We start from the raw sequence: 70,801 nt of genomic DNA, 5'->3' as shown, positions 1-70,801 counted from the left end.
ATGTCCAACAAGCTTATAAAAATGTGATGTTCAGGTGTCCATACACTTTTGACCATATAGTGAATTTTATGTTTTAGCTGCCGTTAATAGATTTGGGTTGTCTCATGCTAATATGCTTGTAGAAATGTACACTGAGTTACCATTTTATCATGTAAACCAACTATGTAGTTTTACAGTTACTGATCTGTTACTGCACAATTCATCTGCTCTTATCTACCCTGTCAATCAGTGGAAAAGGACCAACATAAGTCTCACACTGACCAGATATTTCTTTGGTGGTAGACCATTAGCAGCACTGCAGTGACACTGACATTGTGGTGGCATGTTACTGTGTGTTGTGCGGCTATGAATGTATAAGGCATAGCTGCATTGCTGGGGTATTTTACATGTCTGTGTCACGGCTGGGTTAAGAATAGGCTGCCAACTGAAAATGTCTACTTACTAAAAGTTTTTTTTCAGACACTTTGCTGGTGGACCTTGTAGGTGTCTAGTTACTGATTATATCTATGCAATCTTTTTGTACAGTAAGTTACTGTGACCAGTGTTATGATCACATGGCTCTCTTATCACTGCTATGCTAATGACTCCCAGCTGTACTTCTTGTCTGTCATCCACCTCTGACATCTCACAGAAGATATCTGACTGTCTTCCTGAAATCTCTTTATTGAAGTAGATCCATTACCTGAAAGAGAATCAAGACAGAACTCACCTTCTTGCAAAGCTCTCTTCTACACTGGACCTTTCTATTTCTGATCATCATTCCTTCACCATTCTCTGTCACACAGGGCTAAAAACTTCAGTTATTCTGAATGATAACCTTGATTTTTCAGATCACATAATATCTCCCACCAGGTCCTACAGATACTTTACGAATCAGTAGAAAATGACCCCTCCTGACTGCAAATGCTCCTCTATTTCTCTATTGATCTCCAAACTTGACTATTGCAATTATGTCAGTTGCCATTTCTCCTCTACTAAGCATTCAGAATGCTGTGGCTCATCTGGCCCATAACCTCTCAAAGTTCTCACATCTGACTCTTCCATTGAGGTCACTCTCCAGCTTCCTGTCAAAGCAGGCATCAGATATAAACCTCAGGTTCTCATTATTCAGGCTTCAAATGACTCAGCTCCTTTCTACAATCTGCATTTTGGTCTAGATCTACACACCTGCACACCAGCTTAGCTTTGCAACGTCTGGGCTCTTGATGTGTTGTTCCCTAAAATCTAAGCATGCTCATAATGCTAGATGTCATGTTCTTGTCCCTCAGCCTCTGAACTCTGCACTGCATGAACAGTTTGGCCTGATGACTCACCTTTTCAGGCAATACCTAGGTTACCATCTTATTGCACGTATTCACACTTTTCTGAATCACTGTGTTATTCACTTCAGTCTTCTGTTAGCCATCCTCTAACCCAATATCAGAGTTCATTTTCTAAGAATGGTCCACTATATCTGGTCAGTTGTGTTCCAGTGGTGGTCCCATTCCATCGACAGACAGACATGGGTGACACATGATGGCTTATGACTCTTGTTTAAATTTTTAAATATTGTAGACATTTTTTAAAGAATTTTGAAGCTTAAAACTCTTTAACATACCTTTGAGGCTTTTCACTAATGAAAGTCATTCCCTCTGAATGATTTCTGTCTTTACAGCTGGCCCCAAGCCACTCTAACCTGACCAGACCAAATGATCTTGCTGACCCCTCAACTGAGCCAAGGTCAAAGGTTGTGATGACAGGACAAACTAAAGAGAGACTACTGTGGATTTCTCTCTGTGCTTTCCTCTTTGGTGTGGTCCTCACCATTGGAGTGCTCTGTGAGTCCAAACTCAAACGTATATAAAAACTTTTAAACTACCTGTTCATTTGTTAAATTAATGCTGACAGAAAACTTTGCCATTAATGTTTCATGTTTTCTGCCATTGCTTTATGGACTGTTGTTGCTATCAGCTGATAAGATGCTCACTATATTTTTTTTCTTATTTAGTTTCATTTGATTACGAACACTCTGTATCTTCTGTTCCCCAGGCGTCCCTGGCAACATTTCACATATACAAAATAACACAGGTTAGTGTCAGAATGGGCAACAGTGTGATGGCCTGTAATCAAACAGCCAAAATAAACTGCAATACTTCATTCATTCATTTATTGTTCACTCACTCACTCACTCACTCACTCACTCACTCACCCATTTATTTATTTATTTATTTATACAAAGTTTTGCAGCAATCAGAGACCTTCAGATAGCAACAAGCATAACATAAAATATCAAACTGATTTATCAGTTATCAGCACATGACGAGGGCTGTATCTTGCTATGAGGACATAGCTTATTAGCTTATTTTAGCTTATTGCATAATTATTTAAGTGTTGACTTCAGTAGCAGACCTTGCCAGGAAATAATTGTTACCTGATGCATAACCCTTTTCAGTCCCAAAAATAATGGCAGACAAAGTGGTTTATAAGTTCTCCAGTAAACTACATTAAAATGCTTATACTGAAAGTGATAACATGCAATTTGCATTGTCGTTCAAGCTTGTACATCTGTTATACATGACTGCTGACACAAATACAGCATTGTACTCTGCTAGCTGGCTTGTTAACATGCTAAAGGCTACACAGCGAGCAAGAGCTAAAAAAAGACACTATACAGTTCTACTATTTACATTTTTACAATTACAATACAATACATACAGTTTTATATTTACAGTTTTCATATTCAAACAGAAAAAAAAATGTCAATTTTCTCACTGAGACTAACCTGCTGAGGGCGAGTGTGTTCCATGTAAATAACATGCACAGTTGGTCAGATTTACTCTCACTACCATATGACAAAACAAAAAGCAGCAGGCAGCAACAGTTCAAGCATGAAAACAGCACCAATCAGACCGTTGTTTCAAAGCAGTTTTATAAATAAAAAATAAACTGTGCCTGCCCTCCAGAATAGATTTCATTTTTCAATGCGTTTTGCATAGAGGCATGTTGAGCATTTAAAGCTCATCAAATTCACCCCCAGGTTAATTTGAACAGTCTATTGTGTATTATTGTGTATTAACAGCATTTCTGGAATGGAGAGAAAATCTAGCAGTACAATAATCAGGCAGCAGGAGGAGGCTGACAGACTATATGTGCAGTAGAGTGTCGAGGCAGGGGGTCTGGAGTGACACCAGCCCCCAGAGAAATTTGATTTGCTGTCATTAACTTGAGCTACACTTGCATTAATATGTATGATATTACAGGTCACTAGCTAAATCTACCAACTACCAACTAACTAAATCTCTGTTTTCCAGCGTTTTGAAGGAAAAACTAAGATTAGCTCACCTGTGACATGTCATATGTTAGTTGTAATTTATTTTTTACTAGAATACTTTCATATACTAGAATAATACTGGAATACTTCATGACACAAACTAACAACCTGATGTAACTGCCACAACTTAGTTACACTATATTTTCACATTCATCAGCTGAGCAGTGAGTAGATGGATATTCAGAGTCACATTATTGACTGTCTCTCCAAACCTAAATTGCAAAAGGTTTAGGATTCACAGTTCATAGTTACCACACATACACCCACCCACAGATACACACACACACACACACACACACACGCACACACACACACATGATTGAGTTGCAGAGTGAGTTAGAGTGATCATAACATGCAGGGAGGAGATGATGTGTGCATGATTAGAGTTTCTGGAACAGAGAGAAAGACAAGAGGAGGATACATTTGACAGACTGTAGAGGTGAAGAAGGAGACCTAATGACTCGTCATACTTTCCTCCTCAAGTGTTCTTAATTCATTTGCTTAGTTTAACCCTTAATTAATATTGTCATGTTGCTATATTATTTAAATGTAATTACATAATTACAGAATTAATTATACAGTGAGTTGCATAATATATTACATTTATACTTTACATTCTGTATCAGCAGGTTAGAATCTCTCCTTACTACTTGTTTGATTGTCATGTTTTATTTATTGTAAAATTTGTTAATGTTACTGAGTGTTTTGGGCTGTGTCGAAATAGTTAAATAAGTCTTCTTTTCCTACGTGCTCACCTTGATTTCCCTGGTAGCCATTAAGATCCACATGCTAGTCAGATCTGCCAATATACTTAGTGAAGCCACAAGCTACAAGTCAGGAAAAATCAAGAACAGCAGACAGAAAATTAACCACACATTTTAATATCTGTCATTTAAGCTGGGCTCTGTTATACATGACAGCTGATACAAATGCATCACTTTACTCTGCTAGCTGGCTTGTTAGAATGCTAAAGGCTACAAAGCTAACAAGAGCAAAAAGAAAGACAATACACCACAGTTCTGCAAGTTTACATTAGTATTTGTATAATTCAGAAGTTTTGCATCCAAACTTGTTTAAAAAAAAAAAATTGTCAATTGTATCACTAAGACTAGCCTGCTGAGGGCGAGTGTGTTCCATGTAAATAATATGCACAGTTGGACAGTCTCTGCTGTCAGTGCCATATGATATAACACAAAAGCAGCAGGCAACAATAGTTCAAGCATGAAAACTGTGCAATCTGTTGTTTTAAAGCATTTTTATAAATTAACAGCATTTCAGGAACTGTGAGAAAAAATCTAGCAGTACACTATTCAGGCAGCAGGAGGAGGATGACAGACTATATGTGCAGTAGAGTGTCAAGGTAGGGGGCCTGGAGAGATACCAGTCCCCAGAGAAATTTGATTTGCCGTCTTTATCTGAAGCTGCTTAATGAGCTCATCTTTCTCTAAAAAGTCAGAATTTCACATCAACATGTTAACAAGTGAAACTCAGGGTAATGATGGCAAATCAACAGACAAATGGTTAATGTACAGATTTGTACTTGAGACTAAACGTAATCCATTTGTTTATTTCTGTTTATTCAGTGTTTACTGTCATTAATCTGATCAAAAAAAATAATAGAATTATTTCTATTGGTCCATTCGTAGTGCTTTAACAGCAGAGTAGCTTTCTTTTACAAGAGTTCCATTTTTATTATTTACAGGAGTTCCTTATTGTTATTATTCTGATCTTCACTTTCAAAACAAGCAGATTACAGTCCATGTGTCATATGTTAGTTGCAATTTCTTTTTCACTAGAACACTTTAATATACAGGAATAATACTGGAATACATCATTCATACATACATACATACATATATACATACATACATACATGCTATTTTACATAAACTTACAACCTGATTTAACTGCCAAAGCTTAGTTACACTATATTTTCACAGCTGAATTGAGAAGACAAATCCTCATCAGCTGAGCAGTGAGTAGATGGATATTCAGTCATATAGGAGTTGCATATTTGACAATGTCTCTCCAAACCTTAATTACAAAAGGTTTGGGTTTCACAGTTCATAGGTACCACACACACACACACACACACACACACACACACACACTCATACATACGCACACACACAGTGAGTTAGAAATCCAGAGGTGCTGACTTCAGTAATCAGACAGCTGGAGGAGGATAAATCTGACAGACTGTACAGGTGAAGAAAGAGACCCGATAACACAGCGAAACACTGAATTACTGAGTTAGTGATTGCTGACAAACATCAACCAGATGTTCCTTATTCATTTGCTCAGTTTAACTTAACAAGTTTAGAGCTGCCAATTTGCTACTATTTTAATGTTAAAGGTTTGTATGAGGTTTACCAGCATTTTTTTTGTTTTTGTAAAATGGTCCTGGATCTTTAAAAATTAATAAAAGTGGCCTAGATCAGAACTTCTACTGCAGAGTACCTCTCTTTTGCAAGATTTCCTTTTTTCAGTCCCTCTCCGTCTCTTAATCTGACCCTCAAATGTTTAATTGTATATTGACTGTGTATTGAGTGATGTGAAGATTTGTACTTGAGACCAAACATAATCCATATGTTTATTCCTGTTTATTCAGTGTTTGCTGTCATTAATCTGATCTTCTGATCTGTGACATCCTGATTTTCCAGAGAGAGAGAAGATCATTCAGCAGCTCCAGGCAGAAAAGCATAAACTTACCAAAGATCTTCAAGGTGAGACAAACCTGCATCTTCACATCTACAAATGTTTCGTCAAAACAACAGGCAGATTAAAGACCACCACACACCAGAAATTCAAGCCACTCACAATGATAAAGTACAGAGAGCCATTATACTACATAGTGCAGCATTTAAGCACAGATAAACATCAGGCACAACAAATGTATACAATTTACTGGAACACTTAATTTGTGAATTTACCCTGTTTAGTTTCAGCTAACTAACTAAACTAACTAAACTAGAATGTTTTTTTTGGGGGGGTTAGTTTAGGGTTAGGGTTAGGCTTATTTTATTTATTATTTTTATGTTGTATTTAAGGAGCAAACAACACAGACAGAGATTTGCTGTAAAAAAGTGCGTGTCTTCTATGATCTAAGAATTGCTCAACGGTCCTGGATCTTTAAAGATCAATAAATGATGTGGTCTAGATCAGAACTTCTACTGCAGAGTGGTTTTCTTTTACAGAGGCACTGTTGTATCTCTTACCTCTATTTCCTAATCTGACCATCAAATGTTTCATTGAGAACATTTTCCACAAAAATGTACTGTCAGTACTGTAATATTTATGAAAGTTTATAAATTAATTTTCTCTGTGTTCTTGTTTCTGTTTAACTGTGTCTTCAGTGTTTACTATTGTTAATCTGACCTTCACTTACATTAACCTGTCAGTGTGACATCATGACTTTCCAGATAAAGAGAAGAAGATTCAGCAGCTCCAAACAGAAAAGGAAGAACAGACCTGTGATCCTCAATGTAAGATCTTTACCTGTAGAACAGTTCAGCCTTAAACAGACACAACACACAGAGCTGTTTCTCAGAATTGGGCATGAAATCAAGATTGTCACTCATTTATAATAAAGAATTTATATTTGTGGAAATAATGCTGTTGTAGATCATCCATAGCTGTAGAGCAAATGTAACAGTGAGGATAAAAATAATTATTGATGTGGAAAACTTTTGGGATGGAGGTGGAAGTTTTCTGATGTTATCTAGATATTGTGTTATACATAAGTTCTATAAAGAAAACATGACCTGTCCCATTATTTCATTTTTTTGTAATTTAATATATATATATATATTTAGATTGAATAGATAATGTAGTCAAGAGTATGAAACATAATGTATGTCATCATTATCTCTAAAAAGCACTAAAACCTTGAAAACTGTACTGATGCAGCTCCATATGTGGATAATGTTTAACTGTTTGTTGAATAGTTTAAAAATCTCTGGTGTGTACAGACACATTGCAGCACCTAGTCTTTCTCAGTGTGTTATAAATTTTACCTTAAATTTAATTTAATGACTTAAAAACACACACACACACACACACACACACACACACACATATATATATATATATATATATATATATATACACTATGTACAACACTGAGTAATAATAATAACAACAACAATAATAATAACAACAACAACAATAATAATAATAATAATAATAATAATAATTTATTATTATTCAACATTTATGCTAATTATACTGCTGCTTCTATACAGTTATAATCAAGCAGGATGTTTCTGGTTACAGGATTTTATAAAAAGTCAAAGCCTGGTGAGGGTGAGCAGCGCTACTGGGTGGGTCTGATGCTGTGGAGAAGGGAGTCTGGCACTGGTTAGACGGAACACAACTCTGTGAGACACCAAAGTAGGTCCATTTCAGACTGTAAAACACCATTAATCTGATTTCTGGCTTTCAGTTTTCACATTATAGTAAAGTTCTAGATATTTAATTTAATTTTGGACTGGAAATGAGCCTGATAACTGGAAAGGGAAGAGCAGTCAGTATCCTGAAGGAGAGGACTGTGCTCTGATGGTTCTAAACACTGACAGTTATGTTTTAATGGATGGATTCTGTGATGTAGAGGAGAAGAAGCATGTCTGTGAGGCAAAAGCATCAAAATAATTAAAAAAGAGCAATTACAGTTAGGACAGTAATATGGAGAGCTGAAAAATTAAAGCTCATAACAGATCTGAAGTTGTCCATTTCTTTTTTCCCTTTTATTTTGTTTATTTTTTCATTCATTTTAAACAGTCACAGGATCCCTGAGCATTCATATTAATTACACTATATTGTTACAAACCATATCCATCAGAGAAACATAATACTTTTCTTTCTTTCTTTATTCATTTACCAACCAATAGGTGTCACCCCATATGATTTACCCATGTAAAATAAGCCATTGGCTCCATCAGTCGGCCAGTGCGAGTTGGCAGTCCAGCAATGTTGCGTTAGTAGAAGTTTGAAAAGATGTGATGGCACTCCACGTGACTCAGAGGAAGCACATTCTAGCATTCAGCTTCCCAGTGTCTGTAGTATGGCGTGTTTGTGAGAGACCTAGCTGGCAGGTAGAACTGCACATGCCTAAAATTGAGGAGAAAATTTTGGTGACACTTTATTTTGAGTGGTTCTTTAGATGAAAGAAACACTCAACAGACTCTCAGTAACATCAGCAACATATCAACAATGTAGCAGCAGTGAATACATTCAGTAGATCATCAATAGGCTTTTAATAAACTAATAAATAATATTTGTTTTTTTAATCTGCTGAGTTCGGTTGTTTTTTATAAATTTCATAAATTATACCTGATTAAATTTTAAGTGACTGAGTTAATATGAACAATGTTTTTTTCTTCTTAATTTCCTCTTTTCTTGTAACATTCTGAGTCTCCTTTTCTCCTAAGAAAATGAAATGTTAATATCGTCAGTGTATTTCAAAATATGAATGGAATGTATTTTCACTATATATGTTTGTATGGATTATTGCTTCTGTCCATGGATTTGAATGTAGTGATGCTTTGAAAAAATAAAAGCGATGAGAAGCCAAAATGCTATTTAATAATTAACCCATAATTGTAGAAAACACAAAGCAATGCTTTTCTCATTTTTTGCATCCTTCTTTAAAACCATGTAAAACTAATGTGTCCTGTCTTTAAGTGAGTTGTGTTTAGAGCAAATGGAAATGTTTAAGTCTGGGGTTTCTCAAGTCTTTGTAGAGGTTTATGTTGGGTAGAGTTACTTTAGGTGAGTGATTAGTTCATGTTAAATGGTGATTAAGTGTTTATATAGTGTTTGTATCTATATCCATGTTATAGGTCCCAGATCACAAAGATGTGTTCTTGTTTTTATTGAAATATAAGACTTTGATGTGGTACATAAACTAAGCTGCACAAATGGCCCATTTTGAATGAATTGTTTCTGTGATGTCATGAAAACCTGTTCAGCCTACAGCAGTTTAGCCCTGAACACTCATGCTGAAGTTGTAAAGAGTGTTCCAGGCAGGGCTGCTTGTTCAATAAGGCACCAATACTGGACAGCCAATAAGAAGAGTTGTTTAAATATATCAGCATTAAAGACAACGTTACAAAACCGCTTTAATTCAAAGAGGTAAAGAGAAATTAGAAAAGTGTTCTATTCACACTCACTTCAACTCAAGAAATCTTATATTAAATAATAATAATATGTTTGTAACAGTTGAGTTAACTTATTTTCTTTTGTTACATGTTACGGCACAGTACAAAAAATGATAAAACTGAATTTTAAAAAAGCTTAATTTAATTAGAAGCATTTCATGTATTAGGAAATTTTTGTTTTAATCTCCCTGTAATAATGTCCATTTAGGATAACCAAAGTCACTTCTTTCCTGAACACAATTTGGTATCATTCCAGGGCCACCTGAACCACAGTGGCGATTGGACTTTGGACCCTCCACTTTTCAAAGTAGCGCGATGGCGATGCCCCATTACTTTTTGACATGCATATAAAACCTCTGCTTTCTCTAAACAGCATTAAGCACGAACCAGCACCAGCACAAACAGACAGAGTAAAACTCAGCAGCAGAGCCAATCAGAATCTCTGTTTCAGCTGGGAGTCGCTTTCAGAGCTGCCTTTAGTTCTCTGAATGAGTTTATAAAGACTTGTCATTAGCCTGACATGAAAGGCAATTTTAATCAGTGGACTAATTGCTTTTTGTCACTCAAAGAAGCCAGCTACTTCTTTATTTTTATTTTTGAAACAAGATGTTTTGCCCCACCACTTTTGGAGGTACGGCGCCAGCCCTGCATCATCCTGCACAAACGATCAAAAACAGGGCAGTTAGAGAAGCTGAGCTGTTGAGCTGTGGTCCTGTGTTGGAGCCTGAATACACACATGGTGAAATGTGTCAGCCGAATGCTGGACCCACCAGTGACTCCCTGGGCCCAGCTCTTAGCATGAAGCTGATGTTAGCTTCTTATTCAAATTTTATGTTCCACCTTAAATGGTGCTTTTTTTATGCCTGCACCATTTAAGGTGGAATGGAAAAGTTAAATAAGAATGGAATGAGAAAAATGTATGTAGTAATACATTAAGAGGAATTTTTATGTGCATTGTCTCTGTCAATTAAATAAATAAATGAAAAGTTGTCACTCTCCTGTGTCTTCATCATTCTTGTGCTGTTATGTGAGTCCATGCAGTGCACAGTGTGGCAGAATGTGCAGTGAAACCCACTGACAGCTTCATCTACATGAGGAAGTAGAGCTCTAGTCTCACCTCCATCTTCACCGAGACAGTTCTACAGCAGTGATCTCTCCACAGAGATCAGCCACAATCAGCCAACCATAATGGCGAGTTATATTTTCATCTGTTATGTTTTATAGTCTTATTAACAAGTCATTAGCACTTCTGAGAACCTTTGTCATGCTTGTACAGGAAGACTCCACAGTCTATGTACATGAATGTATTTTATCAGCCTATTTCAGCACATAAATATTGAAATAAATGCTCAATAAAAGATAAAGTCTGCACCTTTTATTAGACAAAAATTTGACAGCATTTCTATTTCCACTCATTTATTTTCCACATTTAAGTTCATTCTATTCATTCTTTAAAGGCTTAGTGTCACAATCCTGTCATATGGCTTCAAGACAGATCTACCTACTGTCGCTTTCTCCATTTTTGTCTTTTTTAACAGAATTTGAAAATACTAGCTTCCACTGCATTGTGTTAAAATGTAATGAAGAAGGGCGCAGTAAAAATGCTCCAAAATAACTTGGAAAAAAATCTTGCTCTATTGAGTTCCACTCACAGTTAAGAAAGTTATGTTGTTCCTTCTTCTGTAAAGTTACTGTTTTGGAAATAAAAGGTTTTGTTATAGACATATAGGCAGCTCGACTGTGTGAGTTTTCTAGTGCCATGTTTGGTTCTCTGAATGCAGAGATGATGGTGAGGGGGGAACGAGTCGGAGGCGTTCACATGATAAAATGTGTGAAATTTCTCACAGAGTACAAGTATAAATAAAGCTGATAAGCATCACAGCAGTAGACCAGTCACAGTGATGTCAATGCAGCAGACATTAACACTCAACATGTGACAGTGTCTCTTATTTTTTTTTGATACCCACATCGCTCTCACATGAAGTCATCTACAATGTGTAATTTACATATTTGCAGCATTTTGTCATCTTCCTATATTTTTCCAGCTGTCATTGCTATTCTTTTTTCTACATCTTTACATCTGTCTTTATCTGTTTATCTGGGTTTTTTTACTATATTTGTGTGTTTTGTATCTGTTTTCTGTATGTTAAGTTTTTCAATAATAATGTAATGTAAAATGTAGCTGTTATGATTAAAGCCTACTTGCATCCTTGAAGCACAAGTTTATTGTGGCCCACATCTTGGTCTCGTCTTCTATAAAACTATTCGATGAAATTGACACAGCTGGGAACAGAAATAATGTTCATCACTACACACAGCAACATGCAGTTTAAAAATATTTAGAGTAAAATTTAGGGTAAACAGTAATTTACTATTTATTTACAGTACTCATACTGTAATATACACCTATCTTACTGTATAAACTCAATGTCAAAAAGTTGGGACACTTCATAATGTGTATTGGGAGACAGGCAGGCCAGCCTAGTACCTGATCTCTGATTACGTAGCCACGCTGTTGTAACATGTGCAGAATGTGGCTTGGCATTTTCATGCTGAAAGAAGCATGAACATCCCTGAAAACAGATGCTGCCTAAAAGGCAGCATATGTTGCTCCAAAAGGTGTTCAGTGTTAATGATGCCACCTTACATGTCCAGGTTACTCACTAATACCTCTGATAACATGGCAGACATGCTTTAAACTAGTGACAATCTGGATGTTTTTTACTTCTTTAGCCCAAAGAACACATCCATTTTTCCATTAATAATCTGAAAGTTTGACTCAGATGACAATACACATTTCCACTGTGCATCATACCAGATCAGTTCAGATGAGCTTGAGCCCAGAGAAGTCAGCAGTGTTTCTGGACGTTGTTAACATATGGATTCGGCTGTGCATAGTACAGTCTTGACTTGCATTTGTGGATGCAGCTACAAACAGTGTTTACTGACAACATGTGTCAGAGTATTCCAGAGCCCATGCAGTGATATCCATCACAGAAACATGCTGGTTTTAATGTAGAGCTGTCTGAGAGATTAAAGGTCATGGACATTAAGTTGTGGTTTTTGGCCTTACTTGTTATGCAGAGATTCTCTGAATTGAATAAGATCAATGTGTACCTAGGTTAAATACTAAACTAATGTAAACTAGGAAACAGTGTAACAATGTTTACTTAACAATATTTTGTAATAATACTGTAATAATACTAAGAAATACTGTCCAAAAAATTTTGACATTTAAATCCCATGATTATAGTTATCATAGGTAATGGAAGTAACAAGGTGTATATTATAGTACATCTTGTTATATTATAATATTATAATTATATTACTCTACACTAATCGGTAATCAGCAAAACAGTTTGTTTAGAAATGAACACTCCCAGTCCTGCATTTAAGTAAATAGACTATGTACAACATTAGAATCTTACTGTAATAAGGACTGTTATTGTAAGGTCAGTACTGTAGATGGCGCTGTAAGACTGTGATGATCTTCTGTACAGAAACACTGAAGCAGTCAGGGGACACTGAACCTTACAAAACCATCTAACTTCTGGATTTTTACTTGTCTGTCTGTCTGTTTGATCAGTGATTGTTTCCTGAGAGTACACTGATAAAAGGCTACCCTAACTGGTAAAGACTGCAGGCATATTGAAGCTCAGAGAACACACAGAAAACTGAAAACACCTCTTGTGTTTGTGTTCAGGTCAGAGAGGTCAGCAGCTCAGGTATTACCAGATGCGAGGAGAGAAATGGTTGTTAAAGCTGAAACTGCTCATTCTGGCTGTTCTCTGTGTTCTCCTTGGAGCTTTCCTCATCGCATTTAAAATTCAAGGTTAGTGTTTCACACTCAAACAACAAAAAAACACTTAGTTGGTTACTACTTAGTTATGAAACACTTAATATAAGGATTGATGTGAAATATCTCAGGATTCAATAATCTAGTTAGGTAAAACAAGCAAGTAAACTGTAAACTGCAAGTAAACCGCCTTTCAAAACATTTTACAGTTCTCTACTTTTAATTTAGGGCTTCAGGCTTCTGCCAGATAAATTTTTGGTTTTGAGGTTCGGCTCTGTTTTCTAGTCATCCTTCACTGTCTTCAGTTCAAATGCCACATTTTCAGAGCAAGATTATCTTGACTTTTTATGTACATTTCATATACATTTTTAGGCAGAGTGCCTAAAACTCCCTTCCCTGTGACAAAATCGCAGGAACCCAGTAACTGCCTCGAGTGGCTTATAGCTTTTATAAAATGGTGGCCAACATAAAATGTATTAAAATGCACAATGTTTTCCATACTTATTTAAGTTATTATTAATAATAATCAACATAAATAAGTATTCTGCCAAGAAATGTAGTCCTTTAGAGTACAGTATCATTGCTAAGCAACCATTGACCGCTGAATGTGAAGGACGTTTGGTCGCCCATCACTGTGTACTGCAGACATTTCATGATATTTGAAAACTTTTTTCATATAACAGTGAACATATATAACACAGCACTGTTTAATGCAAAGACTTTCAGTTTATAAGTACTTTTTGGTCAACAAATTACCACCGCAAGTCTTCTACCAGTCTGCAACTTTTTTTTTCCACCCTTGGGCTGAATCTCAAATGGCTCCTTGCTCCCTATACAGTGCACTACATAGGAATTTAAATACTGACTCCTGCACCCCAACAATGCAAAATATTGCTAAAAATGGTCACTTGGGATTCAACAGCAGAAGGGTTTTTCTGTGGCGCAGTAATACAGAGTTGAGTTGCTGTGAGGCAGTCATAGGCATGGTATATAATGGATTTTACAGCGGCTTTGAATGCGGCTCAGCCAATCAGATTTTAGGACCGGAGCTATCCGTTTTATAATAAAGATTTTACATTGGCTGCTCTCTGTATAAATTTCCAGTCCCATGTGATCTACTATGGCATGATACTGAGTGGCGCACTGTGGCAAGCAGAGTCACAGAAAAGTGCTGAGTTGCCCAGTGCCGGTGTGCGGGGGTTTCAAGGGTTTTGGGGGATCCTTTGCCCCTTAAATGGCCAGGGCCCACCGACAGGCCCGGAGTTTTATTACATGCTTCTATGATCTAAGAATTGTTCAACCAGTTTGCATTGAAGTCTCTGTAGTTACTGAAAAATAAGCCTTAGTGTGTAATAAGCCTGGGATTTTAAGGTTAAATTGGATGCATAATGAGTGATTTAAACATTTTTTTTACTTCTTTTTTTTTCTTTACCTTGTGTCTCACAAACAAATGACACACTGTAAAAAAAAGTGTAAAACTAATTTACTGGCAACAATTTCTCTATGAATTTATAGTTTGTTTTTTTTTTACAGTACTCATACTTTACTGTATTTCTAAATATAGCTGTGATTGATAAATAGAACTACTCATTAGGAGTAACACAGGAGCTTTCAGAGTCATGTCAAAAACTGACAAAGGTTTACCAAGTTAATCTAAATGTCACATAGATATCTAAATACACATAGAAAAAATCAGAAACACCTTGGGCTAATGAGAGAGTGGGGCTACAGACTACACATAAGTGAGACAGATGACAAGCAGGCAGGACATGGGAGGAGACAGAAGTAAAAAAAAAAATACTAAGCACATGGAAAGAAAAATGAGGGAAGGTAAACAAAGCAAGACAAAAATAGAACTGTCAATGTGACATCATGACTTTCCAGATAAAGAGAAGAAGATTCAGCAGCTCCAAACAGAAAAGGAAGAACAGACCTGTGATCCTCAATGTAAGATCTTTACCCGTATAACAGTTCAGCCTTAAACAGACACAACACACTGAGCTGTTTTTAGAATTGGGCATTTGTAAAAATAAAAAATAATAAAAAAAAATGTGAAAATAAATCATTACTGTAGATATAAAACAGTGATGGAAAAAAAAATATTGAATTAAGCTGAGAGGGTTCCCTGCTATTACGTAGATATGACGTTATACAGAAGTCCTAAAAAAGAATACATGACTCCTGCAGATGTGTGTTATCATCTTATCATCATTATCTCCAAGAAATGTCTTAATATTGTAAACTGTACTGATGCAGCTCTGTATGTATTTCACAGTAGTTTTTTGTTATTATTGTTTTAGCATGGGACTGGCTACCTGTCTTCTGCCCAGTGACCGCTGGGATAGACTCCAGCACCCCCCACGACCAAGATTGATGAGCGGTTTAGAAAATGTGTGTTTATTTTGGCATGTTATTCTTACCAAAAATATACATTTGAATGCATTTTTACATTTTGTTATTCTAATCATGATGGCGTTTCAGTAACTAGTTCATCCTGTATTGTTATAATTAATAGATATTTAATTACTGCAGTCTTTGTAGTCTTAATGATGGTATCAGTGCAGTAACTGCTGTAATGTGATGTTCAGTTTATAGTGATACTGCTAAACAGAACTACAATGTGAAAAAAGACATGATCGTTCTCTTAGCTGTGTAATAGTCTGCATGAACATTCAAGAATTTGCTAGCAAAAGCTCAAAGGATAAATTTGTCCAGTTTGCATCTGTTTTACATGTTGTACTACTTAATGTAGTAAAGCTGAGAGTCAGAGATTTAGAAATACAGAAGTGCAGGAAACAATTGCACAAATCTACTGTACAAAACTAGAGTACTGTTTATGTATAGTATTCATACTGTATTCTACAATTACAGTACTTTATCTTTAATGCAGTAAATATGTATTATACTAATACTACATATTAATTATTAAATTAAGTGCTATTATTTCTAAATACAGTTGAGTGCTGCATTTATTGTTTTTTTCCTGAACTTGTGATTCTAATGTACAGCTCATATGTGCTCTAATGTGAACTCTCAGCTATCATCACATGTAGATAGCTTTTGTTAGCATATGCTTGAAAATTCACAAAATGAAAAAGAGAACAATCATTATACAGCAGTGTAGTTCTGTTTATCAGTCACACCATGAATTAAACATCATATTACAACAGTAACTGCACTGATATCGTCATTAAGGCTACAAAGAGTATCAACAATTAACAAAAACTAACAAAACCACAAGGAATGCTGGGAATCTTCACCAGTTTCCCAACATGCTTTCCGAATGACAACTACTTACTATAAAATCCAACATTTTTACTTCTTTGACAAGAAGCTGGACCTGTTTCTCCCAGAATGCACCATTTTTATAGCAATCTATTTTATTTAGGGAATACAGTAGATTTCTGCAGAATTTCCACTGTAATTTTACATCAGTTTTTAATGGTGTAATAATAATGTAATAACTTTATTTATAGAGCACTATTCATACAGGTAGCAATGAATAGTACTACTTATAGTATTACTTTAAGTAATAGTAACAGTTGAAATTAGTGATTTCCTTTTATTACGTGCTACTGTGTGCAACAACAATGGCATAAACATATAAAAGTGAAAATAAAATTAAGAGACTAAATTGAAAGTATTTAATTGATTATAGTTGGATTATTTAGTCTTAATCTCTCAGTAAATCACTTGTGTTAAAAGAAGCTATGCTATGTCCAATGATAATAATGTATAATAATAATGATAATAATAATAATAAGAAGAAGAAGAAGAAGAAGAAGAATGATAATAATTTAATTAAACCACACTTCTGCTGTCCATTTTTTTCTATACAGTTATAAACAAGCAAGCTGTTTCTGGTTACAGGATTCCATGATCATTTCAAAGTCTGGTGTTGGTGAGCAGCGCTACTGGGTGGGACTGACTGATGCTGTGAAGGAGGGAGTCTGGTGCTGGTTAGACGGAACACACCTCAGTGAGACACCAAAGTAGATCCATTTTTAGACTGTAAAACACCACTGATCTGGATCACACTTTATTTGGATGGTTCCCTAAAGATGATCTACAGATTATATTATATTATAAGTTAAATTAATGACAAACTTTCTGGTGATGTTCGGTTAATTATCAACAACATTATGGTTAGGGCTAGGGTTAAATGTAGGTTTTGCTTTGAGGTTAAGGTTAGGGTTAGGGTCAGGCATAGATTTAATAAACTCTTTCAACCTGAACTTGAAGTTCAGTTGCATTTAATAGATATTTAGTTGAATGTTACTTAAAGACAGACTGAGTATCTACAAAGCATCAACAGTGGACCATCCAAATAAAGTGTTACCCTGATCTGATTTCTGACTTTCATTTTTAACATTATAGTAAAGTTCTAGATATTTAATTTCAGTGTTTTTCATGTATTTTTAAAAATGTTTTTTAGAAATGATACACTGTGTGAAGAGTAATTAGTTTATTTTGTTCTCTTGTTTTCAGACTCTGGACTGGAAATGAGCCTGATAACTGGAAAGGGGGGAACAGTCAGTATCCTGAAGGAGAGGACTGTGCTGTGATGGTTCTAAACACTAACAGTTATGTTTTAATGGATGGATTCTGTGATGTAGAGGAGAAGAAGCATGTCTGTGAGGCAAAAGCATCAAAATAATTAAAAAAGAGCAATTACAGTTAGGACAGTAATGTGGAGGACATAAATATAGCCATTAAAATATAAACAGGTTTATATTTTATAAACTGCACTGTTTGTGGAATTATTAGGTAATATTGTCTCATCTGTTTCATCCAGAAGGAACTTTGTTGACCTGCTCTGGTTGCATAAAGACAATATCAAGCTGACAGACAGTACTGTTTCCAAACTTCCTGTGTCGGACAGCTGAGATGTAACAGCAAAGACGAGGAACAACAACTACCAGCAAACTTAACAACCTAACCATCAAGTGTACCAAGCTAAAGCATACTGCCACAGCAGGCATTAAAACTGTTTATGCACCATTTACATTATATCTTAACTTTGTTCACCATGTGCAGAAGTAGATCGGTCACAGAACACCTCTGCTTACAACAACACAACAACTTTTATTTTTTTAACGTGGCTGATATTTTTTGTGTTTTTTCTGTTTAATGGTGGAAAATCTCTATCCAGTTGAAGTATCAGGGTTCACTTTTACAGATCCAACCAGCACACCTATTGAACATCTGGAGCTTCAAATTCAAACTGCATTCACATTACTGAAAAAAAACTAAAACTTGTATTTAGAAATGATAGGAGGAGCATCAGAATTTTGACTGGATGTAATAAATGGTAGAATTTTTTTTTTTTTTCACTGTGCAACTAGTTAAGTCCCCACCGTGAATTAAGGCAGATGTTTACATTTGGTCGTAATTTCTCTCTCCCTAGTGGCTTGAGGGCAAAACTCCAGTGACAGCATTTGTACCCTGAAAAGAACTGTGTTTTTTCTGAGAGTGTTTAAGGGGTTTTCCAAATTAAACAAGACCATTTGTCTAAGTTTTCTTGCACTATATATAGCTTTGTAATGTTGTACAATAAGTCGCTTGGGGATAAAACTACATGAGGCTTTACTAAAAGCAGTCTGATCCAAAAGAGCAATCAGAAAAACATGCTAAGGTCAAAGCCAGAAAAACTGTAACAAACTATAAGGGACATCCAGAGAATATTGAGGGCAAAAACACAGGTCAAAACCAATAAAAACAGCAAACAAATTCCAAAAGGGCACAGGCAAAAACATAGTCAAAAATACAAACAAAGGGGCCAAGATACACAATAAACAAGGACAGGAAAAGGCTTGGTCTGCTCTGTAAACAGTGGCAATACTTCACAAAGAGAGGTGTAAGCAAACAGTCCTTATAGGAGTCTGGGGAATGAACAATAGGTGGGATTGATTAATGTTCAGGTGAAGCTGATCTCTGAAGCAGATTGTGGTTAGTGGATGGTGTCGTGTGATCTCCAGGTGGATTCTGGAAGTTGGAGTCCGTAGGATTAGTCTTAGTCTGTATTACAGAAGGACCGGAGGGTGGTGTGACAAGTTTGTTTCTCAGAGAGAAGTTTAAAGTTTTTAAATTTTTTTTTTTCATACTGTAGCACTGCGCAGATGAAGAGTCAGGAGAGGCCATATTTTCTGCTCAAAAATGCCCTTTTATTTTAAACATGGCAGATAAACCACTTGCCACACACAGGTTACCTAAAGCCATAAAATTCCTCTCTAGAGTATCATTCTTAAAAAAGGATGGTTTCTCAAGGGTTCTTTAGTAGTAAAAGGATACATTCATTTCATGAACACAGAACAGCATAAAACATTTTTGCACATAACACATATTTTAAGAGCTTTTGAACTTGATTTATAAGGATAAAAACGGCCCCTCGTGTACGTTTATGACATCTGTGAGTGTCAACAGCCAATGAGCTGCTCTGCTCGCCAACAAATCAACAGTAATGCCAGCGTTCCGCTGCCTATTTGCAGTAGAAAAAAGGAAATATACAGGTACATTTTCTTTGCTTTGTTAGTGAAATATGTCTTTCTACTTTCTAAAATTAAAATTTCAACTTTTCGTTTTTAGCCATTGAGCTCAATTTACCCCCATTTGGCAGTTCTGTTTTTGATATAATGGGTGGAAATAGGAAGTGGCCAGGCTCATAAACCGACTCTGATATGACATCCTGGAATTCTCCCGTCCTCCACATTTTAGCGTTTTCCTGCTCACACCCAATTCTAGCGTCAACGCATAACTTGGGCACATGGACACTACAGATTACACTTGCAATTCCAGATCATTGGTTGGTGCTCCATCACATTCTAAAGTCAGTGCTCTTCTACGGTGGCTGTACAAGCTGTGGGTGCTTTTGAACTCCTGTATCAGCTGTGAGTCCACCTTAATGTGGCTGAATTTACCAATAAAAAAGGGTGTCCACAAACTTTTGGACACATAGTGTATGTGACATGGTGCTGCAAAGCATTACGCAAATCTCTCAAGAGGTTACATAACACTAGAGTGGCAATGACAGAGACTCCATTCTCCCTACTATAAGTTGGTGTATCATCAAAATGATTTTGAAGCTGTTATTTTAGGGTAAAATTGTAACATAATGTAGCTTAAGTGTTCAGTTCTTTTTCTGGCTTGAAAACTAAGCTGCAAAAACAGACCAACGAAATGGCCTATTTTTGTGAAGTCACAAAAACCAACACATTTACACGTATATGCCTATTCAGCCCAAAGTAGTACAGCCCCGCCCATTCATATTGCAGTGTGTATTGTAGTGTTTCAGATGGGGCTATACAGGGCAGCCAATCAGAACAGAGGTTATTTACATAAAATAGCATCAAAGAAACTGTAACAAAGACATTCTTAGAGGAAAATAAAGGTTTGAAAATTGTGATTAAAATTTTAATTGTGACTGATAAATAAAAAAACACCGATATTATGACGGGACCTCAGGAGAAAGATTCTAAGGAATAACTTAACGAGAAGCAAACAAATGACTCTCTTCTGTCTGTTTTACAGTAAGTTCTTTGTGCAGAAATCTCATCAACCATTTTGCTGCAGCCAAATGGGGAGAATTTGGCAGAACTGAGATTCAACAAATCCTGGGGTTCGGCTCCAAATTGTTGAGATTCACTGGATACTGGTCACGACATCATTTGACGTAAGTTTTTTTCTATGCCAATGAAGAGGGTCAGGAGACCAGATGCAGTGATGCAGTTCTTTATTCAATAGCATGTTGTGATGTCAGTTTTGGCCCACTCTGTGTTCGACTAGAGTATCTGTTAGACATAAACTTAAAAATATACAGACTCTTCAGCATATAATACTGGAAACTCAGAAATACAGAATAAAGAACATACATCACTACAGATAAAGAATTGAATAAAGCAAAAACTAAGTGAAACAAACAAAAATCTATAATACATATTATCCTGCTGATAAAGAGGTAAATGTATTTTTAAATCAATGTTATTTTGAACTAAAGAATCTTGATATGTAGCTTCAGAATGGTCAGTTGTGACTAGTTCTTCTTTCAGGCTTGTAAGTAACTAGTTAAGTCTCAACTAGAAGCCACTACATGTTTTGCATGTTTATATATAAATGACCTGACAGTATCTAAAGTATCTATCTATGTTCTCAACTGTTTATGAACATACCAGTTGCTTTGTTTGTTAAATATGGGAAATAAATCCTTGTGATCTATGAGCACTTGTGGCCTTCTGAGCTTGCAGTGAAACCCACAGATAGCTTTATGAGGAAGTCGAGCACAAGTCTTTCCCCTATTAATCTGATACAATCCTTTAACATTTATCTCTCTGCTCCTATAGGGCTATGAAAAGATTAATTGAGTGGTAGGCACGCCTTAGTATAGTTGAAGAAAGGTGAACAGGGTGGAAAGAACCTCAGTAGGCTTAAGGACTGGTGTATAGAGCAGTATTAACTCCTCTGTAGGTTTGAGAAAGGTTGTATGGCAGCAGGGACTCCTTAGTTAGGATGTGAAAGGGTGAATAGGGTTATAGGAACTCCTTAAAAGGTATGAGAAGGGTAAACAGAGCAGTATGAACTCCTCAGTAGCATTAAAGGAGGGAAAATACAGTGGTTGGAACTCATCAGTAAAGTTGAAGAAGAGTGACTTGGGCAGAAGGAACTCGTTTATAGTGTTGAGAAAAGTTGACTAAGGCAATAAGAACTTTCCATAGTGTTGAATAAGGGTGAACGGAGCAGTAGGAGCTCCACAAAAGAATTGAGGAAGGGTGAATAGGGTAGTAGAAACCTCTCAATAGGGTTGAGGAAGTGTGAATAAGGGGCTAGAAACTCCTCAGTTAGAGCTGAAAAAGGGTGATTTTGACAGACAGAGTAAGGTGCCGTACTATGCGTTGTAATATGTTGCACAATAATCACACACCTGTTTTAGTTTCTGAATGTTTGTATCAGTGTCATAAAAGCATGATGGAGCTGAGACTGCGCTTACTGACTTGCCTCAGCCATGCATAAATCATTATGTGGTCTTCTGTAAGGATTTATGCAGTGACTAACTGTGTCAATGCAATTGTGAAATGTACAAGTTTGAAATGTACCAACTGACAAGATTATAATTTGCTATGACTCTTATTACAAATGAACACTGCTTCTAAATGATGACATATGCATTTAATATTCGGGAAGCAGCACAAAGACAGCACCCCAAACTCCAAGCACCACCTCCTAAGCCCAGCCTTTTGTTCCAGAGCTGGGCTGCTGAACTGCACCTGACATTAAACCCCGATGGCCATCACTCCTGCCATGGGCATCATTCCTCCTCCCAGCGTAGCACCAGAGAATGTGTAGTAAGGAGAACTGCCACTCACTATTGCCATCCAGATTTGTCAAAATCTAGAGGGTGCTCTCAAGCAAGTTCAAAATGAATGGGTTCCTGTAGGGTTTTGTGCAAAATCAAGCAAAGAAAAGGATGCAAATATTTCAACACAATATTTTTGAGTACTTCTAAACTATAGGACTTTATAAGGTGGCATATATGTATTAATGGTGTCAGTAAGCACAAAATACTTTACTCAGCCAATGAGCTGAATAGCCCACCAACTAGTCAGCACTCAGCAGTGGTAATCCCAACCAATTAGCACTCAGCAGCAGCAGCAGTGCCAACCAATCAGTAAACAACAGCAGTAATGCTAGCTAATCAGCACTCAGCAGCAGTAATACCAACCAGTCAGCACTGAGCAGCAGTAATACCAACCAATCAGCACTAAGCAGAAGTAATGCCAACCAGTCAGCATTTAACAGCAGCAGTGCTAACTAATCAGCACTTATTAGCAGTAATGCCAAACAATCATCACTCAGCAGCAGCAATGCCAACCAATAAGCACTTATTAGCAGCAATAATAACCAATCAGCACTCAGCAGCAGCAATGCCAGCCAATCTGTACTAAACAGCAGTAATGCTAGCTAATCAGCACTCAGCAGCAGTAATGCCAATGACTCAGCAGCTGTAATGCCAACCAATCATCACTCAACAGCAGTAATACCAACCAGTCAGCACTCAGCAGCAGCAATGCCAACCAATCAGCACTCAACAACAGTAATGCCAACCTGTCAGCACTCAGCAGCAGCAATGCCAACCAGTCAGCATTTAACAGCAGGAATACCAACTAATCAGCACTTATCTTATTAGCAGTAATGCCAAACAATCAGCACTCAGCAGCAGCAACGTCAACCAGTCAGCACTCAGCAGCAATAATACCAACCAATCAGCACTCAGTAGCAGTAATGCTAGCGTCCTGCTGCCCAAAAGCCTTATGCTGTAGAAACAGAAAGACACTGATTGGTTCCCTAATTAAATAAATCATTCTGCTTTTCAAAATTAAAGGAAGTTCCCACACAAATGATTAGAAACAAGTTTAAATTTTCATTTTCAGCCATTCAACTCCATTCACTCTTATTCATTGAGGACTCATTTACTGGTGCCCTCTAGCTTTTTTAGTCACGTTTTTGATATTGTGGGAGAAATAGGAAGTGAGTTTTAAATAGGAAGTGGCCAGGTTTCCCTTAAAGCAGTTCTGGTAGCACATGGCACGCTACCTCTGCTGTTTTTCATTTTTAACACCTGACTGAAACACATGGGTCAGGCTACCACTTTTGTTTACAGTCATTACTGTATCTAGGACTTCCCGAAGGCACTACTTTTTTTCCACAAAATTGCTCCCACCTACTGGAAATCAAATATAACTGCTTCAGTCTGTTGTCAGGTCCTATTTATGTTGGTAGTTAAATTACAGACATGTATTCTTTTATTTCACTTCATCCCAAAGAAATCCCCACCGCTTCAGAGACTCCCAGGAAGCATATAATAACAGAGTGTTAAATGCTATGTAGTTCATTTCTTTATTCAAGGAAATTTCACAGCACTAGTAATAGTCTGTATTCCTTTCACAGTGTTTGTGTGTGTGTGTGTGTGTGTGTGTGTGTGTGTATGTGTGTGTGTGTGTGTGTGTGTGTGTGTGTGTGTGTGTGTGTGTAAAAAATAGAGGCTTGCATATAATTTTCTGTTATCATATATATACATATGAAATGTATTTTTTTCTGTACATCATCTTCAAAAACTTTAGGTAAACAATAATTCTCAGTTTGTATAATTACATAAAATATATAAATTTACATTTTTAATAAAATCTGTTATAAAAAGAGGTCATGTTTTCCTGGAGACAGTCTTACTAATACAACTGGGTGACGTAAATAACAGTGCTGTGTAACTGACTCTTAGTGGTTGTTATTTCTGCCCCAGTTTCCAGTAAACTGTAAGTTGTTTATCATTCTCAGATTCCTCTTCTCTTTCTGCATTTGCAGTTACAGCTTTGTCCTCGAGAGGGGGCGCTTGTGTCTCCTTTGACATTTGTACACTTGCACTTTGGGGAGCCTTGACCTTAAAAAAAGAAAGAGTTTTAGTTTTCCATAAAACTTGCCTTAAAATATTATTCTATATGAATTGTTGCCATTTCTACTGCACACCAAAAGTCTTTCTTAAAGGCTGAAACTTTTGGTCTCTAATGCAAGGCTACAGTGTACTGAACAGTCCTTCCAACAGTTTTCATTCAGGACCTCTTCAGTGTAGTACATACCAGGTAAAATGTCATAAAACTAGCAAGTGCAGATAATGATCTTCAGCCCAATGTCTTCATTTAGACATGACAAAAAAGAATTCCTCAGCAATCGTTCTGCACATGCTTTAGAAGCACTAACTGCAGAATGACTGTCACATAAATGCTGCCTTGGGCCTATTTGACTTCCTCTTTTTTTCCCAACACATGTTGGAGACCAGAGACAAGTGGCTATGCAGAGGTATGCCAGATTAGTGCTGAAAGATCTCTTAGAATAGGAAAAGGTTTTATTTCTATCATCTAATGGCTACATTTACTGTAGCTTTTTGTTATTTTCTCTCCCAAAAGATGGCATCATAAATAGCCATTATATGTTATGTTATTCATTATCTTCACTATCTAATCTGGTTCATGTGCTCTCTCTCATTGGTAAATGCCCGTTCTTATGCCACGCAAAAACTATGCTTTAGGCACAAACTATTGTAGTACTACTAGTAGTTAACCTAATGAAACATCTGGCTTTACACAATAAATCTTGGTAAGATAGCACTCTATCAAAGTGTAGCAGCCCAAAGAGTGACGCTGAGCCTAGTACTAAAAAGTTAGCATGGTACTAAAAAGACATGTAGCAACTGCAGCTGTGAAAAGTATAGGCTATGAGAATGGATTATGTAAATAAAGTCAAACAGAAATAAGCCAGAGTAACGTGTCAAAATAATGTAGGCATACATACATTCTTCCCAAAATGCTGAAGATGTTAAGCATGGGTCTAAGAACAAAATAGTGGTGCAATGCCTCTCAATACGCTGTTTTGTAAAGCTCCACTTCTGTTAAAATACTGCCTGAATAAACAGTCAGGAGCAGGAAGCTCACTAAATGTCAAGAGTAATCTAAAGGTCTGTGTTGGTGTGTCGGCTTGTGCATATACTCTAAGAAAGCTAAAAGAAGAAGAAGAAGAAGAAGAAGAAGAAGAAAACTTACAAATTTTGAAGGAACATCATACACTGTTGTTGCTAAATTGCTCTCTGTTGGACTCTGTGGTTTGCGCACCACGCTGTAGATAGTGGATATGCCTTCTTCTTGAAGGGTACCTTTATTCTGATCACAGAGAAAAGATGATGTTAAATAAACTGTGAAAAAAGACATAAAAGACAAAAGAAGGCTGAGTCTCAATAACTAGCAAACTGTCTACGGTGTAATTTTTACCTGACAGTATCAACACATCATACTAGAGAATAAATGATGTCTGCAACAATTTTTTTGTCTGGAGAGCTCATGTATCCTTAAAGGGGAATTCCATCACTTTTTCAAAATGACAAATTTGATAAGCAGTCCTCCATTCCAGAGAAACGAACAAAGTCAGAATTGTTCACAGTGGTGCTGATAGAAACCAGACGTCTGAAGAGTTTATTGCCTCTAAAAGCTCCCTCACAGAAAGTTATTACATTCAATACTTAAGGATGTCTTGACTGGTGCGTGAGAATTGTTTTATGATCATTTTGGCCTGAAACATATTTTTAAAATCCAGTCATGGCAGAAAAATACATGCAGTGTGCTGGTACGGCATAATAGCCAAACGTACCCAAATATAAATTGAATTGTCTAAAATTTACCTCTGTTTTACTATACTCAACATTAAATATGTGTTTACTGGTCGATTTACATAGTGAATAAGACAGAGATTTCTGCTGTAAACATCACAACCTCTGGTTCTTATCACCACCACAGCACAGAAATCAGGGTTGGTAAGTTTCTAAACAGTGTACCATTTTATATAAAAACCACTCTGAATGACTGTTTATAACTCACCCATTAAACTATGAAGAAATTTTGAATTAAAATTAAACTTCTCCTTTAAGTGACACAATGCAACAACAAGCCTTCTTGAAAAATGTTTCCATAATGCAGACAAGCACTTTGAGTCCTCATCAAATCATCTCAATTAGTTATTTCAACCAATTTATGGTATTTCACTTATTCTTTGTCATGAAAGTGTCCGAATGTTATTTTGTTTCTGTCATTTAAGGATGCTTTCCAACCTATTAGCCTGTTTAGCTGGTCAGACTCAGAGTGCAACTCCTATTTATTTCCTTTCTATTTGGTCTAGATGGGTTTCACATTCCAAATATAATCAGACAAAAGGGACAGTTTCATGCTTTGGTATTTTAAAGATTTTTTTTTTTTTAGTTTGACACCAAAGTGTCAAACTTAAAAAATGTTACCAAAAAGGTTTTTATGCTGGACCACTGAGTTACCAAAAATATTGTTATTATTACTAGTTTGTGCAAATTATGAGCAAAGTTAAACTGTCTGCAAAATGTGTATTTGCATTTTAAAATGGTTACTTGAGATATTCTGTGCGTATACGGTGCAAAACATGATAAAAAACATGCTTATTAATATTGATTTGCTATTTTATTTTAGTAACATTTGTCATTTTTTTTCCTGCACAAATTTACAGTAGACAACTACTGGGAGTGGCAATACTTGTACTGCTGTCACTTAAAAATACTGCAACATTACAGTATTCTAGGAGTTCAGTTGACTGTGAAGTCACAGTATACAGTCACTATTTACTGCTTTTTAATATGGTACAGCAAATTACAAAGATAACATATTAATGTTTTACTTTATCAGTTCTATATTTTTGTAAATATATGCTCATTCTAAAATTGATGCCTGCAACACATTACAAATAAATTACGATGGGGCTTAATTTAAGACTAGGAACACTGTGGAAGGTTAAAAAAATATCTTAAACAGATGATGCAATCATGCTTTGATACCATCCCGCAAAGGCCTAGACCTTTATGAGCAAGAATGAGTAGAGGTTCACCAGTTTGCAAAAAAAGGAAACAACAAAAAAACAGTTTAAGAATAATGTCCCTCGATGAGCGATTGCAAGGATTTTAGGTAATTTACCCTCTGCAGTGCATATCATCAAAAGATTCAGGGAACCTGGAGGAATCAGTGGCAAGGCTGAAAACCACAACTAAATGTCTGTGACCTTTGAGACCACAGACGGCACTGCTCAAAAATCAGCATGTTTCTGTGATGGATATCACCACATGGGCTCAGGAATACTTTGACAAACAGTTGTTAATAAATACTTTGTGTATTAGTGGGTAACCTGGTGTCTCAATGAGTAACTTGCTCCTCTACAAAGGTACAATTAACGCTGAATATATTTTGGAGCAACATATGCTGCCTTCTAGACATCGTCTTTTTCAGGGACATCCATGCTAATTTCAGCATAACAATGAAAGCCACATTCTGCATGTGTGACAACAGCATGGCTCCACAATCAGAGAGTACGGGTGCAAGACTGGCCTGCCTGCAGTCGATAGCCTGTCTCCCATTGAAAACATGTGGCGCACTTTACCCCTGTAGGGTTGCGCAGCTGAACTTTTATAATGGAAGAAAAAAAAATTCTGCTTTCAAAACTGGATCAGTTTTTGCCTTTGGTCTCCAAAAGAATATTAAATATTTTTAAAAAGAAAGGTGATGCAACATAATAGTAAAATCCTCCCATCCTCTTCTTTGGAACATTTACAGGCATCAAATTTGGAATGAGCATAAATTTACAAAAACAAACAAACAAACAAAAAAAAAACAATAAGGTTCATAAGTTAAAGCATAAATTATTGTAGTTTTGTACCATTTTCAATCTAATTCAGGTCAAACAGAATTTACTAATCACTGCTTTCTGTTTTATTAGCATTTCATATACTGTCCCTGGAATTAGGTTTATACATTGTGGCTAGTCAAAGATGAACTTATACTAGCTAGCTCTGTCACACTAGGCTTTTGTTTCAAATGGCCAGCTACCTAATTTATCTTATCTAGCTAGCACTAGGTTGTTGTTAAAAGTTACTGATCAAAAATTGCTGGTGGAATAAAAGCTCTCTAAAAAGGATGTGTCAAGCTGTTTTATAAGGCTACATTCCTTTTAAAATGCTGCCTACCTAACTAGTGGGCTGCAATCTACTATACCTCTCCACAGTTGCTTATCACTGAGTAGACATTTAGATATGCCTGTGCTGATATGTGTCAGCTTAGATATTACTGTTATTACCAAGATAAATATAGAAATAGGAAATGTATCTACCTGTTGTTTTTTTCTGGAATAGAGGTATGCTGTTATAAGAAAGCAGACCAGAAGTAAGCATCCCAGTCCACAAGCTATCAAAACTGGCCAACCCAACAATATTTGTGATTGATCCTCCACAGAACTGTAATTTTTTGAACCTATAAAAATCAAGGAAAAAATACATATTTGGTTAACAGGTATCTACAAAAGATGAGAATAGTGTACAATTATTTTTGTAGTGTACAATTGTTTTTCTGGCTTGGTTGAAGTGACAGGCCTCGAGACCTTGCCCGGCTGCTGAGTGATACAGCTGACCGATGGAGGCACACCACAGGCGGGGCTAGTGGACGCACAGGCCCGGCTAGAGGGCTGCCATGCTAAAGGCTAATTCAAGGCTAAAGGCCATCATTACACCGAGAGCCTGACAGTTCTTTCACTCTGTCTGTAAAATTAACTCAGATTGTAAGTGACCACACAGCGGCAGACGAGTGATTACTTAAAGAAGCAGCTCAGCCACACAGGTAAGCGGCTCCGTTAGCGTGTTTGCTGACGTGTCACTGAGTTCTGTCTACTGGCGTATATACAAGCATCAGAAATTGCTTTGTGGTGTCAGTCATAGGTATCCTTATCCCCATCACCAATACCGATACTGCGTTTAAGTGCCAGTATTAGTATCAGTGCAAAGCTATTTACAATAGCTACTTCAGGAAAATAAAATGAACTGAATCAGTGTTACTTACATGTGTCACTCAGGTGTATTGAGCTCGTCTTTGTGCTCACATGGTTGCTAGCTGTACATTCCACTTTTTCATTGTTCCTTACAGCAACAGTAATGTTAACCTTGGTCAGTGAGGTATTTGTCTGCAAATCTTGAGTGCAAGTCTTGAAATCACAGTCGTACATCATTGAGTCACCATCAACAGAGCATTTTACTGAGATGAGGCAAAGACGAGTGGAGGAATTCAACTGAAGTATATATGTGTCAATGACCGGCTCTGAGACAGCCTCTGGAAACGATAACAAACAGTACATCAGTAATGAAAAATGCTGTAGTGCCAAGCTGCAAGCCACACAGAGCGGTAAACTGTAGTAGTGCTGGTTATAATTTCATACGTGTTTAATCTGTGGGTGATTTTGGTGTTATAAAGATATACAAGTCTGTCACTGTAATAACATGGGTAAAATAATTTGACTGTATATTAGGCCATTTTTACCATTGTGATAATATTGTGATCATTTTGTTAGCTGATCTAAGTGCACATTTTCATACTGTTTGATTCTTACATGTTAAGTATTTCAGTATTATAGACACATTCAACCTGTAAATCTGTGGGCAAAGGATGTGTTCGGATCTTAGCTTACCCTCTACTGTTAGATGGAATTCCGTGATCTCGTCCTCCCATTTTCCACATAGGGCTTGATAACGGCCGCTGTCACTCTCTGTGACATTTTTTATAATTAAAGAGCCATCAGTGGCATTCACACTGAACTTCTCTGTAAACCTTACATCTGGATTTTGTTCATTTACAACTGCGATTAGATCAGCATCTTTCTTCCACCTCATCTGATTTGGTCGTTGTTTTCCCAATGAGAGATGGACTGTTTTTCCCACTAGTTCATAATGCTGGTGAACAACATGGGCTGAGTATGGGAAAGAAAAGCACTTTGTGACAACATGCACTATCTGACACCAAAATTGCCTTAACATATAATCGCAGCTTTATAAAAATTTAGTTAATAACAATAATAAATTATAAACAAAACAAAACAGAAGAGAACAACATAAATTTAAGAAGATAAAAGCATTAAATAAGTAAAGAAACTAAAAATAATTTAAAAAAGAAATAAATATGATGGTCAGACAGCTTTTGATTAGTTCTTGCTTCTGAACCCGGGGGATAAAGGCTTCTGCTTAAGGCTCTAAAGAGAATGTAATGTAAGTGTTCTAACATAATCTTGCTTTTACAAAAAATAAGACAACTGAAAAATATAATTAGAGAAAAAACAAAATCTGGGCTTAGAATTGTTAGGTAAAATCTGTGTTGTCTGCAGGTTTGATCTATTGAAATTCAGAGATTTCCCTTTCAAAAATGCAAAAATCTTGTGTGGTACAGTTAAGTTTAAGATCTTTAAGATCTTAACAATGTCATTGCCTTGGTACACTTTGGGCCGATGAACATTAAAATCCTAAAAGCCATATAAACAGCCTACAGATGAGCTTTTTGACACAGGTAAAAGATGACTTTTGTTTGGTTCTCTCACATTCAGGAGCCCACAGATTGATCAGCACATGGAAACTCATAACAGCATCTTAGTATGAGATTTTCAAGAAGGAAATTTTTTATTCATAAATTCACTCTGATGTTTGTTTTCATCAATAGTCTTCCCAGGCAAGTTATCCCAGACATTCATAAATGCATTTAAGCTTCTCTTTATGAAGACCAAAGACAACTGATAGATTAGTGACTAGGCTGTGATACATAATTCAGTGCTACAAACCTGCTGTGAAACTCATGATGATGAAGACAATGATGATGATGTGAAGGCTGCAGTGCATCGTTACAGGAAAGCTGTCAGGTTGAGAGACAAAATTTTAAACCACATTACCATATCCTCATGACAAGCACCTGCAGTGCTACTGAGGTTTGTGGGTGACGAGAGAGAGAGAGAGAGAGAGAGAGAGAGAGGAGAGAGAGGGAGAGAGAGAGAATCCCCTAAGGGACTTTTTTAAGATTTCCAAACCTTGTGAAGACACAAAAAACACATGAAAATGGAAAGGATAACACTGTGAGGGAACATGCCAGTTTACAAAATGTTTACAGGGATGTTAACTGTCATAAAAATGTGCCATGATAAACAATGTCAAGCATTACAAAAACTGTATATCATATAGACATAGGGTGTAATATAATTAAGGATATAAATCTATAACTACTCTGCCTTATGTCCAGTGTGGCTGCAGGTTTTCACTCCAAACAAGCTGAAGCACAACTGATTCTACTTGATAAATCAATTGGTCTTAGTCTTCAAACATTTCATCAGGTGACCTCCTGCTTTCTTGGAGTGAAAACCTGAAACCACACCAGCCCTCTACAGATAAGGTTGGACACCCCCGATTTATTATGGTTCAATCTAAATTACACAATCAGCTCTGATTCTTTAATTTTGGCTCTGTTTCAGATTTCAGTATCGTTTCTAACAGCATCCACCCTGCAGATTAACCCACTGCCCCCAACTACTCCAAGAAAGTCTTTGTTTTTGTTAAGTTTCTCATAACAGTGAACACAAGAAATATGGATTATGATGATATAATGTTACATGTACCAAATAATAATGTACAAGAACATACCTGATAAAAATATAAGCCAGATTTTTAGAGAAGCTACAGCTATGTGATCGGTCCTGTGCCTCACAAAACGAAAAGAGAGAAATAGTATACGGCCTTTTTCTGACTCATAAACCAGCGTTCAGAGTGATTCATAGCTTATGATTAGTGAGCGAGAGCAAGAACAAAATCTCACTCACTAGACCAAAAGTACCAGAGCTTCAGATGTAAAGATATAAAAATTGATCCATCTTTGTTGTTAAGGAGAGTTGAACAAATGTCTGTGCAATATTGAGAGCGGTACTGTCAAGCAATATGTACTGTACCAGACTGTAATCAGTTTTAAAAGAAAGCAACACATTTGCTACATCTTTCTTTCCGTGAACACAGACCAGTGCTACTATTAAAACCAATAAAATAGCCAGGAAAATTAAATAAAATAAGTATGAAGATGAAAAATTACCTTAGAGGAACCCCAGAAAGCAAGAGAATAGTCAGGTTTCCTGTTTACCCTTGAGTGTCTTTTCTGAAAGTATCACTCAAAAAACCAAACTTTGCAAGATTTCCTGTCAGATGCAAATATCCTTTGATGTGCATGGATGAAAAAGGTTTGGTGCTGACATCTCATTTCCACTAGAAAAGCTATTTTAATGTTTTCTGTAGGACTACGTGTGATCATGCAGGGGAAAACTAGCATAGCTAGACCTTGAGGAGTTGAAAGTGCAGGTTCAGAATATTTGAGCATTTAACTATCACTTTTATAAAGCTAACACTAATTCTTCAAAACTAAGGAAAACTTGTGGCAGAAAACAATATTCTTTGTGTTTTAATGCTGCTTTGTGATTCAATATTTTTGCAGTTCTGCATTTCTCCCTCTGTATGTTGTTGTATTGTGGTTCACTGTTTTTGTTGTGTTTCTTGATGTTGTAGTGTTAGGCCTCAGTGTGACTTATGAATAAAATACAAAAAGAAAAGATAATATGCTGCAAGAGGAGAAATTCAAGCTTATTTTTTTTAGATGGTCTCCAAAGACTGACAGGCTTAACAGAGCATTAAATAGTCAGTGGTTAAAGGGACGGTCCTGCAAAAAAATTACTTTACAAAATGTTCCACCTCCCTCAGATGTAGTCGATCAGCCAAGACATATTGTCTTAATTTTGCGCCTTTGTTTAGCACTGGTGCCACAGGGCTAACATTGCCAACATACACCGACCAGCCACTTCATTAAGCACACATCCTTGTATCTACACTCCATTTCATCAGCTTGGTACAAGTGGATCAGACACAGCAGTGCTGCTGGAGTTTTTAAACCCTGTGTCCACAAAGACAATAGCTCATCTGTTGCTGCACAGTTTATGTTAGTCATTCTCTAGTGCTTTATCAGTGGTCACAGGATGCTGCCCACAGGAAGTTGCCCACATGATGCTGTGGGATATTTTTGGTTGGTGGACTATTCTCAGTCCAGCAGTGTCACTGAGGTGTTTAAAAACTCCAGCAGCACTGCTGTGTCTGATCCACTCTCACCAGCACAACACACACTAACAAGCCACCACTCCATCAATGCACTGCAGTGCTGAGAATGATCCAGAACCAAAATGATGCTTGTTCTGTGGTGGTCTTGTGGGGGTCCTGCAAGTGAAGAACAGCATAAAAGGGGGCTAACAAAGTATGCAGAGAAACAGATGGACTACAGTCTGTAATTGTAGAACTACAAAGTGCACTTATATGGTAAAGAGCGTAGATTCAAGTGAGGTGTACTTGATGAAGTGGCAGGTCAGTATAAACTAGAACTAGATCTTTTCATGTAAATACATCCCCAAAACGGCTTCTAACCCATTTAAATTGATCAAGGTCTTCATTAAGCACACACAGATTTGAAGATGTGGTTCAGGGCACAGAATGTCTTATTGTGTGCTATAAAAATTTACAAAACTTACCTGTTTCAAATTCCACCTCCCCCACTTCCACCTCCAGCTCCTTTGGAGACACTGCATTATTCATTGTTTCAATTGTTTCTATTTATAGACATCTAAACATCTTCAATTTCAAAGTTATTAATAAAAAACAACAACAGAAATCACATAACATAATCTATAGCCTGTGCCCATATGCCTGCGTGAAGAGGAGCCAGAATTCAGTCTGGTGCTATGTTTGGCTGTGTGGTGAGGTTTTGGTTATTTTTATCCTATACCACATCAGCAAGTATGTGTGATCTTAATGAATGTGGTTTAAGTGGTTTGAGAGAAAATTTGGAATAATTTTGTCAACATTAGCTCCAGTGCTAAAATAAAGAAGCAGAATGTGGACAGCAAACATGATCAGCTACATTTTACAGAATCTTTCCTTTAAGCCAGTGATTTTCAAGCTCGACTCTGACAGACACATGCACTGCCAGATTTTAGGCATTTTCAGGGCTGTTTCAGGTCTCTGATGTTCTGCATAGCTACCTGATTAGCTGAATCCAATATGTTTAAGCAGTTTTTCCAAAACCTGATCTTAAAATACCCCGTCACTGCATGCCTACTGTTTTACCTACCTGACTCAATTATCAGGTTGTTTCCAATCCTTTTAGAGCAGAGAAGGGAGTCGGGAAAAGAACTAACATTCACAGTGTACACTGTTAGAAATACAGGTACTGTGCACGTACATTTTGTGTTCATCGAGGTACAAACAATACAAATGTATCCTCAAAGGTACAACAGTGGTTTTAAGGTCCAATTGTGCACCCTAAATAAGTTTTTTTTCCCAGTGGAAAGTATATATTTACATCTTTTCATAACCTAATGATTTGAAACAGAACAATAAAATAAAAAGCCTGGAGAGGAGACGGGGTGTGTGGAGTCAATACAACTTAGAAGATATAATTTGTGGTCCAATAATGTTCCCTGACCACAGGAACTGACGTACTCTTGAAGGTACCACCCCAGTGACAAGAGGGGTTTTAGTTCTGAATAAATTTCTTAGCACTGCTGTGGTTATCACTTCTGGGATGTTTCACACTTTTTCTGAGTAACTAAGTAGTGCTTCAAATGCAGTAAGCAAATGCAGAACCACATATGTCAGCTATTCAGAAAGGCTGTTTTAACTGGTACATTTGATTGACAACCTGGTAAAGAGTCAGTTGTGTGGAGCTAATATACATAGTCAAAGGCAGAAGTTCACCTGTACATAATTGCCAAACACTGGAGCTCCTTCAGAACTGATCATTTATTAAAAACAGTCATTGAAAGTCATTAGCAGTTAAAGTAGTGATGACCCAGTTTTAACACTGAGCTCTATTGAACATATTAGCATGAAAATACAGAATCCCACAACTCAGACCACAAACCACTTTCATTCACTTTTAGTGTTGAACAATACACAGCAGTACTTTGCACACCAATAATATATATATATATATATATATATATATATATATATATATATATAAATATATATATACATATATATATATGTATATATATATGTATATATAATTATATATATATATATATAATATATATATATATATATAATTTGTTTATATCTATAGATACATTCTCTAAAGTATATAATTTATTTTGTAAACTTGATGAAATATGATTCATTATGATACATTTCCCAAAGACTCACACCTAATCAGACATGCTACAGAGCCACAGATACACTCTCAGGCACTCCACACATGCAGAACAGTTATTTCTCAGCACATACAGTTAGTTTTCTTTCAAACAAAGTACAGAAAGAGTCTTTGCGCCAAGTTAAAGTGCTTTTAGTATTGTTAACATACCTCATCAATATGTTTGTTCCAGTGACTAGAAAAACTAGACATAAAAAACTAGATCTATACTCAAACGAGTACTCAACTGGCACTGTTAGGTACAAATATATACATGTACATGCCACATAGAACCCATTCCAGTTCAGTCCATAGATACACAAGAGAAAAGCCCAGGATATAGTACCTTCAATCCCTCTGATCTACACTTCAGTACAGTGGTTCATTATTAAGTATTACATGATCTGTGCCATATTTTGGCCTCTTGGGCTTTCATAATCCTTTCAAAGTCCTTGTCATGAATGTAAAGTACAGAAAATTAAGAGTTCATAAAATCAGTAATTGGTCCATGAAAGCAAAATTATGTTTATCCCTTTGAGTAGTTTTTTTTTTTTTCCTTTAAAAGATGGCACTATGCCTTGTGGCCACAAGGTGGCGATACAGTCTTCTGCGCTAAGCAGGCCCAGTGTATGTGTAAGTGTGTGCTGTGTGCGTGTTTGTCTTAATTCTTTAATCTACTCCGAAGCAGCTTATTCTGAATTCTTTTGATTCCTCTTCTAGTATTTTTAATATTAGTCTGTAGTTCCTATCTTTCCTTTTCTCCTTCATTCTTTTATGTCTAGTCTACACTATATGCCCAAAAGTCTCCAGATATATCTTTTAATTAACTTAATTGGCTACTAATTAACGCCTAATTACTTTAAGGTGCACCCATTGCTGATACAGGTGTTCATTTGCACACATATAACTTGTATAATCTCTATAGAAAAGCATTGCCAATATAATAGAACCTTGGTCACTTTCCTACACATGAGCCTAAGGTCACTATACCCAATCCCACATGTCAGTTAAAGAGGTATTAAGCCCCTCCAATAGCTTTGGGATGTGCTGGACTGGCATTTGTGATCCAGAACTAATCACCCAACATTAGTACCTGACCTCGCTAATGCTCTTGTGGCTAAATGCAATCAACTGCTCACAGAAATGTTTCAACATCTGGTTTAAAGCCTTTCCAGAAGAGCAGAAGCTATTACTGCAGCAAAAAGGGACAAATTCCCTATTAATACCCTTAAATTCAGAAGAAACATTGGATGTGCAGGCGTCTACAAACTTTTGGACATATAGTGTATTTTACTGGCACACAGTCTAAAAGGAAGGGTAAGTTTACTTCAACAAAAAAACATGGCTGATATAAAATCTTTTTCTTTTCTGTTTTAATCACTATCTCTGTATCTCTCTCGCCCTCTCTAATTACACATTGCTAATGCGAACGCTAAGTGGGCTGCTGTCTCGGATTCGGCCCCTGTCCCGCCCCTTTTCCTCCCGGTAGCTCTCCTCCAGCCTCATCTTCTCAGGGTCCGACCCCACAGTTCCACCTCCTCCTCCTTCGCTGCCTTGGTAACGGGGTGTCTGGGGGCTTGGAGGCGGGGCTTGTTTAAAGAGTGGTGGGGTCTTAGTCTTGGCAACCTTGTCGAAGAAGGCAAAATCAGCTACATACTTTCCAGAGGGAGAGAGCGAGACGACGGGTGGGAACTCGTATCCCCACAGGATCTCATCAGGCAGATAGGAGGTGCGCACCTGGCAGGTGGCTGAGGTGGGCTCCACCGTGGCACTCATTATCACCAAAAGCTCAAAATCCGCCAGCTCAGGATCTGTCCACCCACCACCTGGACGCAGAAGAGAAAGAACAGATTATAATTGCTTGATTTTAAAAAGTTATGAAGGTCAATAATGGTAGTCAGATCTCGTCCTACATCAGTACCTGACCACGACTATTAGAGTTAGGCCTATAGTTTGGGCCATATATGTCAAAACTGTCAAAATAGGTGCACCTATGGGATTTTAGTATGTTAGCACTAAGCTATCACTAAATCACATGAACATTTTTGGCTATTCTAGATTAAACACAGATATTGATGGTTGCAAACTGCTTGTAACTGACATATTAAGACATATTTAACTTTAGTTTTACAGACTGTAAAGAAAGTGGCAGTGAAAAGTCTTTCTAACATCTGACTGAAACTGTTAGTCAGACTAACAGTAATATTAACAGTGAGTGACATATGTAGGACTTCCCACCCACTTGAAATGAAAGCTTAATTGGTGGATTCCACTATCAGTTCCTAATAATGTTAGTGATTAATCTGACACCCCAGGACTTCAGTTTAACTTAAGCATTCAACTTAAGAGTTCAGCATAATAAAATAATACTATTACTACAATACCTGTAGAGTTTAAAATAACAATAAGCCTGATGATTATATTAAGTAAACTAAAATAACTAAAAATAAAATAACTAAAAAATTACAGGTGTATTCCTTATTACACATGAATCATTAGGCCTTCAGTGAAGGCCTAGAAGGCTCTGATGGTTCCCCTCTGATTAATTACTATTCAATGACTTCTTATTCTTCCCAAAGGCAAAACATTCTGTGTGTGTCTTCTTTGAAAAATTCATAGTGGAACAGAAAAGGTACTCTACTGCTGGAATGTTTTGATAAAAAGCACCGCATCCATTCATTGATCGTCACTCTGAGGTGGCTATTTTGCATGAGTCCCCCGGCTGAGATGATGTTATCTTTTCTGCACGATCAGTTTTGGCTCACAGTCTTTGGGGAGACATGCATGGCATTTTGGGTTTTCCCTGCTATAACACAAGAGGGTTATCTGTGAATTATCAAGACCTTCATGATCTGAGTGAGGTGTGTTACAGTAAGGAAAGCAAAAAAGTCCAGTGGGCAGGGAATCTGAATTACAATTCAATAGTGTAAGTTTTCAGATCATGGTTATGATAGAAACAACTTTCAGCAAAGCAAATAAAACCTCCAGCACAGCTCTCATTAGCACTAAACAGTGGGCTGAAAGCCTGGACTAATGCCCACACCTTTCACACAACTCAGAAAGACAGTGAACTGGCAGCTGAAAATAGTGATGCATTGAATTTTCCTAGATTCATAAATGCAGATTATTTCCACATGAATAATATATTACAATGACATGATTCAGTCTTTTAGGTTACTTTTGGTTATTGTTCTGTCAGTGTAATGTAGTTTATTCATGTGGAAAGGATAATTCACTGATTCCCTGCAATTCATCATTTTTTCCATTTATAAGTCAATAAGGACATTTCTAGGGCTGGGCTGAACAACAGTTTACAGACTTTGAATCCTTGTTTGGATTTCTGAAGGAGTACCTGAACACTCTGAACTTCTCAAAATCGAAATATTTTTTATTTCATAAATAAATGCAGTTCAAACTATATCCAGTAGGCAGCATCAGTGTGTTTACAGGCCAGCTGAAGTATGTGTGCTGTATGTTGTGACTGTAGCCCTCTCGTTCAAATACAGCTTTTAGGAGTCATGTGGAAACTAAGGCTGTAATAAAGAATGATCATTTTATTTATCACCATCACAGTTCAGTTTGTTTTTATTTATCTAGTTGACTTATTTTTTAGTCTTTTATTATGGAAAGCAGCAGTGAGGGTGCCAACCGTAGGCAGGAGTTGAGCTCAGTCGGAGCTGAGCTGCAGAGACTGAAGCCAAGTATTAGGATATTTTGGAGCTACAAGGCCTTCTGAACCTAAGGAGGACCACCCTGGAAGCGTCTCAGCAGATACCCCACTCGGCTAGTGCCAAGCTTGGAGGACACATGCTACATATTTGCTCTTTAAGCTTATAGCCATATCAAAGCGGTGCAATTTTGTTGCACTCTGAGGCGAGGTGACATGGATACCTGGCATATAGTAAACCAGCTAAAATAGACATAACAACATCTGTTTTTAATTCTTTTCATATATTACTCAGGCAAGCGCTAACATTTAACTGTAAATACTGTCATGACTGTCCTTTCCACAGTTAAGATAATCCCTCTGCTTGTATTTGTCAGTCCCATGCAACTAAACTGCACATACCAGCAGAGAACCTTCAACACAAAACAATGTGAATAGCTTCACTGTCTCTCACACACACATACATACACACAAAAACACACTCACACACACCTGCATCAACATGCCACACTCAGAGCTAGACTCTGTCATCTGTGAAAACAGAATCTTTCCGTCAGCCAGACCCACTTCTGCTTTCTTCAGAATGGAAAACACACAGTTTCATAACTCACATTCAAAATAGCTTCACTAACGTGTTACAGTAACTACAACTTCCTCTATTTCTGTCTGTTTTTTATCTCTCTGCCTCTCTGTGTCTCTCTCTCTGTCTCTCTCTCTCTCTCTCTCTCTCTCTCTCTCTCTCTGACAATGTATTACAGACATTAGTAGTCATTTCTATATAGTAATACAGTGAGATGGACTGTGGTCAGTGGTTTGACTGCTGAACTGAACCTATTACAGCTGAGATCTGCTCCACCATCTTACACAAGCACAATGTAGCATTCATAGCCTGAACTGGACCTCTTCTACTATACATCCACACACTGGGCAACTGTAACTGGACACACACACGCATGCTTACAAAAAGAGCCAGCATGCATGGTTACACACACACACACACACACACACACACACACCACACACACACATACACGTGTTTATACAAATAGACACACACGCTCATGTTGGCAGTAGCTTTCTTAATCTCCTATTCGAGTGCAAATCAATAGCTTTTGTGCAAAAGTAGAAAAACAACTTTTGTGGGTGAAATTTTTATTTACTTTCAAAAGAGAACTATTTCATGCTTGTCCATCATTTCTAGAAGCACAGATTAATCATCTGGACCAAGTAGAGATTTATTAAAGAGCCCATATCCTGTTTTTTTATGTTATGAAATCTGTGCACACTGTAAAGACCTGATTATTTAAATTTACAGCAACAATCCTGCAGTAACCTACTGTATTCCTTAAATAGGCAGATTGCTGTAAAAATGGTGCATTCTGGGAGAAACAAGGCCAGTAAATAGTTGTTATTTGCAAAGCATGTTGGGAAAATATGCCATGCAGTCTTAAGCAGCCTCTCTAAATATTGTAGTGATGGGGGCCGAACTTCCCAGCATTCCTTGTGGTTTTGTTAGTTTTTGTCACTCAGCTTTTACAGTTCATTTCACAGAGTTTTTTACACATTATTCTTACCCTAAACATACATTTGAATGTATGTTACGTGTTTGAGAATTCCATGATGGCATTTTGTGTTTCAGTGTGGCTTTGTGTACTAAAATCATTCATTTTTATATGCCCGATCTCTCTTTATCCCTTAGAATTAAACAGGCTGTACTGTAATGGTGCCGTGGTGCCTGTAATTACGTGACATCAGCTCTATAGCTCTACTCTACCTGATGTCCATCCCAGCCTCTTCTACACTCAACAACATCACCAGACGAATCTTACGGGGCAGCATGTTACTCTCGCTCGAGCTCTCTGAACCACCCGGACTGCTGTCCACCTGATCTCTGATTGGAATTGCTTCCTTTCTAGAATTCCAACTGAAGCAATTCCAATCGGAGATCAAGTGAACGGCTATCTGATTGGTTAGGACCTTCTGTCACTCAAAGTGACTGAGTGATAACACCTTGTAGGCCCTGTAAGATTCTTCTGTTGATTTTGGATAACACTTGTCGTAGCCTTGATAAGCAGGCAACTCCACCTCTTTAACAAGTTTCAGCTATAAAACTAGACTCAGTCAATGATTAGTCAGTCAATGTATTTAAGGGTACAATTTTCAAAAATGCTAATAGATTTCTTTAGGTGGATCAAACTGGCAAAGCACTGAGATTTACTTCTGTGAGTCTACATAAACAAATGCAGAAATAAACTGCCCTTTAGTGACCCCCCGTGGGCATTGTTGTTAAAACATGTGGGGCAACAACATCCACCGCAGCAGAGGGATGATTCTGCTATGATTCTGCTAAGTGAATATAATACAGCCTGAAACTGCCCCAGGATCAGTACCCTCAGAAGAGAAACTAGTGTAGGAGAGCGGATGGAGATTCTATTCTCCAGCTCTTTTCTATTTTATCTATTCATTTTTTAATTCTACAGTTGTATGCAAATGTTTGGGCACCCCTGGTCAAATTATATGTTTTGCTGAAGTCTCTACAGAGAACTCTCTTCTGTACATTTTAAGACACAATTGCTGCTTATTTTCTGAATTTAATATATTGGGGAAATGTAGTCTGTGCAAAGGTTATGGCATTTTCTATTTTGTTTACATTTTTTTCCAATAAGTTAAATTCAGCAAATAAATAGAAATTGTGCACTACAATTTAAAGAAAAAAAAAGCTATATTTTAGTTTGCTCTCTGTAAAGGATGTGTTAACTTATTTTCACTTAGAAGATCAACAAAGCATGTCATTTGACCGAGAGAGTTCAAACTTTTGTGCATGACTGTATATAGCAGAACACCCCTCCCTCTACTGTAGTGAATGCTGCTTATATTATATTGTTGTATATGAAAAATACTATATACACTTTACATCAAAAAGTTGAAAATAAAGATTGTAACAAATATTTTTGTTAATGTAGATCAAAGAAGTTTGACTAAATGTCTGCAGCAATTTGTACAGCTAACTAATAAATAACCCCTTATTACATGTGCTAAGGCTTATTATTCAGGAACATCGGGACTATGATACAAACAGACTGACTTATTCTTAGGTTATAGAAGTGTGTAGCAATACTTTGGACCCACCAGTGGGTCCTGACCATTTAAAGGGTTAATTAGTCTTGCTCCTGTAGAGTCTTATTGCATATTTAATCAGATCCACCTGATTCTCCAGATGCTCCTGAAAGCTTGATGAACTGAATCAGGTATGTTCAATTAGAAGAATGAAAACCTGCTCAGTGTGAGGGATTGTGATGAACAAAGCATGTCCTAGTTTCCCAAAAGCATCTTAGTGTTAAGATCATCTAAACTGGTAGAGAGAGTGTTCAGCGTGATGCTTGCTTTAAAATTTAAGAATTTTCTTTGTGCTAAGCTTTTGGGAAAACCAAATAAATAATATGTTTGAGAATCAGTATATTTCACTAAAAACAAAGTTTTAGGAAGATTTAGCAAAAAAACTCAGTTGAGCTAGATTGTAAAACATACTGGTTGTTGGCAAACTGACTTCATTGTAATTGTTGAGATGAAAGTCATTCAGAGTGGTTTGATGAAAAATTATAAACTTACTGATTTCTCTACAGTGATGGTGATAGAATAGAGGTAACAATGTATACAGTGCAAATATAGCCATTCTATTCACTATCCAAATGAACAGTGAGCATATTCATGCTTGCTGAGTTTTAATATGTAATGGTCATAATGGTAAATAGAGATAAATCAGAAAAACAAAAGTTTTCTTTGGGGACTATTTTTTCTTGCAACATCCTGCATGTACCTCTTCACCATAAATGACTTTAAAAAATATGGTTTAGTCTGAAAGCTTATCTTAAAAGTATCTCAGGTGTCAGGCAGCATATTCATAACAATTTCATGTAATAATTATCTGTGAGCTTTTACTAAATTCTCAGATGTCTACATCAGCACCATTGTGAACCATTCTGACTCAGAAAGTTTCTCTACAATGGTGCATTTCGCATCAAACCGCTCTGAATGACTTTTTTACCTCTTAATATTTTGATCATGTGGATAAAAAATCAATTTGTAAAATTCCATTTTACAAATCAAGGTGCCAAAGAGTGTTTTTTTTTTTTGGAGCAATAACTTGGAAACACTCTCAGTTACATTAAGAACCTTCAATGGAGAACCATTTAGTAAATGAGACAATGTGAAGGTTCTGTACCAATTGTAGGTTTTATCTAGATCCATACAGTTCAAGCCAAGAACAATTTTCAACTTTCAGTCTGTTCCCTGTTGCTTTTTTTGCAGTATGGCACCTGAGGCACCACAGATTGATTCAGTCAAATGCATAAAGCAATATTGAGTTAAACTGAACTAATATGAATGGTGAGCATGGTGAGACTATGTAGCGAGTAGTGTAGAGAGAGGGGCTGTAATGGCCCCCCGTCCGGAGTTGAAGCTGTACTACCGTAACCGGATCCACCACCTCCGTTTCAGCACCACGGACTGAGCTGCTTTGTGCCCCTAATGAGACACCCTGGCACACACTCATACACACATTCCAACCAGAGAGAGAAAGAGAAAGAGTGACAGAGAGGATGGGAAAGGGCCAGAGAGAGAGAACGAGTGATAAAGAGATGAGAGAACACTAGAGATGGAGAAAGAGAGAGAGAGGAGGGAGGAGTGAGACAGAGGTACGTGCCAACTCGCAAATCCTCTCCCCATTATACATATCCCATACTCACGTAAACACTAAGCCCTCCATTTCTACATCATTACATACACAAACCCCACTGTGTGACAGCAGAGAACCACGACAATCAAGAATGTCCGACTCGCTCTGTCTGTGACACTGACTTCTGTCTTTTAACCTCCTCAAATCAAGTTAACACTGCCCTTTACACAACAACCTCACACCATGCCATTCACACAAAGCTCTTTCTCTGGGCCTGAGATCCAAAACATGACCTTTAACCTCAAACCTCAAAACCGAAAGTCTCTTCACATGTTCAAGTTCATGTCCATGTTTTCTCCTCAAAGAATTCCCACTGATGTTTCAGAAATCTGGAGATGAATTCATCCCAGAGTGTACACAAGCCCAAGTGCTAGCCAGTCTGAGTGTTAGCAGGTCCAAAGTTCTAACAGCACATATAGTGGCAGACATCGTGATCCTGAATTCCTGTCACAGATTACTTAATATTACATAATACTGTTTCTATACCTTTAATGCAAACATTTAAAATGCTTTAGGCCTGTAGTAGCTCACAATTCACTGCTATTCTAAAGATACAGTATTATATAAAAGACAGGGAACAGCCTTTACTTATTTCATTCATTCATTCATTAAGCTCACAATATTCATTTTTCAGTGGTATTTCAAATTTTAGATGTAAGAAAAGCAACTTGCACAAAGAACTGGAAAGTCTTTTGGGACTGGGATATTATTAAATAATTTTATTACAGATTATTAAAACATAGAAAGAAAATGAAACTCTCAATAAGAGCTGGTAGACCACCAAAACTGTCACCATCAAACAAAATTACTTAGATCTTTCATCTGAAAAACCTGCAAATCAAAGCAAATAAGCTGCTGGCGCTCTCAGAACAATGGACTGACCACCCCAGAGTCCAGACCTCAACATCACTGAATGTGTTTGGGATTTTTTGGATCGTGAGAAGCAGAAAACGCAACTTCTAAGACTGAACTTTGGAGGTGTGGAAAAATAACCCTGCAGATTTCTTTGAAAAGCTGAAAAGTGAAAATGTGATATCATATTTAGATATTGAAGCGTTTGTGTTTTTTTCTTTTCCTGATGCTTAATTAACCACTTAAATAGCCAGGGCCCACCAGCGGGCCCAGAGTTTTATTGTTAAATCAAGCACTTCACTTCAGCATGAACATTTAAAAGTAGGCTATCATGCTCAAACTACTCAAACGCTGTAAAATACAGTTAACAACATCACATCACACACTGTGGACTACCTCAGGATAGATTTGAGTTGGATTAATTATTTTCTCCCTTCGATATCCAAATCAGCACTGATATCAGTGCAACTGATATCAGCTCAGTACCAATACCTAGTATCAGATCAATATAATGTCTACATCTTAGTACACATGTGAGTGTTAAATATACACGTACACCAATATCAATGCACTGAGCTTTTGTGTTTGTTCCAAATTCACTCCAATTTGCTACTAGCAGTGGTAGCGATGATTCTGCAGTAGCCCAAAGTGATTTTCAGAAGTAAATGTCCTGTAGAGGCTTACACAGCTCTGCACATTGCTCTAAGCACAGCGTTCAAAGGTCAGGTGCATTTGGTACAGTAGCACAGTAGCACATCCTCCAGTGGGGATCCTTCCACTGTTGGTTTTCATTTCTGCTATTTGCATGTCCATCCAAAAGTCCTGAAATGAGGCCCTGAGCCCCGGCTCTGCTGGCACGTTACAGTGCTGGCCCGATTTCCGGGCTTTTCCACTGCTCCACTGCTCCTAGCAGTTCACACTCTAATGGGCCTCTCTCTCTTTCTCAGATGGTTCTGGCTAGACTGTTCCACACTCATCATGTTACAACTACCACTACACAATTCATTACACATTGTATTGCTGACTACACTGTAAACTATATTGTACTGATACATGGGATGTGCACAGTGTGCTATAATGCATCTTCCCATTACTTTAACCTATTTTGTTTTTTACCCTCCAACTGTTAATGGAAAACTAATCTGAATATATATATATATATATATATATATATATATATATATATATATATATATATATATATATATATATATATATGGTCATGCATATGTTTACAACTGGAGGAATAATCTAATACTATGGGATTGTTAGTGGTGTTGTTTTATTGCTAGCTTCATCTCGGCTGTCATTTTCCATCCTCAACACTAAATAAATAAATGAAGAAATCCTAGATGTGCAGATGCACTAATACTGATCCTCTTTGCTTATATCTTTTATTTTCAACATAATAGCTTATGATAACACAGCAAAAAAGACTGAACGTGACGGATCAGTAATATAATCTGAGCCTGTTGAGCTTGACTCTGATACAGGTGTAAAATATTAGTGGAAAGGATGTACCAGTATACCCTCAAACAGTCAAAAACACCTCCAACCTTCTCCTTGCTCCTCTGTTCTGACACTGTAACAGAGCACCTCTCAAGTCTTTGACCCCTTTCTCCCTGCCGCAGTTCACATTTCCCCCATCATACACCCCTGTCCTCAAAGCAACTCTGCCAAAGCCATACGGGGCTTGTGTCCAGCCCTATTTTCCACATTCTCAAGTGTTCTGTACTACTACTCTCCGCGGGAAGATCTGTATCAGAGGCTTTGGCATAGATATTTGGGTATCATCGTAGCAGTGACTTCTTAGAACAGTAACATTGCATTGTTCCAGTTCTACTTCAGAACTTGTGAACACTGTGGGACTTTTGAGCTCACAAAGTTTTGGGCCTCATTTAGTGCTAGTTTCTCTTCTAGAAATCTTCTGGAACAGCAGTCCCTAATGCTGGTCCTCATGCTGCTCCCCTATATGGTCAAACATATGCACACACCCTTTGTAATCAGTGAGTTCAGCTACTATAAGGTGTGCAGTTGTGCACACACATCTTGTATAATCTCCATAGAAAGGCAATAGAATGGAAGACTCAGCTGCCAAGCATCAGCCAGAAGTGTATAAAGCTATAAAACTACTGGGCTGTTGAGCAGCGGAACTGCATTCTCTGGAGTGATGGAACACTATTCAATACATTTGGGATGAGTTGGGGTGGAATTTGTGATCCAGAACTAATCTTCTAACATCAGTACCTGATTTCTCTTATGTTCCTATGCCTGAATGTGATCAAATGTTCCAATTTCTAGGGTAAAGATTTCCCAGAAGAGTAGAAGCTGTTACTGCAGCAAAGATTAACAGACCCCTATTAAGTCCCCAAATTCAGAAAAAATGGATGCATGTCTACAAACATTTGGACATATAGTGTACTTGATCCAATGAATCAGAGCATTAACAAGCCAATAATGAGTTCAAATGTGTGTGTTGGAGCATGGAAAACAGAAAAGTGTGCTAGGCAGGGTACTCCAGAACCAGGACTGGGATCTATTTTTCTATAACCGGGTTCGGCAACATACGACTCTTTTACTGCCCTGTTGCAGCTCCACAGCAAAAGGTAAAAATAAAAAATTATAATATTTTAAGGTAAAAATAAAATAATGCTTCTTTGCAGTAAAATAAAGCTCAGCTGATCATTTTAACAAAGTTTTAACAATAAATGGACTGAAACGCTGGAGTTAATGTAGAACTGCTAACTCAATAACCTATAACCCTGAAGTTTGGCGTGCAGACTGCTGATCACCACAGCAATGCAGACAACAATCTAGCCTAGCTAGTAGCTAACAAAAAGGAAAAGAGAAAGATTTAAGACAAACATAGATAATTTAAAGACCAATGGATTTATTTGCATTTATAATCACTCCAGCTGGTTTCCTGATATGTTTGATCTGCAACAAGAAACTGTCAAACACTGAAAAGTCACAAAGGTGAAGTCAGCTTCTCATTCTAATTTTCTTGTTCCACCTTAAATGGTGCAGACGTTGCATTTAAGGTGGAACAGGAAAATTCGAACAAGAAACTCACAAAAAATCAAACATTTTACAAGAACCTATTCCACATTTGCAGAAGTTTCCTCCTGGAGATGCAAGAAAAGTGGCTGTAGCTGAGCTTAAAGTTGAGCAAAGAAAGCTTAAAGAGAGCTTAAAGCAGAGCAAAGTAAGTCTGCATTTTCGTTTATAGTTGTTACTCTACACTAGGACATTAGGTGGCACATATTAAAATATATTTTCAGCCATTTTCATTTTGTGGCTCCCAAGGTGGTTTATTTTTTGTTGAAAGGACAAAATAGCGCTTCTTAACATTTGGTTTGCCGGTCCCCGTTCTCTTTAAAAGTCTAAATGAAGTCTAGAACATTATGAGCGCTAAAGTTCTAGAGTGCTTAAAATTTCTAATGTAAAATGGACCAATGCAGTGGTACTGTTCTAAGAACTTATTCCAGAATTCTCTTCTAAGTCTCTTTTCTTCTGTAGGTCTCTTCCTACCTTTTGCAGCCCAGGCACGAAGAGGACTGCTGTCATCGATGACATGGTAGAAGGTGAGGGGGAGAATGAGGAAGGGGCTGTCGCTGGATGTGTCCACTTGGAAGGCCACGTTCCTTTGGTCCAGGCGTACCGTCTCACCCTCTTTAGTCAGAGACGTCTGCAGCAGCTTACCTGTTACCTGGGCAAAGATTAAGGTTGGTTAAGACTGGCTGATTAAGACTAAGACTGTCTGAATTAGGGCATTAAACACATACTAACACTCACTACACAAAGAAGACAATTACACAAAAACATATCTACTTATCTATGTATGTCTTGTGGCCCAACAAAAAGCTGCAAAAAGCATGCAGTAGAAACTGCAGTTAACTGTTAATCCTAGATGCAAGTTGGAAATTATATGTCAGATTCAAACCCGTTCTATGCTGTATCATAATCTCACTACCAACCTTAATAACGCCCACATTAATACGCACGTTTATATATACTTACCTGACAGCCTAAAAGCAGGCTCTTGCGCATGTTGGCAACACGAATCATGAGACACGGTCGTCCTTCATGATTGGCCACGACAGCATGCTGACTGAACTTCACTGTCTCGCCTCGCTTCTTCGGTCGAGCCACCTACACACAGAACAGCAGATAATGTACACCACTATCCAAAACATACAAGACCACCACCACACAGCACAAATACTGTACACAACTATACAATACATACAAGAACACCTCCTCACAGCACAGCATACATACTGTACACCACTATATAAAGCATACAAGACCACCTCCTCACAGCACAAATACTGTACACCACTTTACAATTTATACAAGAACACCTCCACACAGCATAGCATACATACTGTACACCACTATCCAATGCATACAAGACCACCTCCACACAGCACAGCTTACAAACTGTACACTACTATACAACACATACAAGACCACAATATTACAGTACAAATACTGTACATCACTATCCAAAGCATGCAAGACCACCACCATACAGCACAAATACTTTACACCACTGTACAATATATACCAGACCACCTCCACACAGCACAGCTTACAAACTGTACACTACTATACAATACATACAAGACCACAATATTACAGCACAAATACTGTACACCACTATACAATATATACAAGACCACCTCCTCACAGCACAGCATACACACTGCACATCACTATACAATACATACAAGACCACCTCCTCACAGTACAGCATACACACTGCATACCACTATACTATAAATACAAGACCACCTCCTTACAGCACATTGCACATACTATACATACGCTACTATAGATACTATACACACTACAGACATTATGAACTCTACACTGTTAAACAGTCCAGTTTAAAATCACACGAACTTACTGGCAGACATTTCGCGAGTAATTTAGTGTTTATTTACAGAACCCATGCTATAGCATAAAATTACAATATTCTGTTTCTACAAACAGTTGATTACTGAATTTGTCCAGTTTTTCCTGCCCCCTTATTTTCCAATTAACAGCTCATATGTGCTCTAATATGAACCCACAGCTGCCATACGTTCCTTGTTTTCACATTATGTAGTACAACATGTAAAAATATAGACAAGCACTACAAATCTATTTAGTAGTTAAGAGAACAATCATGTTAATCAAGCCTAGAACTGATTATCAATCACATCAAGAACTGAACATCACATTACAGCAGTTACTGCACTGACACCATCATTAAGACTACAAAGACTGCAGTAATTAAATACCAATTAATTATAACATTAGAGGATGAACTAGTTACTGAAACACAATCACCATCAACATAGTAATAAACATGTAAAATACACTGAAACGTATCTTAAAGCTAAGAAATCCAGTACTTTTACTTCTTTGACAACAAATGTAACCTGTATCTTCCTGTATCTTCCATTATGCTTATATAATAATGAAGCCCAAAAAAGAATGCTATATAATAATCAAAGCAATCTGCTCTATTTAAGAAATACAGCAATTACTGCGGTTTTTATACTGTAAATTTGCACCAGTTCTTTACAGTGTATGCATATGAGGTCACCTACACACAGAACAGCACTGATACATACACCTCTATACATACTCTTATATAAGACCAACCACATGCAGATACATACACCACATTAAATAATACTCTGTACATACAACACTATATATCAGATACAGATGCTATACATACAACCCTATTCATATTCAACACCATACATACTGTGCACACAAGACAGCATATACAGCATATACAGTGTACATCCAGTACAACAACCTCTGTATATATGTAGCACCACCTATGCAGCACAGATGTTAGATGTTAGAAGAAAGACTCTCAGAATATTAGTTCTTATGAAATGCAGTAATGTTTTTATAGCTTTTCTTCACCTTAGCCAAAAAGGTTCCTGTGATGAAGATCTCCATCACCATAGTGATGACTAGCTGCACGATGAGAAGGATGATGGCAACTGGACATTCCTCAGTGATGCAACGGAAGCCATAGCCAATGGTGGTCTGTGACTCCAGCGAGAAGAGAAAAGCCCCCGTCAGCGTCTGGACCTGCATCACGCAGGGGGTGTGGTTGGAGGGCGGGTCAAACTCTGCCAGGAGGAGGAAACAAAGGATGTAGAAACAGAGATATTTTGCAAATAGTAACTTTAAAAAAATTTTTCAGTTTCTACTCTCATAACAAATTACTGAATAATGTTATTTTTAAATAGATATACCTGAAGGGCCATTCCACTAAGTTTTCACAATTTCTGCATAATTGAATAAATGAAGCTGTGAACAATGACATTCAGAGCAATTTGACATGAAATGTTCTTTTTCTAGAGAAACTTACCAACTCAGTATTGTTTACAGTGGTGTTGATAGGAACCAGATGACTAACGCATTTAATATTTTTTAATATAATTTGCATCGCGATGTTTGGGTTGTTGATATTGCAAGCCCTGATTCCCATCACCATCACTATAAAGAAATCTGAGTCAGGAAGTTTCTCTACATTAAACTATTTTATATCAATTCACCCCAAATGACTTTGTTTACCTTTGAAAACTTGAGCTTTCCAGAAATTTTGAAAAATTTGTTGAATTCGTCATTAAATACACAAACACACTGCCTTTTTTATGTGGCAAAGAGCAAAACATTTACAGTTAGGACAATTAAATTAATTTCTTCACTGTATCAAAGGTGTTGAAATGAATTTATATTTCAAAAAATATAATCACATGACAAATTTACATGATGCTTTCATTAGAATTACTGGGTTTAGCCATGATGAAATCAGGCAAAACAATCAATTCTAGACAGATATTAGGTTGATACTTTCTACTTTTCAAATTTCTTACTTCAGTGTAGATAAATAACTTACATCTGCAATCTCTTATCATTTTTTATTAATTTATTCAATAATACACTGTATATTTAAAATTTAAACTAGACACCAAAACGTGTTTTTAGATGTTTTATTTAATATTCAATTCATCTAGATGTTATTACATATGTGTAATTATGTATTGGTAATAATTTCTCATCCAATTATCTGCCTTAAGATTTTCAATACAAGACATCCAGGATTTTAATGCCATTATAACCTCATTCTCAATGCTAAACAAACTTTTCAGACTGTTATGTGCTCCGTTCTCCATTCTGAACACATCTGCGTTTTCCTACTAATTATTTGAAACCTGTGAAGTTGCTTTGGTCTTACGTAATAGAATCATTTCACATAAGTACATGCAATATGTATAAATATAGGCTTGACAGTTTTGACCGATATGTCAATGAAACATCTTCTGCAGCACTAAAGTCAGCTCGTGAAGGCCTCCTCATCTCCTCACCTAGTAGGTCTCCATGGACCAGAGCCACCAGGTACCACAGCACCCCAAAGACAAACCACGTGCCAGCAAAGGTGGCTGAGAAAAGGAAGAGCTTGTAGCGCCACTGCATGTCCAGAAAGGTTGTCCAGAGGTCACGCAGGTAGAGAGCACCCCGGCCGCTGACGTGCTCAATGCGAACGTTGCTCCGCCCATCTTTCGAGAGCACACGCCGACGCCTCCTCAACGCTGCAGGACCGCCCCCTGCCGTAGCTCCACCTCCTCCACCCAGCAGTGGCTTCAGAACCTCCGTCTGTGTTTGGGAGTGACACACCTTCTGCGGGGAGGAGCTCCGTGAGGAAGGGGGAGTGGCCGAAGTCATGGCTGTAGGGAGGAGGCTACAGTTAGTGTCGATATAAAATATAACCTGGAGATCGACTTTCCTGCATATAATATAATGCATTTAATCTGGCCAATCAAGAACTTCTGAAGAAGTTAATGAGCTGGAGTTGGTGTGGCAGATTGTGGTTGGAACAAGACTCTTCAGAATGGTAGACTTCCAGGACCAGAGTTGCTGACCACTGCATTACAAGATCTCACAATTCATAGGTGCCAACATTCCTGGGTCCCCCAATGGCTTGTAGGCCTTGAAACATCTCTTGTAACATTTTGTTATTTCTCACTTATAAATCATTGGAAGAAGTAGACAAATTTTGCCAAAAGCATAGATTCTAAACTCAATCAATCTGTATTTGTAAGCAGAAGAGATTTTTGGTGAAAAGTATTGTGTGTACAGTCTTATTTTGTGGAAAGAAAAAAAACATACTTTACATTGTGGCCATGGTTTTGTCATTTTTCAACATTGAAACAAACCAAAAAAGTCAAAATGTATACTCATTCCTCTTGGGACAGAATGTGCAGTTGATGTCAATGTAATTATTATGTAATTACTATGTAATAATCATATAATTACATGAAATGTAATAATTAAAGTAAAGAAATAATTAGGTAATTTAAACATAAAGTATAGAAAACTCCAACATTAACTCTAGAGTCCCAAGGGTTGAAATAAGGGCAAGATTCATGCATTAATAAATCCCAGGAAAGGCCACAATTACTACAAGAAAAACCAACATCAAACAAGTCAAAATCAAAACTTTACTGTCATTCAGACATGCAGATTCCTACAAATGTGGAATTATGAGATCCTACTGTGTACACAGCAACCATATATTCTCTATATGGAGATTTATGAGATTTTAGCAGACTGTGTCATCGTCTTTATGGAGTACTGAACACATTCATACAACCCTTGGTTCCATGCATGTTCACCTAGTGCATCCCTGATTTATATGCCTAATCTTTTAGCCCTCAATTCTAGCCCTAATGCAGTTAACATGAAAAAGCCACTAATATGGGATCAAAAAGTATAAAATTGCCCTCAGCTCTCTTATTGCCCATTTTAGACATGTCGTCCATGCCCGCCCCCAGTGTAACCAGGACCTTATGCACCCTAATGCAAAAATTCCCCCATACAAAATAACTTTAAAAGGATCCATTTGGTTGAGCTGTGTAATGAACAATAGGGAGATAAATAAACATCACATTTATTTGTACGCATGCCTGTGTAGTGTTGATGGAAGTTTTTTTTTTTAATTGTATTTTTCTGTGAGTCAGTGGGGGGTACAATTGTATCAATATCTACATGAGGGGCCCAATAAAGATTTTAGGCATGGTCACCGTGAACCCCACTGTACCATGGGCCCCAGTACGATTGTCCCACTGCTTATTGAGTAGTTACTCCATTGATGCCCACCACACCATTTCAGGTTAAGTCAATCCTGTTTTATTCACACAACCGCATCACATTTCATATTTCCAGTAGGAAGTTTATTAACAATTCAATTTGAAAGAGAGAATTTAACTGGAAAAAGTCAAGGTTTTAGTTACAAAAGTCTTTTCTATGTCTTTTCTCTGAAAGAAAAAAAAGGAGAAAACAAGGTTGTAGTGAATGCTCAGTGCTCTGAGAAGAGCTACAGCTGTCTGTCCGGACTGTGAGAAACTCATCACAACGAGTGATGTGATACCATCTCAGACAACCTGGCGCCTTGTGACAGAAAAAAGAGTGACCTGGAATATGGCATTTAATCACTCTCCCTCACCACTAAAGCACCGTGCATTAAGTACTGTTAGCAGGACTCTTAGCGAGATAGCATCTAACAGGGTCACAACAGAGCGTCTGGACTGGGCACTGCTGATGCTATCGCAGACAAGTGAGAGTGGCTTTGCTCTCCTGAGGCTTGTGGATGGCATTGCTATGTAGAGGTGGGCACAGAGGTGCCCCTGAGGCCCAGCGTCCTGTTGTTTGCAGTGCTCCATTCACACAGCCCAGCTGCTCTGGCACATGAAACAGGCCTCATTGAAGCGAGCGAGGCAGCTGGCCTCTCGCTTTTCCAGCTCCTTTTTTACCACGGGTTCACTCACATGTTGCCCAAGACCTCACCGGGCCAGAGGGGATCGGAGACAAGGGGGGGCTTATTCAGTGCCCAAACACAAAGTGAAGGACAGAGAGAGACAGAGGAAGAGAGGGAGAGAACGAGGGGCTGCAGAGAAGAGATTTATAGATGGAGGGACAGAAGGACCTCTGATTGATAAAGAAAACCTCTCACTGCAAAACAAACTTTATACTGTTACCACACTGACCAACACCCACCACCACATAAAGTACATAAAGTACTCATTTAACAGAAAATTACATGAAAGTCTCTACAACTAGACGCAATTGCTTTCTTTTTTAAGAAATCTCCAATATTTTTATTCAAATGTCTTCAAAGTTGGTTGCATTTTCTGCTTCTCACAATCCAAAGAATCCCAAACACATTCAGTGATGTTGAGGTCTGGACTCTGGGGTGATCAGCCCATTGTTCTGAGAACACCAGCAGCTTATTTGCTTGATTTGCAACTTTTTCAGATGAAAGCTGCAGCAATTTTGTTTGATGGTGATAGTTTTGGTGGTCTACTAGCTCTTGTTAAGAGACCCATCTTTATATGTTTTAATAATCTGTAAAATAAAATAATTTAATAATATCTTTTTAAATCCCAGTTTTAGAAACTCCTGTTTTTTTACCAATGTTCCTTTGACTTTCCAGTTCCTTGTGCAAGTTGCTTTTCTTACATCTAATCTCAGAAATATCACTGAAAATGAATATCTTGAACTTAGAGGCCATTTTTAAACTGGAAATTAAGTAAATAAAGTGTGTTTCTGTCTCTTGCATATTAGCACTAGCAGTGAATTATGTGCTGAGCTGCTACAGGCCTGAAGCATTTTAAATGTTTGCATTAAAGGTGCAGAAATGGTATTAAGTAATATTAAGTAATCTGTGACAGAAATTCAAGATCATGATGTCTGCCAATATGTGCTGTTAGAGCTTTGGACCTCACTCAGGCTGGCTAGCACTTGGGTTTGCTAAGTTTGTGCGCAGTCTGGGATGAACTCATCTCCAGATTTCTGAAATGTCAATAAGAACTGTTTGAGGAGAAAGCATGGACATGACCTCAAACACCACCACCTTCCTTGTTTGATGTGCAAGTGTTCTTCTTTTTTGTCTATTTCATATTCTTCATGGCTTCTTGACAGCTACACACCAAGCAATATAAATAATGTCAGGTTATAATAATCCTGTGAGAATTGACAAGTTGGTAAAATTGCCATTGCACAGAAAATCATTTTCTGTGTAAGTTCAGGGTTTCTTAAGTATGAAGTCACTTAAAGAAGAACTTACTTGGGTTCTCTGTGGCTAAAATCAAGCCAATGTGTTTTGTTCTAGCAGATATGAGAGCAATTCAGAATATTGAAACATTACAATGCATTCACTTAAGACAAGACAGATGGTCGAGGTAAACTGAATTAATTAAATGTTTGTGTTTTCTACTTGTTTCAGGACTAAAGGCAGTCTGCATAAATCAATTAGCCACTCCCTTCTCTGTGATTTATACCAAGATTTCTTATCCCATGCAAACTGCTCATCAACATTACATACGCCCAGTGGTACAATCACATTACTCCACCTCTGCGTGAAAAACTTATCCCGTCCAAATAGTTCTTTAATCATTTTTGAACTCCTGTTCATTCACTTAGTTTCCTTTGACTTTATCAATGTATCAGCAATCTATATCCATTACATCCTCAACAGTGATTTGGAGCAGATGGCAGAATGAGCTCCCTTAATGAGAAGTGCTTAATCAGTACACACAGACACACACAGCACCTCCACACCTCCTCTCAGACTGAACAGAGCATCACTTTAAAAGGTGAATCCTTTTACAGCTTGTCTGTCTGTATGTCTCTCTCTCTCTCTCTCTCTGTCTGTCTCTCTCTCTCTCTCTCTGTCTGTCTGTCTCTCTCTCTCTCTCTCTCTCTCTCACTTCTCTCTCTCTCTCTCTCTCTCTCTCTCTCTCACTTTCTCTCTCTCTTCTCTAAATGGAAGCTTTTGATTCATTCAGCTCTTGGTTTCCGAATCTAATTAAATAAATAAATAAAACAAAAGTGCCAGTACCAAAGTGATCTGACACGCTCTCTCTTTTCTGATCTCTCTCTCACTCACTCCTTCTCTCTCTCTCATTCTCTCTCCCTCTCTCTCTCCTCCCTCTCTCATTTTCTTTTTTTCTCTTCTTTCCTCCCCCACTCTCTTTTTCTGCCCTTTTCTCTCTCTTTTCCTCCTTCTATCTCCTTTTTCTCTGTGTCTGTCTTTTTTTCCCCCACTTTTACCCTTTTTACTCCTTCTCCTGGGTTTTCTCACCCTTTTCTGTTTTTCTCTCTCTCTCATCCTCCTCTTTCTCCCCTTCTTCTGTTTCTCTTACTTATTTCTCTCTCATATCTTTTATGCACTCTACTCTCTCACTCTTCTCTCTGTTCTCTTTCTCTCTTTCATTCTCTCTTCCCCTCTTTTAACTCTCTCTCTCTCTTTATGACTTTCTCATTTTCTCTCTCACTTTCTCTATCCTTTTCTCTCTCTTCCCACTAATTTCACTCTTTCTACTCCTCCCTTTCTTTCCTCTCCCTTTCATCCTCTCCCATACCCTTACACTGTCTTCTGCTATGCCTTCTTGCACTCTCTTGCTCTTTTCCTCCCCCTCTCTCTCTCTCTCCTCTCTCTCTCTCTCTCTCTGTGCTAGACTCACACTGTGGATATGAATAGGTATCTGTCTGCGTCTCTGTGCTCTGAATACTAACTCTGGGCGAGCGAGGAGGGGGCTGCCTCTCAGAGGGCCACGTGTGATAGGCTGAGTGTACACACAGCTGACCCCTGAGCTCCGGCGAGTATGCACCCACACACACACACACACACACACAGTTACTGTACAAGTACACTGCACTTCAACACACACAAACACAAACACCCTGCAGCACAGAACGTTCAGATACGATCTGGCTGAACTGTTAAAATAAAAAAAATCATGTTTAGGACGGAGCTCCTGCATTTAAGTTTACAAATTGCTGTCATCCTCAAACTCTTTCTTTTCTCTCACTCTTCCTCTCACTTTCTCTCCTCCCTCAACCCCTCACTCCATCCCTCGCTCTCTGTCCTGTATGCACAAGAATCCTTTGTTTGGAGAGGAGATGAAAGGGACAAAAGCCACCATTGAAAAATACGACACTGTGTGTGTGAGGGAGAGAGACAGAGAGAGAGTGAGAGAGAGAGAGAGGATGTAGAGATGGATTGAAAACGGATCAGTAGCAAAACACACTCATCAGTATTCTGCAGTTGTGCATTCCAGTACCCTTCTCGTTCCTGCCGACCTCGACAAAAAAACCTCCGTCAACCTCCTTACAACCTACTCACAACCTCCTCACAACCTCTTCACAACCTTTACACAACCTCTCCTCCCCCCTGCTCTTTATCAGAGAAAGCCACACCAAGCATGAGCAAAGTTCAGAGCACTGTTGCTCTTACTGAAGTATTTTTTTGTATTTTTTAGTAATTTTAAGATTGTAATACTGTTGCAAACCTTCTGACTTAAAATTAATGACGTTTTTATACTAAAATCACAATTTGAAACACTGCAGTTTCCAAATCGCAAAAGCTACAATTTTAATTACATACTACATTATTCACACGTCTTAACAAGTTTCATGTGGAGCTTGTGAACTGGCAGTCTGGTACACTACATTCAGCATTCAAGCCTCAGGCCCAAAAAAATGGATGTGCTGGTTTCCCTGGCAAACAAATTCACCCACAGATTAATTTAGAGAAAATCATAATATTTAAATCACAATTCAAGTATTGGTTAGTAAAAATCGCAGTTACATTTTCCCCAAATCGTTCAGTCCTACATGAACTTTCTTGTTAGTAGTGGTGGGTACAGAAGACTAAATATACTTACTACAATCAAGTAAAAGAGAGAAAAACATACTTTTGTTCTATATATAATTCATTACATTTTTATCTTTCTTGTAATGTTTTACCGATTTATTAACAAAATACAGCGTAATGTTAAAAAATACATTTTTTTACTATTTATTTATTTATTTACATTTTGGCCAACAGTTTTGAACAACAACATGTACAACAACAAAAACAACAACAAAAGTCTCTAACATGGGGTGGCAGGGGGGGATGCAGAAACAAGTGCCACAGGGCACCTGCTCCTCGGCTGTGACTCTGATGCGACCCCTCCTCCTGAGTCGGCATTGGGGTCTCATTCGCAAGGCCAGTACAGGGCCAGTCTGTCCCTATGGACAACAACAGTCCGCCACCCCACCTGGACTAGATACACTAGCCCGCCCATTTGCTCTTCCACCATGCAGGTGCTCTTCCATGGTGGCTGGAGCTTGGGGCAGCGTCCCTTCCTGTAGCGCAGGATAGCAAAAAGGGACGGAGGTTTACCGACTTGATATCCTGTGACACCTGCTCCAAGTTTGCAAATGTAGCTGGTGCGTTTCTGAAGGGGAAGGCCATTACCATAAACTGCCATATGAACATTGTCTTCTCTCCGCTGCCACAGCTTGTGCACCACTTTCAATGTCATACAAACCATTTATGCACTCACTGCCAGTGCCCTCTGCACCTTCTGCTGTCTCCAACATCCATTGATGCAGGTAATGCCACAACCTTTAGGGATCCATCCTCTGGCACAGGCACTGCATGTTCAGCTCCTCCCATACCATCAGCTTCACCCATGAAAAGCCTTCTACTTGACAGCACGCCCTACTGCTGGGTTTTTGCCCACCAGCTTTGATGCTGCATGTTCAGCTCATCCAGTGCCAGTTGTTACCCCCAAAGAGGACAAAGTCCTCGCTTCCAAGGAGCCTCGTCTCTCCACCTCAACTCGGTCGCTGGCTGCTGCATGCTGCTCTTCTTGCCTGTCCTCCAAGCCCAGTGTTGCCTTCCTGATGTTGGGTGCAGCCTCAGGCACCCATAGTAAATCTAAGTATATGCGTATCCCATGCGGGCACAGGTCAGAACTCATGTAGTCAACTAAGACCCCCCAGGACAACTGAGAGCCACTTTTTCCCCTCATGTCAACTTGGCTGCCAGTGACAGACCTGATTGAATGGTTGTCAAATCCCAGCTGTCTGGCCTACCTCTCTCAGTCTGGAGGAGCATGCCTGGCCATAGCAGTGATATTGACAAGCTTGTGTTGATGAGCCTTTTACCATTTATGCTTCACTTGACCCGAAGCCTGCAACAGCGGCCATTCTTCCAGGTGGTGGCGTCAATGCTTAGTGTTATTCTTTCCATCACTACTCACTCAGGGGCTGTTTCACACACCCCCCCCTCCTCAAACGCCTCCACCGGGTAGCACTGTGTTACTTGCCTTGAAGCCTGTGAACTAAGGATGAGCTCCACCAGCCAAAATGCCTGCTTGAACGTGAGCTGCACTTGCAGCCTCGGTTCCTCCAGCACGTTGATGAAACACTCCAGTGCCAACTTCTCCTGTGTCATCCTCTCGAACGCTGGGTATGCCTCCCAGATCATTGTGCTCAACTCTCCCGCCAGTACACTTATCCGCTTTCTCTTTCACCCCTCTCTGTCCGGAAACAGCTTCCTAACTGACAGAACCACCAGCACCTGCCTGAACTGCTGCTGGATAGCCGGCTCTTCTTCCGCTTGTTTCTTTTTCACTGGCTTCTCTTCTTCATCCGTCCACCATTGAGTTTGTTGATGTTCCGCTCTACCTCTTCCAGCTCAGTGGCAAGATCCCACTTCCTGACATCAGTGTAGCATTGGGCAAAAGAGGAAGAGGAGGACGCCATTTTTCTACTGAAGGACAGCTTTTTTATGGAAAACACAGCAGAAAAGGCCACTCAAACACAACCAGAGTAGCAGGCAGGTCACCCCTGCCATATATTTTCTTTTTATGGTTAAGATGCAAACCCACGTTAACTGACCCCACAGCCCAACACAATGAAACGCAATAAACACATACATGCATCTTAACTCGAGAACAACAATAGCTTTGCACACCACACCCTAAAGCCCCTTCTGTAACCGGAGAAAGTGGCAGCTGCCAACATATAAAGAAAAAAAACATCAAAAATTAACTAAATGTTAATGACTAAAATATGAATGAGTAAAAAGTTAATTACTTTCCTCACAAATATACTTAAGTAGAAATCAAAGTATTATCATTGAAAAGCACTCAGGAAATTACACATCCATCAAAACATTTATTTAAGTACATGTAACTGAGTAAAAGTAATTAGTTACTATGATGTGTGGGTACTTAATTACTCGGTTAACTGTTCAAGGTGCCAGTATTCAAATACTGAAATCACTGTTCATGTAGTTGCTATGTTTCATGACAAGAAGACGATAGTTCAGTGAAAACAAGGTGAGGCAGCTGGTGCTTTTTCACCAACTGGGCTAAATACTCTACTATGCTGATGTTAGCTAGAAACAGTGAAAATACTGTGTATTTCTCTGATAAACTAACATGTTGGCACATTGTCCACTGAGAAGAAATGATCTTGTGTAAAAGATGAGTACTCATCAGCTTCCAAGCTGGCTCATTAGCTCATCTGAAGAGCCTCCATTAATCATCCAACATGAAAACCTACCGATTGCTCTCACGCTTTTCTAATAATATTCTTAAATATTAACCTTAACATCTAAAAAGTAAGCCTGCAGCCCTAAGGTCATTTTGGCTGAAGTCCTTTTTGTCTTTGTTGTTTCCTTTTTTCTCTGTGGTTAACCAGATATCCGTTGGTTAACTTTTAGGAATACTTGATATCGTGAAAATTGGTTGGAATGTACACCCCTAGTTACTGCCCACCTCTGGTTGGTAGTTCATATGATCACATTTAATCACTACTGACACATTTCATCATGTCTGTAACTTCTTCTAAGCTGCATTAAGCACTCCTGCCTCAAAAAAGGAAATTTAGTAAATTCAATTAAAAATGTAGCTCATCACAAAACACACTTTGGGCAGGTTTGTGGAACAAACGCACAATGTTTAGCCCAAAGCTAAGGGCATAAAACATTGCAATACTGAATTATTTTTCTAATTTTACAGACAGAAGTTTGCTATAAACCTTTTGGCTTGAAGTCCATACCATCACTAAATTACCCGAGTCTGATATCAAAAGCACTAGCTAAGTAAATTCACTTTACCCTAAAATGCACTTTTAACAATTTCCATGAAACAGTTATGCTTAAATATATCACTGGCCTCTACCATAGTTTATACGTGATCTAATTGGACAGTACGCTTCACGTTCACTCTTTTACATTGGACAGCAGCATATTTGAATGCTGCCAATTTGATCAAGAGAAAAGTTTTCATACTTTTAAATTAAACATATGCAACAAATAAATTCGAACAACAAAAAAAATCTGATGCTTCTCACAGATCATGATGATTAGATTAAGAGGTAAACATGAAATCAGAGAAATGCTCAAAGTTTTTCCATACAGACACAGACATATTCATACAGTGCACCAAAGTCCATGAAAGATTCTTTTTAGTACTTATAAGCACACTGCAATTAATCAATCAGAAACTATTTCTCTGCTTCAGCGATTTGTTTTAAGAGCTCAGAAAACCCTAATGAGCCAGCTGAACCTGTATTTTTTGATTGCATCTTATAATCCTACTGTTCACATTTGTTAGATGTGTATCCAACATCCCATTTTCTACATTGTTTTTGCATTTAAAATGTTTATGTACGTGCATGTACTAAAACATTTATAATACATTTTTACATGGAAATTTCTCAACCTCTCTTTATCCCTTAGAATTAAACGGGCTCATTTTGTTACTGTGCCTTTAAGGCTGATATATGTAAATTACCTCTGTCCTGAATGGCTGAGGAGTATTGTGCCTCATTCAGAAAGAAGTCTGGGCTGGAACAGTACTTATAACTTCAGCAAAAATGGTCAGGGCTAAACTGCTGTAGGTTGAATAGGCAATAGGTGTACGTGAATGTATTGTTTTTCATGACATCATAAAATCAATAAATTCAAAACATTTGCTTAATGGACCCTTTAAAAAGTGCTAGTGTATTTAGCAATAGCTTAGCCACCAATCTCTTTGTTTGTCTGCTTTATCAGAAATAACAAAAGCATTTCCGCAGTCCCAGTCTGGCTGTTTGATTCTTTGATTTTAGAGCATTTGTGTGATGTAATGTTGAGACAGTTCTGGCGCGGACTTTTGAAAAGCAGCTTCCAAAACAACAAGAGCAGCAATGACGAGCCATCAATAGTGCAACAGTCATGTAAGCTGTTTTGATTCCTGCTTCTGTTTTAATATAAAAACCCAACTGTCATTCATTTACAACATCAGTATCACAATCATCCTTACTGAGGGCCTCAGTAGGGGCTCATACCCCAACAGCACTGTTATTGACTGTGGCCAACCCTCATTAATACTGACAGTGACTGTATTGTTATTGTATGTGCCCTTAACAAAAAGCGTTCTATATAGAACCTAAGAAAGGTCCTATATGACTTATAACAAGAGCAGAACCCATTTTCTCCTATACAGAAACTTTTTTTTTTAAAAAAAAAAAGGTTCTTTAAAGAAACTTACAACAGCTTTTCCATCATGGAGAAATCATTTATGCCCGAAAAGGTTCTTTGAGTGTTCATCGTTCTATTAAAGCATTCAGTAAACCAGTAAATGAATGAAGAATGATTTACATAAGTGTCATATTTTAGAGCTGTGTTGGTTTGTTTTGGAATAGAGGAGCACATGCACCTCTCAGATCCAATTAAATAGTGCTTTGCAGTACAAAACTAATTCAAAACTTGTTTACAGCTTGTTCTCCTCTCCTTTTGCATAACATATGAACGTATCACCTGTTTGCAACTGTGTGAATTTTTAAAATTCAATCTATGACGAAAGGCTGCGTTCCTCTCTTACCTTACGATCAGGAGCTGACTGGTCTTATTTATGCGATTCTACTCCGACTTGTCAAGCTGAGGAAACATTTAGGCCGAGAAGAGTCTCCGTTCAGCGAGCTGGGACCCTGTCCTCATGTCCACGGGGGGCAACACTCTCTCCGTTCGGCTTTGGGCGCCTCTTTCTACATTGTTTCTTAGCAAAGCGAGCAAAGCTGGAAAGGCGCCGATTCTGCAGAGTCTGCGCTAAAAAAACAGAGTTTACAGAAGTTTGATCGGTCAGAGCTGAGTGTCAGTCTGTACCGGCCCTGCTCGGACACTTTATTATGTAATGATGGGGGCTATGCTCTCTCTCTCTCTCTCTCTCTCTCTCTCTCTCTCTCTCTTCTCTCTCTCTCTCTCTCTCTCTCTCTCTCTCCTCAGGTGGCTTTTCACTAAGTTTGTCAGCGGCCGTAAACAAAATGTCTCTCCTCTCCTCTCAGCGCGTTTCACATCGCAGATGTAAATAAGAGTTCAGGCACTGTTTCTCCGCCTCAGTACCTTTAATTCATGAATTCTCTTCTCCTCCCCCAGCTCTCTCTCTCTCTCTCTCTCTCTCTCTCTCTCTCTCTCTCTCTCTCTCTCTCTCTCTCTCTCTGTAAATGGAGCCGTTGTTGGGGACTCCTCGAGTATTCCGCCAATTCGTAAACTTTTCATGTAAATGTAGACAAGCTGAAATGGCACATTGTGAATCATTGTTGTGTGGAATTTCATTGCATTCATTATTATTATTATTATTATTATTATTATTATTATTATTATTATTAGAGTTTTGGTATCTGTGTTTTTTATCCTTTTTATTTTATTTTATTATTATTATTTTGGTAGTATGTAGTTATGGTCATTTTACATTATGTATCAATCATATTCTTCTAATTATATCATAGATTTTACCTCAAAAAGTCACACACACCCCTCTTTTTTTCTTTGGTATTAGTTTCTTCCAAAAGTTGGTGGATGAGATCTGTTCTAAGCAGTTAGTAGAGCATCAGTCCCTTTTTAAGACGTGTGAAAATGAAATGCAATTAGTTTTACATACTTAAGTACATTTGAGACATGTAGACATAGTTTGCTTTGCAAGATAATTGGCTATGGCTAGTAGCAGTAAAAGCTAGTAGCCATCCCTCAGTTCTGTGTTTAGCCTTCTGGCTTACTAGCTAGACGTGACTTGTGATGGAAGCATCCTATTTATTAGTGGTAAAGGAGAGCTGTAAGAGTCTTATGGCACTGAGCAGTCTCTGCTGTACTGCCTGTGCGTTGTGTTTGAAAATACAGCTTTTACCATGCTGGCAGGTTCCTTTCATCTGTGGCTTTATTATCTATTAGTTAAATTAATTTGGATTATGGATATAATCTTTTTATGTCAATTTATGCCCTTAATTTATGCCCCTTTTTGGCTGAAGCAGACAAGATTTAGCTTATTTTCAAGAAACGTGTCAGCAGTGTAAGTTAGTGTAGAAGAGAGTGTAATTTTCAACAACCATAACAGCACAAATAACTCACATGAAACTCTCTCAGTAAATATACAGTATGAGGTACAAAAACTGATTTAGTTTAAGTTTTAAGTCAAAATTGTCATCATTTTCTCTTTTTTTTCTGGGGAAGGACCCTCTGCCTTGCATAAACCTCTCTACAAAGAATGCATTAAAACCAAAGGTCTAAAAACAACTGGAACACAAAGCCTTATGCATCCATAACCATTTCATGTAATAGCTATCTGTGATGTAGCTTATAAAAAAATTGAATTCTTTAAATGTTTGGTTCCTATCATCACCACTGTGAACAATTATGACTTGGTAATTTTCTAGAATGGAGCATTAAACATTAAACCACTCTGAATGACATTGTTTACATCTTTTGATTTAATTATGCAGAACCGTTAAATAATTGGTGGAATTACCCTTTAAGAGAAAACTTGACATTAATGTTATTCAGCCTGACCTCATTCTGTAAGGATACATCAACACAAGGGGAATGTTTGGCCTTTGACACAGGGCTCAGTATGTACCAAATTCCTTTGTAAAAGTCTCTCTGAAATAGCTGAAAACACTTAGCCTCAGTCTCAGCAGCCATTACATTTACATGCCAAAAGAGAACAAGTGGCTCATACATTAAGCAAATATTTTCTTCTGAGAGAAGATAAAAATTCAATTCAAATTCAATTCAATTTTATTGTCATTATACCAATATGCGGTTGTACAGTATAACAAAACACTGTTAGGCTATTTCTCCAATACAGTGATTAAAAAAAATATGTTCAATAGACAGACACACAAAGACAATAGGTGCACAGACAGTAAATACAGCTTTATTTGGGGAGTAAGTTTAACAAGATGTAAAACTCACAAGCTGATATAAAACTAATAATTACAGACTGTAGTCCAGACTGTAGTTTCTCTACATAATGTCTTAGCCCCGTTTACCCTGTTCTTCAATGATCAGGACCCCCACAGGATGACCACAGAGCACATTGTGTCTACTCATTGTCCAACCTCCTACCTTGTTGGTCCACCTTGTAGATGTAAAGTCAGAGTCAGTAGCTCATCTGCTGCTACACAGGTTGTGTTGGTCATCTCCTAGTCTCAGTGGTCACAGGACGCTGCCCACAGGATGCTGTTGGCTGGATACCTTTGGTTGGTGGACTATTCTCAGTCCAGCAGTGACACTGAGGTGTTCAAAAATTCCAGCAGCACTGCTGTGTCTGATCCACTTGTACCAGCGCAACACACACTAACACACCACCACCACGTCAGTGTTACTGCAGTGCTGAGAATGATCCTCCACCAAATAGTACCTGCTCTGTGGTGGTCCTGTGTGGGCCCTGGCCTTTGAAGAACAGGGTGAAAGGGGGCTAACAAAATAAGAGAAACACATGGACCTATATGGTAAGTGGAGCTGATGAAAGAGACAATGAGTATAAATAAAAAAGGTGTACTTAATGCAATGAAATGGCCAGTTTACAGTTTTTTTGAAAAACACTATGTGGAATATGTTGTCTCATTTAAGTTGCCCTATTTATGTCCAAAAACATAGATGCATAATTTTTTCTTGTTTGAAATGTGAACATAATTTCCACATGAATAAAATATTTGAAATCGCTGCAGTTTGTATCTCTGATATGTATGTATTTATGTATTAAAGCAAAGAATGTCAGCTGTTACAACATACAACATATACCATACTGTTTACAAAGTAAAATATGACACAGACCGAGTCCTGGTTCAACTTTTAATTGACAAATGAGGTCAAGAGTAATTTTATCAGAGAAAAAAAAAACTGCAAATGATCCTAAGCACACCACTTCATCTGTGAAGTCTGGAGGGGGTAGTGCCATGGTTTGGGTATGCATGGCTGCTTCTGGAACTGGTGCACTGGTCTTCATTGAGGATCTGTTTATGGTAGCAGTAGAATGAATTCTGAGGTGCACATAAATATCTTCTCTTCCCATGTCCAGGCCAATGCCTCCAAACTCACTGGGTGCGTTCATAATTCATCAAGACAATGCACTGGGTGCTATAAGAGCAGGGTAGATTTAGTGGTTCTGGGGCTCCATGCAAGAGACAAGAATGGGGCCCCTGAATACGCATTTTTAAATTGGTTAGGGCTCTGAGCTCCCAAATGGCAAGACCATCTACATTGCAAAAATGTATATTTTGGCAAATGAAACCATCTTAAAACTTGTCAATTTATCTAATATTTCTCATTTTGAGATTGTTGTAAAATATTAACTTCATGTCTAGACAGTTTTTGCTTAAGTAATTGCATTAAGTGGAATGATCAGATTTTATTGGCAGATAATTTTGTTTTAAGATCTATGCTTAAAACAAGCAAAATCATTTGTCAGTATGGCGAGATAATTTGGTACAAAGTATTTCAGAAATAAAGTAACAAGTAACATAATCCCAATACATTTTGAGAGAAGTACATAACCTGACTGGAGTTCTTTTTTGAGTATATACCCACTGAAACCAACACTGAAACATTAGTGCTAGCAACATAAAATACAGTTTTGAGTACTTTGTGCCTGTGCAGCATTCTGTTCTGACTGAAAAAAACAAAGCAATATATATATATATATATATATATATATAATATATATATATATATATACCTTTGCTTAGTGCTTAGACCGCTCCTGTCTATGATGAGGGAAGACAATTCCAACATGTCCATCTCCTCTGTTTTGTGATATCATGTTGAGTTTTGCTTAAACAGCCAAAATGCAACACTTTTGAAAAGCAACAAACAGGAATACAGCATGTTGATATGCAGTCATGTTTCCTATGTTCATGTTATTCACAGCTTGCTGCATGCTAGAGATGACAGCATGGTGATAGCAAGGGTTTATATATAATAACAAAATGTAAATCTAACAAAATATGGTTATTATGAAAATTTTACACATTTTAATGTTGTGACAAGTCCTGTTGAGGCAAATGAGATTAGGCAAGAGGCCCATGTGTGAAAATTTGAGGGGACCTAAAATTACCACCAGTGCCCCTGAGACAAATAACATACTGCACCCTTGACCAAGACGTTATAGACTGCCCAGGTCAATCTTATGATTTAAACCCAATTGAGCATGCTTTTCAGCTGTTTAAGAGGAAACTCAAGACAGAACAACCCCAATACAAGCACCAGCTGAAAGGCTGCCATAAAGGCTTGGCAGAGCATTGCAAAGAAGGTATCAAGAGTCTGTGATGTCAATGGGTCTCACACTTGAGGCATTCAGTTATTCAGAGTGGTTTGATGTGAAATGTTTACCAACTCTTTTCTTTACAATGGTTGTGATAGAAACCAGACATCTGAGGCTTCAGTGTCTCTAAAAGTGACCTTACAGAAAACTATTCCAGTAAATCGTTAACAAATATGTTATGTGATGCTTGAGACACTGTTTTTTAATCATAGTTTTGAGATTTGGTTTAAAATGTGATATTAAAATCCATTCAGGGCAGAGAAGTACATGCAGGATGTTGTAAGGCAAAATAGTTTTTTTTTTTTTCAGATTTATCACTGTTTCACAATTATCAACATTAAATATAAAAACTGAGCAGACACTATAGGTTCACCGGTCATCTTAAATACTATTACCCCTGGTTTCTATCAACACCACTGTAAAGAAAGCTTCTTTACAGTAAATCATTTCACATCAAACCACTCTGAAAGACTTTATTTATACCTCAATGACTAAATGATGCACAATTTTTAAAAAATCGGTGGAGTTCCCCTTTAAGCAAGACCACAAACCAAATATGTGGAAAAGGCCGGAAGTTGCTTTTAACCACAAGAGAAACGTGAAGTTCAGTTTGATGTCTGAGAGACAAAAGAGTTCCTAGGTGGTAAACTTGGAGCCCCCCATGTTGTCAGCAGGGGATGAAGAATTAAAGGAGGGGATGTAGAGCTAGCTTTGGCAGACAGGGATGAAAGGATGGATAAGAGGGACAAGAAGGAAGGAGGGAGGGAGAATTAAAGTGGGGGAGAGGAAAGCAGGTCAGACCACTTCTTGGCTTGACGCAGCTCTGTCGGAAGAGGTCTTCCCTCTCTCCCCCTCTCCTTCCCTCCCTTTGTTGACCCTTTTCCCTGGCTTTGCACATCGTTTGTTTTTCCGTCACATGGCTCTCTCTCACTCTTTCTCTTTCTGCTTCCGTCTCTCTCTCTCTTTCTCTCTCTCACTCTCCCTCTCTCTCTCTGTCTCTCTCGCATTTTGTCCTGTGTACATTTTTACTCTAAATATCACTGGAATCTCTAAATTACAAGGTTGTTAAGTAGTCAAAGCATGAATATTGCTTATACAAGTAAACACTGCTACAGTCTTGAAATCATAATACTGACAACTTAACCCAAAGTACCCCACACAAACCTGCAAGCTTTGTCTCATATGTTAGTTAAGTTGCTTCAGCAGTTGTAGTCTACAGTTTGAGTAGTTGGTGTTGTTCTATAGTGTTGAAATTTAATAGTAGACTTGTTTTCATGTGTCTTTATTTCAATGTGCTTAAGTGTTAGTTTGCTTATATTATGTATGTAGCATTATTTGCATTTTGACTCCTTCACAGGATCCAGTGATGTTTTGGTTCTGCACAACAGAAAACATATTGGGTCTGGAACCTTTTTGTTTACTTCAGGGTTCAATATCAGTAATTTTCAAAAAAGGGAATCTATTTTTCTTCTTAAGCAAAACCACTCCAGACCCAGAGTTCTGAATATGGTCATGATGTTGACCAGGTTTGAGCAAAATACTGTAGTAATGGCTGTGTACTGAATACACTGTCTTAAATGTATTCAGTAGCGTATTCCATTACAACACTTAAAAAGAAACATAATAGGAATACATTTAGTCTACATTTACAATACATTTACAATAAATCTTGGAAAGGTACATAAGATATGTTTTTTTTTTTAATTCACATGGTTCCTTACTGTGCCTTCTGCCTAGTGAGCACTGGGATAGGCTCCAGCACCCCCATGACCCAGTAGGATAAGCAGCTTAGAAAGCGTGTGTGTGTGTGTTCCTTGCTGTTCTGGTTGTCTGTTTTCTTCATGTAATTACTCTCTGTCTTGATGCACGTTTCATTAAAAAATTCACTCATAATTGAAATTACTTCCTCAAATTCTCATCTTTTTCTCTCTCACTGCTTCAGTCCACTGCTGTTCCCACAATCCCCCCGAGCTGGAGTATCAGTTGCAAATATATCCACTACTGAGGAGATTATTTTTTTGATCATCACTCAAAAGAGCTCAGTAACAATGAAATTAATAACTGATCATCATATTGATTTATTAGTCTACTCAGGCTTTAGCAGAGCTGAGTGACGCTGAGATTAATAACTGACTCATCATATTGATTTATCAGTCTACTTACGCTTTAGTAGGATCTTTAATTTGCAAAGGAGCTGTTAATTTAGGTCCTCTTTAGAGTTCATCTAAT

General features: G+C 37.8%; 2 protein-coding genes across 2 annotated transcripts; both read right to left on the bottom strand.

Moving 5' to 3' along the window:
* Positions 1-24,268: 24,268 nt before the first annotated feature.
* si:ch1073-220m6.1 (SLAM family member 5) lies at positions 24,269-32,936 on the bottom strand. Its single transcript, XM_036562108.1, has 7 exons — positions 32,743-32,936; positions 31,454-31,524; positions 30,317-30,595; positions 29,695-29,961; positions 28,973-29,112; positions 25,846-25,962; positions 24,269-24,689 (listed from the first exon to the last, which is right to left on the bottom strand). The coding sequence occupies exons 2-7, from the start codon at positions 31,509-31,511 to the stop codon at positions 24,537-24,539; spliced, it is 1,014 nt and encodes a 337-aa protein (XP_036418001.1). The 5' UTR covers positions 31,512-31,524; positions 32,743-32,936; the 3' UTR covers positions 24,269-24,536.
* A 4,155-nt stretch (positions 32,937-37,091) lies between these two features.
* Positions 37,092-64,357, bottom strand: kcnj10a (potassium inwardly rectifying channel subfamily J member 10a). The gene is made up of 6 exons (XM_036562112.1): positions 63,860-64,357; positions 52,517-52,876; positions 51,063-51,274; positions 49,152-49,283; positions 48,663-48,840; positions 37,092-37,703 (listed from the first exon to the last, which is right to left on the bottom strand). The coding sequence occupies exons 2-6, from the start codon at positions 52,872-52,874 to the stop codon at positions 37,288-37,290; spliced, it is 1,296 nt and encodes a 431-aa protein (XP_036418005.1). The 5' UTR covers positions 52,875-52,876; positions 63,860-64,357; the 3' UTR covers positions 37,092-37,287.
* Between the last annotated feature and the right edge of the window lie 6,444 nt (positions 64,358-70,801).

The sequence above is a fragment of the Colossoma macropomum genome, unplaced genomic scaffold, assembly GCF_904425465.1.
Source record: "Colossoma macropomum unplaced genomic scaffold, Colossoma_macropomum, whole genome shotgun sequence".
Lineage (NCBI taxonomy): Eukaryota > Metazoa > Chordata > Actinopteri > Characiformes > Serrasalmidae > Colossoma > Colossoma macropomum.
The sequence above is the reverse complement of the archived record's forward strand: the minus strand, read 5'-3'. Positions and strand labels throughout refer to the sequence as shown.

Coding starts and splice junctions, on each gene's coding strand:
- si:ch1073-220m6.1 (XM_036562108.1), bottom strand. CDS start 31,511: ATGCACTGCAGCCTTCACATCATCATCATTGTCTTCATCATCATGAGT. Junction 30,596..31,453: donor CATCATGAGTTTCACAGCAG/GTTTGTAGCACT, acceptor TCCCATACTCAG/CCCATGTTGTTCACCAGCAT. Junction 29,113..29,694: donor AATACACCTGAGTGACACAT/GTAAGTAACACT, acceptor TGATTTTTATAG/GTTCAAAAAATTACAGTTCT.
- kcnj10a (XM_036562112.1), bottom strand. CDS start 52,874: ATGACTTCGGCCACTCCCCCTTCCTCACGGAGCTCCTCCCCGCAGAAG. Junction 49,284..51,062: donor CAGGAACCTTTTTGGCTAAG/GTGAAGAAAAGC, acceptor TTCTGTGTGTAG/GTGGCTCGACCGAAGAAGCG. Junction 48,841..49,151: donor GCCTGCTTTTAGGCTGTCAG/GTAAGTATATAT, acceptor ATCTTTGCCCAG/GTAACAGGTAAGCTGCTGCA.